Below are 66,464 nucleotides of genomic sequence, written 5' to 3' on the forward strand. Positions count from 1 at the left end.
AAAACAGGCAAGCCTTTTGCCTGTGTGGAAGGGCAAAGAGTGGAAGAGGTGGTGGAGTCTCTGTGCTGTGAGCTACTGAAAACCCAACTGGCCATGGTCCCACACATGCAGCTCCAGTTGTCCTGTTCATGAAAAGGGATTAAGTCAGCTCCTCTGGAGAGGTTCCTGCTGTTGAAAGTGATTCTGAGGAGACTCGGGCTGGCATGTTGGAGAATTTATTGAAACAAAAGAATGAAAATGTAAGAGCAGCAAAAGCACCAAGTGGAAGTGAGACAGTCTGAAGTGCAAGGGGTGCAACCATGAGCAGAAGACTTCTGCTTACAGTTCTTCCTGCCCTGCAGCGCAAGCAGCATAGCAGAGGTCCCCCCATATTCTTTGACTTGTAAGAAGGGGTTTGCAGCAGAGAGTTGTGGACACAGGCAAAGAGATGATGCCAAGAAGGAAGTAGTACAACAGGAGGAGGTGCAGGGGCAATATTTTCAGGCATCCTGGGCAGGCCCCGCGCTGTTTCTTCTCTTGGTGACTCGAGACGGGGAGCTGTAGACGGGAGGTCCCCATGTCAGGAACTGCACAGAACTGCATCCTCAGACCTTGCCATAGCTTCGAGGGTGTGGGTGGCTGGCTTCATGCGTGATGTCAATGGCCCTTAGCAGATGTATCCCCTTCCTCTGCCGTAGCAGCCCAGGCCTCCGAAGCCGTAGCCAAGGCCGTAGCCGAAGCCCCCAGAGGAGACGGGCACTCCCTGGGCGCTGAGGACGTTGCCCACGGCAGCGGATGAGGAGGATCCGACGGCGGTGCTCTGGGGGAAGGAGCTGAGGATGGGTCCTGGCAGGGTGACCAGCACGGCGGGAGGCTGGATGACGACGCGGGAGTCCTCGCACTGCCTGACACAGGGCTCGTTGCAGCTGTTGGCCAGCGGGGTGGGTCCGCAGGGGCGGCAGAGGTCGTAGCAGGCCATGTCTGTGGTGTGGAGGGGCCCTGGGAGAGGAGAGGAGAGGAGAGGAGTGAATGGAAGAGAGGGTGTGGGGAGAGCGGAGGGCGTGGGGGTGCGAGGGGCAGTGGTGCCGGAGGGGGAGGCAGTGGGGAGGCTGGTGTGGGGCTGTGGGTCTGGGGAGGCGTGAGGGGTGCTGAGGCTGGGGCAGAGCGTTCTGGAAGAGCCGGGGCAGGGGGTCAGGAGCAGAGGGCAAGGGGCTTGAGGCTCACCTTGTTGAGCGCGCAGGAGAAGGCGTCAGCAGAGGCGAGTGAGGGACAGAGGCTCTGGGCCGGCTTTTATGCTGGTCCCCGAGGGGCGGGACAGCCTTTGCGCATGGCAGCATTTGTCAGCAAGCAGCTGGTGCGTGCCACAGCCTGGCAAGTCATGAGCTGGGGCGTGTTCTCCTTCCCACAGTGCTCCCTTTGCATGTCCTCCTGGTGAGGACGTGTCCATCTGGCCCTGGCGGCAGCCTTGAAGTGCAAATATTAAAGGCCAAAGTGTTGGTGTTGACGGCACATTTCGTGACACTTGGCAAAACATGCAACCAAAGCATTGAAGAGGTGGGTTTCTGTGAGTGAGGTCACCTCTTAGCACTTTTGTGGTGTGGTTTGTTGGTGCCTTGTGAAGAGGTTTCCCATATCCTTGTAGCTGTGTCAGGGGAGGGCAGTTTGCAACAGCAGGCTGTGCTCCTGGAGGCTGTGCTTGAGATCTGGTTATTCCTGTGATGTGGGGAGCACTACCAATCCGTCCAAAAAAGTTTGCGTTGGCCCAATTTTAGTGCTACCCTCTTTTACGAGTGGCACGTTTGCAGCCTGGCCTCTGGTTTGCTGAAGTGCTTGATGTGGGGCACCTTGTAAGGAGACCACCTTTGTAAGGGTGTTCTACTTTGAAATGATGAGTTTTGTGGACAAGGAGAGTGCTGTTCTGTTGTTTACCTCAGTATTCCTGCAAAACCTTTGATGCTTTCTCCCCTTGCATGGTCATGGGGTGTGGGGTCACCTGTGTTTGTGGGCAGTTGGCTTGAGTGCTCTCTCAGCAGGTTTAGAGATGATGCAAAATGTGGAGAGAGACTGAGATGCTGGATGGTTGTGCCATGATGTAGAGGGAACGGGAGGTGCTGGAGGATGGGCAGATAGGAATCTCCTGAAGTTCAACAGGAAGAAATGTAAAATTTTCCATGTAGGGAGGAATGGCTCCTGTTGTCAGAACGTACTAGAGCCTGAGATGCTGGAAAGCAGCTTTTTTGAGTAGAGCTTTGTGGGGCTGGTGGAGAACAAGCTCAGGATGGTGCAGCAATGCACCCTTGCAGCAAAACATGCCGAGATTCTACATCTCAGCATTGGGAATAGATTTGCTAGCAGATTGGTGTTGTGGGGGGTGGTAATTGATCTCTTCAATGCTAGTGAGGCTTTGTGTGGAGGCCTAAGTCCAGTCGAAGTTTTCTCCCTAGAAGAAGGACACGGATGTGGTGGAGGCAGTCCAATACAGGACCACCAAGATGCTGTAGGGAGTGGAAGATCCTTGCTATGAGGAGAAGCTTAGCAAGGTGGGAGGGTTTTTTTCAGGTAGGAGGCAAGGCTGCCCAGGGCAGATGTCATCAATGTGTCTATATCCTGAGGGGGAGGAATTGAAGACAAGGGAGAGAGAATGTTCTCCTCCATGCCATGTCCAGGGCATGGTGGAAGCTGTAAAGATGTGCCTTTTTCCCTGACTGAGAAGGCAACACTTTTTCGGTGTGATTGTGGTCAAGCAGTGGCAGTGGTTGTGCAGGGAGGTTTTGGATTCTCCACCCTTGGAGATACTGAAAACCTGACTGGGTATCTTTGACAGCGTGTTCTTGCTGAACATTCTTGAGGAGGCTGTCCCGAAAGAGATGATCCCCAGAGGTCCCTTGTGCACTAAATGATTCTCTTTGCTATGATTCTGCTTGTTGTGATGCCCAGGTAGCTGTGCTTGGAAAGAGACTTGATGAAGTGTGTGCTGCCATGGGGAGCTTGGGTCAGAGGTGTGGGTAGAAGTGCATTAGCATTTCCAAGGTTTATGGCAAGGGAAGCGCTGGTGTCTGGGCTGGAAGCCCACAGGAGGGTTTTGCAGGGGATTTAATGCATTACTGTGTTCTGGTGGACCTTTTCCTCCAACTTGATGGCCTATTGAGCCCTAGCTTGGTGCTGCTCGTGGTTGGCTGAGCACTGGGTGAGGCTTGGATGCAGGAGAAGTTTATTGATGAAGAAAATGGTGAAAAGGCAGGAGAGCCAAGGGAAACAGTGTAACGTAAAAGTAGGGCAACCATCAGCTGGGTCCCCTGTGTGTAGCAGGTGTTGCCTGAATCCTGAGGTTTTTGTGTCCCACAGAGGGAGCAGTGCACTAGAGATTCCCAGTGGGGTTTAGGGTGTGAGATAGTGTTTGAAGTGGACTAGATCAGAATGAGAAGTGAAGAGAAGGAATTTGGAGAGTAGGTATCTCACCCTGCAGCAAGGGGTGGAATGGACGCTCTACTAATCCCTGGTGAGCATCAGCTGGAGTTCTGTGTTGAGTAGAAGAGAGACATGGAGCTCCTGGAACAAGTTGTGGTGCCTGGGAGCAGTTCCAGTAGGCTGGGGGAGAACTCATGCCCCTCATTGTCAAGAAGATCAGGAGGTACATTCTCAGAAAGTAGAGGCTGTTGAGCCTGACCTCATTCCCACAGAAGGCGACGGAAGAAACCTTCCTGGAGAGCAGTGCCATGCCCAGCAAGGTCAGGGTGACAGGCTGTGGTTTAGGTGTGGATTTTGGGAGTGGAAATTGTCCTTGACCAACCTCTGTGTCTTCTCTGTTGAAGCCACTGGGTGTTGGCAGAGGTTAGAGCAGTGTCTATTGCTGAGCTGTCCTTGAAGGAAGCCTTTGTCACTGTCTCCCATTACAAGCTCCTTGTAAGCAGAGAAAGTCTGGGTTGTGAAAGAGCCCAGTGAGGAGGACTGCAAAGTGGCTGAAGGGCTGGGCCCAGAGGCTTGTGGTCAGTGGCAGGAAAAAGGGTTCTGGACTCAAGGGAAAAAAGGTGAAATTCCATGGGCAAAGAAGGAAATCCTTTTTCAGTGTAAGGAAAGTCAATGAGTGGAAGAGGTTGTGAAGTCTCCAAGGTGGAAGCTACTGACAACCCAACTGTCCATGTCTAAGACAAGCTGCTGTAGCTGGACACTCTAGCTACTAACTCTAACGAGTTTGTCAAGTGTGTGCTGGTAGTCAAGGTATGCAGAGGGGAGCGTTATCGCATCGAATCATTTCTTTGAGACTTTGGATGGGCATGTGTCATGTTCTGGAAGGCCTCCACCTGCCACTGTGTATTGTTGTTGGGTGTCCTGGCATTTATCCTAGGAGATGACTAGTGGCCCTTTTCCACCAAACCTAATGGCCTGTGGAGACCTGACTTTTGATTGGTGAAGGTGGATGATCCTTGGTAAAAGAAAAGAAGAGGAGGCTTTTCAGGCTGGGATGCAGGGGGACTTTATTGAGGAAAAAGGGTTGAGAAGTCAGAATCACCAAGTGGAACAAAGAGGATCTGATGTGCAAGTAGAGTGACCATCTGTCAAGGTCTTCTGCTTGCAGAAGACTATGCCAGAGTTTCAAGGCCTTCCTACTTTGCAGAAGGAGCAGATCCCTGAAGTTTCCCCCAGTGTTTTCTGCCCTTTGAGATGTTTTTTATAGCAGAAAGTACTGAACATCACCAAAGGAATGATGCACAGGAAGAAGTGTAAAAAGAGGAGGATCTATGCGATATGATGCAAAGAGGCTGGTCTGGCCCCCAGCCTTGCTTCCTCTCCTGGTACCTTGAGATTGGAAGCTGTTGTGGGCAGGTCCACTCATCAAAACCAGCAGAGACATGCATCTTCAGTCCATGTCTTTGCTTCTCGAATGTACGTGAGTGGTTTCATGCGTGTTGTCAATGGCCCTTAGCAGATGTCACAGCCTCTTCCTCTGCCGTAGCAACCCAGGCCTCCGAAGCCGTAGCCAAGGCCGTAGCCGAAGCCCCCAGAGGAGACGGGCACTCCCTGGGCGCTGAGGACGTTGCCCACGGCAGCGGATGAGGAGGATCCGACGGCGGTGCTCTGGGGGAAGGAGCTGAGGATGGGTCCTGGCAGGGTGACCAGCACGGCGGGAGGCTGGATGACGACGCGGGAGTCCTCGCACTGCCTGACACAGGGCTCGTTGCAGCTGTTGGCCAGTGGGGTGGGTCCGCAGGGGCGGCAGAGGTCGTAGCAGGCCATGTCTGTGGTGTGGAGGGGCCCTGGCAGGGGAGAGGAGAGGAGAAGATGGAAGAGAGGGTGTGGGGGGAGCGGAGGGCGTGGGGGTGCAAGGGGCGGTGGTGCAGGAGGGCGAGGCAGTGGGGAGGCTGGTGTGGGGCTGTGGGTCTGGGGAGGCGTGAGGGGTGCTGAGGCTGGGGCAGAGCGTGCTGGAAGAGCCGGGGCAGGGGGGCAGGAGCAGAGGGCAAGGGGCTTGAGGCTCACCTTGTTGAGCGCGCAGGAGAAGGCGTCAGCAGAGGCGAGTGAGGGACAGAGGCTCTGGGCCGGCTTTTATGCTGGTCCCCGAGGGGCGGGACAGCCTTTGCGCATGGCAGCATTTGTCAGCAAGCAGCTGGTGCGTGCCACAGCCTGGCAAGTCATGAGCTGGGGCGTGTTCTCCTTCCCACAGTGCTCCCTTTGCATGTCCTCCTGGTGAGGACGTGTCCATCCGGCCCTGGCGGCAGCCTTGAAGTGAGAGTTGGTGTTTGGGACGATTTGCATGGAAGATGCCTGTCAGGCTGTTTTGCAGATACAGCCATGGCCTTGGAGGCGTGGTGTGTCAACACTGCGGTCATTCCGTGGCACTTGTGTGTTGTGGTTTTTGGTGCCTTGTGAAGAGGTGGCTCCATGTTCATTGCAGCCCTGTCAGGCTGGTCTGGGCTCTGGAGTTTTGGTGGCATGAGGGGCTGCCTCTTCCATCCCATTTGTTCCCTCCCTGCCTTGCTGCTAAGTCCCTTAGCTTGTCTTTAGGCCTGTCCTTTCGCATTGAGTGAGCTCTGTGGTCGTCAATGTGGATCTCCTTGTGCCCTTTGTGCTTTTATGGTTGTAGCTGGAGAAAGGGGGCTGCCTACTTGTGGTGTGGAGGGGCCCTGGGAGAGGAGAAGAGAGGAGAAGAGAGGAGAGGAGAGGAGAGGAGAGAATAGACAAGAGGGTGTGGGGAGAGCGGCGTGCGTGGGGGTGCGAGGGGCGGCTAACTACAGGCTGGTCAGCGTCATCTCTGTGCCAGAAGAGAGCATGGAGCAGATTCTCCTGGTAACTATGCCAAAACACTTGAAAAAGGGAGAGGTCATCACTGACAGCCAGAGGGGCTTCACAGTGGGTGAATCCTTCCTGACAAGTTTGGTGTCTTTCTGTGAGGGGTTATAGCATTGGTGGTTAAGGGAAGATGTACTGTTGTCATATACCTGGACTTGTGCAAAGCATTTGATAGTGTCCCAATCAATAACCTTGTCTCTAAAGCAGAGAGAGGTGATGACGAAAGGTGAACCACTTGGTGGATATCTTGACCCATGACTCTTTTGTCATATTTTCTCTATCTGTTTGCAGAGGAGGAGTGATGGAGTAGGTTAGCAGGCACCAGGCAGAGGTAACACAGAACATATGAAGAACGTGCGACAGAGGCATGGCTGGAAGCGCATAAATGTTTCCAAGCATTTGTTTACAGAGGCAAGGAGCTGGTGTGATGTGATGGAATCTCCCTGAGTGCAGTGGGTGGTGTTGCTGGTGCTATGCTTCCCAAGAGAGCTCTGGTGATGCCTGTTTCAACCCACCCCGTTGGCCTGTTGAGCCCTGTTGTTGTGCTGGGTGCGACTGGACGAGCCTTTGGGGAAAAAGTGAAGAGGAAGGGCCTGAGGCTGGGATGCAGGAGAACTTTATTGAAAAAAAAAAAAAGTGGAAAGGCAGGAGCACCAAGAGGGAGGGAACCAGTCAGAGGTAGACTGAGCACCAGAGCAGAGTGGTGGTGGCCTGGGCACACTGTATGGGGTTACCACGGTCCTTGCAGAAAGGGGTAAGGTGTCATGGACTATGTGTGCCTGACCTTGGGACCCCTGTCGGATGTGCTCCTGAGACAGGGGCAACTTCATCAGAGCCATGCGCAGATGAGTGTTGTCATGTTCAAGACTGTTTGAGTCACTGTGTAGCCCTGGCTTTGTGTTGCGTGAAGTTGGAAGAGCCTTGGTAGGAGAAAGGGAGAGGAGATGTCACAGGCTGGGAAGCAGGAGAACTTTATTGAGGCAAAAGAGTGAAAACATACAAGCATAAGGTGGTAGTGATGGTCTAAGGTGTGAGTACAGCAACCATCCACTGAGGTCTCTTGTTTGCAGTAGATTTTGGCAGAGCACCAAGGTCTTCCTGTCCTGAATTGGAAGGAGCCCACTAAAGGTCCCCTGAATCTTTCTTAGCTTGTGAGATGCTGGTTGTGCCAAACAGTACTGGATATAGCAGATGGTTGATGCAGAGAAGGAAGTGAGAGAGCAGGAGGAGGTCCATGGAGCATGTCACCAGGCAGCACGTACTGGCCCCAGGCTCTGCTTCCTTTCTTGGTGCCTTGAGAACCTGTGGACAGCAGATATATGTGCCAGGAATAGTATGGATGTGCATCCTCAGTCCTTTGCATTGCTTCCAGTGTGTTGTCGGTGGTTGTCAGGGTGCTGTCAAAGGCCCTTAGCAGATGTTGATGACTCTTCCTCTGCCCTAGCATCCTGTCCTGGGTTCAGCAGTAGCAGTCATTTTTCCCCTCCTTGGTAGCTGGTGCAGTGCAGTGTTTTGACTTTCGGCCTGGGAGCAGAACTGATAGCGATGTTTTGGTTTGGCCAAGGACTTTGTGAGCCTCATGCTCTGGAAGGGAGGAGGGGAAGCCAGGAGGAAGCAGAGACAGGACACCTGACCCAAACTGACCAAAGAGGTATTCCATAGCACAGCACGTCATGGCCAGGATGTAACTGGGAGTTAGCCGGAAGGGCTGGGAGACTGCAGGGTTGGAGGAGGTATCGGTCGGAGCTTGGTCGGGCTTGGGGGGCAAGTTATCGGTCAGCTGGTGCTGAGGTGTTGTATTCTCTTCCCTTGTTATTTCCTTTATCATTATTATCATTGGTGGTAGCAGTAGTGATCTCTGTTATACCTTAGTTACTAAACTGTTCTTATCTCAACCCATGGGAGTTGCATTCTTTTCGATTCTCCTCTCCGTCCCTCCGGGAGTAGGGGGAGGGAAAGAAGGGAGGGGGGTGAGTGAACGAATTACCTGTCTGGGTTTAAACCACGACACATCCCAGGCCTTTGAAGCATCAAAAGTTTAATAAAAATATTATGTAAACACCAGCAAGGGCTGTCTCCTCATCCAGAAATCTACTCACGTCCATGTGGGAGACACAGAGATCAATCAAGCATGATTTTCACTTTGCAAATCCACACTGAACTCCCCATCACTTTCTTGTTTTTCATGGCACTGGCAGTTGTTTCTGGAATTATTTGCACTGACCCTTTTCCACAGGTATAAGATCAGACTCAACAGCCTCTACTTTCCCTGTTCTTCCTTACTATCTTCTTCAACACAGGGGAGCTTTGTGAGTTCTCCTCTAGCTTTCAGAGAAAGAACCCAAGCACTATCAACTTTCAAAAATAATCAAGATGGGCCCCCCAGGGGCATCAGCCAGCTCCCTCAACATTTGTGGCTAGGAAGTGTCATACCATAGAGACTTTCATACGTCCAGTCCCAAAGCATTCCCTCCTACCTCCTTTCATTTCCCTAATCTGCTAGAACAGCTCACCTGGCAATCAGCCTATAACAGACTCAACTTTGTTGAATTAGGTCTGGCCTTGGAAGTCATTAAGCTATCAGCATGCAGCCACCACCAACAGGACTCAGCCTCAGCATGGTATCTTCACCCCTAGTCCCCTCATCAATCCTCAAGTCCACTTTCTGCCCATTAAATATTCTGTAGAGAAGTGACCTCACCCTTTGTACCTACCCCAGTGTAAGTATCTTAAAGGCCCTGGCCCATCAAACTCCCCAGGTTGATGCTCCTAACACCCCTCCTCCTCTCAACACACTCACAGACTCACCCAGAAACTCACCTACCCTTCTGATGTGCCTACGTAAAGCAACGTGTCACGTCAGAGCCCAGGCTAAAAATGTGTCAGCTCAAAATAATGGAGCTGATACAGAGGAGCAAATACAAGAGTTTGGGGAGCCTGGCAGAGTTATGCACATCACAGGGATTTCCAGACATGAACTAGGGTTACCAGAACAATGGCCTGCTCACACAAAAAGACCTCCTGTACCTGCTTGAAACACCACCCACAGGGATGGCCCCAAAGGCTATTACTCTAAGAAGGTGGTCCCATTCCTTCCAGCTACAAGAAGAAGCCAGAGGGGCACCAGGCTTTTGACCTGTCATACTCCCACTTGAAAGCTGCCGCCAGGACCGGAAGGACACGTCCTCAACAGGAGGACATGAAATCACAGAATTGCAATAAGGAAAACACAACCACAACTAATTGCTTGTGAGGATCTGACATGCACCAGCTGCTTGCACAAACATGCTGTCATGCACAAAGACTGTCTCAGCCCCCTCGGGCACTCAAGGACCAGCATAAAAGCCGGCCCGGTGCCTCTGTCTCTCACTCGCCTCTGCTGACGCCTTCTCCTGCACGCTCAACAAGGTGAGCCTCAAGCCCCTTGCCCTCTGCTTCTGCTCCCCTGCCCCGGCTCTTCCAGCACGCTCTGCCCCAGCCTCAGCACCCCTCACGCCTCCCCAGCACCACAGCCCCACACCAGCCTCCCCACTGCCTCGCCCTCCTGCACCACCGCCCCTCGCACCCCCATGCCCTCCTCTCCCCACACCCTCCTCTCCCCACACCCTCTCTTCCATTCTCTCCTCTCCTCTCCTTTAGTCTCCCAGGGCCCCTCCACACCACAGACATGGCCTGCTACGACCTCTGCCGCCCCTGCGGACCCACCCCGCTGGCCAACAGCTGCAACGAGCCCTGTGTCAGGCAGTGCAAGGACTCCCGCGTCGTCATCCAGCCTTCCACCGTGCTGGTCACCCTGCCAGGACCCATCCTCAGCTCCTTCCCCCAGAGCACCGCCGTCGGATCCTCCTCATCCGCTGCCGTGGGCAACGTCCTCAGCGCCCAGGGAGTGCCCGTCTCCTCTGGGGGCTTCGGCTACGGCCTTGGCTACGGCTTCGGAGGCCTGGGCTGCTACGGCAGAGGAAGGGGATACAACATCTGCTAAGGGCCATTGACAGCACACATGAAACCACTCACGTACATTCAAGAAGCAAAGACATGGCCTGAAGATGCACGTCTCTGCTGGTTTTGATGAGTGGACCTGCCCACAACAGCTTCTAATCTCAAGGGACCAGGAGAAGAAGCAGGGCTGCAGGCCAGACCAGCCTCTTTGAGTCATATTGCATAGATACTCTGCTTTTTCCTCTTCATTCTGTTCATTGCTCCTTTGGCGATGTCATGTACTTTCTGTTGTGAAAAACATCTCAAACGGCAAAAACCATTGGGGGAAGCTACATGGATCTGCTCCTTCTGCAAGGCAGGAAGACCCTGATACTCTGGCATAGTCTCCTGCAAGCAGAAGACCTTGGCAAGGGGTCACTCGCACATCAGACCTTCTCCTTCCTAATTGTTGCTTTTATTTTTTCACTCTTTTACCTCAATAAAGTTCTCCTGCATCCCAGCCTGAGAAGCCTCCTCTTCCTTTCTTTTACCAAGGCTCTTCCAACTTCACCCATCAAAAATCAGGTCTCTACAGCCCATTAGGGTCTGCGGAAAAGGGGCACCAGTCATCTCCTTGGATAAATGCCAGGACACCCAACAACAACACACAGTGGCAGGTGGAGGCCTTCCAGAACAAGACACGTGCTCATGAATGGCTCAAAGAAATGATTGGATGTGATAACGCTCCCCTCTACATACCTTGGATGAAGTGTCCTAGTGCCAGCACACACTTGACTAACTCAGACTTAGTAGCTAGAGTGTCCAGCTACAGCAGCTTGTCTTAGACTAGTTGGGCTTTCAGTAGTTTCCACCTTGGAGACTTCACAACCTCTTCCACTCATTGACTTTCCTTACACTAAAAAGGATTTCCTTCTTTGCCCACGGAATTTCACCTTTTTTCCCTTGCGCCCAGAACTTCTTGTCCTGCCGCTGACCACAAGCCTCTGGCCCAGCCCTTCACACTGGCACTAGAAGTCTGCAGCCAGGGCCAGATGGACACGTCCCCAACAGGAGGACATGCATAGGGAGGCTTGTGGGAAGGAGACACCCACACTCTCGAAGCCAAGGCAAGGTCTGAGGATGCAGTTCTGGGCAGTTCTTGACATGGGAACCTCCCGTCCACAGCTCCTCATCTCGAGCCACCAAGAGAAGAAACAGCGCACGGGGCCTGCCCAGGATGCCTGAAAATATTGCCCCTGCACCTCCTCCTGTTGTACTACTTCCTTCCTCACATCATCTCTTTGCCTGTGTCCAGGACTCTCTGCTGCAAGCCCCTTCTTACAAGTCAAAGACTATTGGGGAACCGCTGCTATGCTGCTTGTACTGCAGGGAAGGACGAGGTCAGTGCTCTGCCAAAATGTACTGCAAGCAGAAGACTTCTGCTCATGGTCGCACTCCTTGCACCTCAGACTGTCTCACTTCCACTTGGTGCTTTTGCTGCTTTTACATTTTCATTCTTTCGTCTCAATAAAGTCCCCAGCATCCCAGCCTGAGTCTCCTCAGAATCACTTTCAACAGCAGGAACCTCTCCAGAGAAGGTGCTTTAATCCCTTTTCTTAAACAGGACAACTAGAGCTGCATTCATGGCTCCACGGCCACCTGGTGTTTCAGTAGCTCACAGCACAGAGATTCCACCACCTCTTCTACTCTTTGCCCTTCCACACAGGCAAAAAGGCTTGCTTGGTTTGCCCATGCAATCCCATCTCTTTCCCCTTGTACCCAGGGCCTCTTCTTCTGCACCAGCACACCAGGGCCTCTTCTTCTGCACACCAGCGACAAGAGCTGGGTTCCCACCACTTCTTTCCCTGCCATCAGCAGCTTTATTCCCATTGATGATGGGCACCCTGCACATCCTTCTCTCTGGGGTGGCTCACTTCTCAGCCTCTTATGATCCAGACCCTCCAGTCTCTTGGTGACCCTACACTGCTCCTGCTCCAGAAAGTCCAAGCCCTTCCTCACTGGGGAGCCAAGAAATGAATCCCACATGGGATTCTCCTCAACATTTCTGACGAGGAAAGCATGGTCCCCTCCCCTTACCAACTGCAACACTCCTCAATAAGCATCCCTGGAGACTGGTGGACCCTTTTCTTACAAGGGTACGTTACCATCTCACGGTCCCTTTGTTCCCCACCAGGACCACAAAGGGCCTTCTCTCCTAAGATGTTTTCTAACCCATTGGTCCCACAGATATTCCTGCTACACGGGGTCACTTCTCCCCACAAACAAGACTTGGCATCTGCCCTGGCTGAACTCTTGTCCTTCACAACATCCTCCTGGACAACTTGTAACCCCTCATAAAAAGACACCAAATTTGTCGGGAAGAATTCACCCACTGTGAAGCCCTTCTGGCTGTCAGTGATGACCTCTCCCTTTTTCAAGTGTTTTGGCATAGTTACCAGGAGAATCTGCTCCATGCTCTCTTCTGGCACAGAGATGACGCTGACCAGCCTGTAGTTAGCCCGGCTCTTCTTTCTAGCTTTTTCAAAATGAGGACTATGAATTGACCACTTGCTGTGGGGTCACTCCATCACATTGGCCCGGTCCTTAAGGAGGATGTGGCACAGGGCTGGCCCCACGTACAACTCCTGAGCTACACTACTTGAGACTTGCCCTCAAATGGACTTTGTGCTACTCATCACAAGCTGCTGGGCTCAGCCCTTCAACTACGCAGAAGCCCAGTGCACTGGCACCAGACACAAAAGGTACTTTGTCAGCTTGTGGATGAGCATGTGAGGGGTGAAAGGGTCAAAGACTTTACAAAGAAATTCAAGGTAAGCACCAGCTATGGCTGTCTCCTCATCCACAATGATGGGCACTCCCATGGAGAGGAGACAGAGTTCAATCAAGCATGATTTACCATTTGCAAATATATGCTAGAACTTCATCTCAATTTCTTGTCCTTCCTGGGAAGACATTCACAGTCCTTTCTAGGAAGACTTCCTACATCACCTTCTATGGGAACATGATCAGACTCAAGACCTTCTAGCTTCCCAGTTGTGCCTTCCTAGTCTTCTTCAAAAGAAGAGGCCATTCAGCTCTTTCCTCCTGTTCAGGAACCACTTCCAGGCACTATTAACTCTCCTAAGATACATAAGACACACCTCCCAAGAACTACAGGCAGCTCCCTCAGTATTATTGGTTACCTTCATGCCCCAGGGACTTCCATGCATCCAGTCCAAAAGCTCTCCCTCTGACCTCCCTTCAATTTCCCCAACCACAAAACAGCTCACCTGACAATCAGCCTGCAAAACACTCACCTTGGATGAACTGGGGCAGGCCTTGCCAGGCATCAACCCACCAGCATGAATCCACCACTAACAGGGCCCAACCTCTGTGGCCATGTAAAGCATGTCTGCATCCGAACCCCTCTTTAATCTCCAAATCAACTTTCACCTGTCAACACTGAGCAGAGAAATGGCGTCACGCAGTGGCACTACCCCAGGCAAAGATCACAAACCTGGTGCACGATTCCACTGGCAACTGCTCCCTAACACCTCTTCCACTGACATCCTCACAGGCTCTCCAGAACCACAACTGCCTTTGTGAGGTGCCCCACATCTAGCAATGCGTCACACCAGAGTCCGGACTGAAAATGTGCCAACCCCTCATCAGGGAAGCACTAGAGAGGGGCCAACACACGACTTCTACGGCACTGTCAGGAATCCCCACATCACAGGCCTCAACAACACTGAACCTGGGCTAGCAGGACAAGCCTGCTCTAACAAAGAGGCAACCTAGGCCTGCCCTCAGCACCACCCCCTGGAACATCATTAGGAGGGCAAAACCCCAAGCAGGAAGCCAGCTTTCTCCAGCTACAACCATAAAAGCACAAAGGGCACCAGGAGATCCACATTGACGCCCACAGAGCTCACCCAATGGGAAAGGACAGGCCTAAAGACAAGCTAAGGCACTTAGCAGCAAGGCAGGGAGGGAACAAATGGGATGGAAGAGGCAGCCCCTCATGCCACCAAAACTCCAGAGCCCAGACCAGCCCGACAGGGCTGCAATGAACATGGAGCCACCTCTTCACAAGGCACCAAAAACCACAACACACAAGTGCCACGGAATGACCGCAGTGATGACACCCCACGTCTCCAAGGCCATGGCTGTATCTGCAGAACAGCCTGACAGGCATCTTCCATGCAAATGGTCCCAAACACCTACTCTCACTTCAAGGCTGCTGCCAGGGCCGGACGGACACGTCCTCACCAGGAGGACATGCAAAGGGAGCACTGTGGGAAGGAGAACACGCCCCAGCTCATGACTTGCCAGGCTGTGGCACGCACCAGCTGCTTGCTGACAAATGCTGCCATGCGCAAAGGATGTCCCGCCCCTCGGGGACCAGCATAAAAGCCGGCCCAGAGCCTCTGTCCCTCACTCGCCTCTGCTGACGCCTTCTCCTGCGCGCTCAACAAGGTGAGCCTCAAGCCCCTTGCCCTCTGCTCCTGACCCCCTGCCCCGGCTCTTCCAGCACGCTCTGCCCCAGCCTCAGCACCCCTCACGCCTCCCCAGCCCCACAGCCCCACACCAGCCTCCCCACAGCCTCGCCCTCCTGCACCACCGCCCCTCGCACCCCCATGCATTCCGCTCTCCCCACACCCTCTCTTCCATTCTCTCCTCTCCTCTCCCCTGCCAGGGCCCCTCCACACCACAGACATGGCCTGCTACGACCTCTGCCGCCCCTGCGGACCCACCCCGCTGGCCAACAGCTGCAACGAGCCCTGTGTCAGGCAGTGCGAGGACTCCCGCGTCGTCATCCAGCCTTCCACCGTGCTGGTCACCCTGCCAGGACCCATCCTCAGCTCCTTCCCCCAGAGCACCGCCGTCGGATCCTCCTCATCCGCTGCCGTGGGCAACGTCCTCAGCGCCCAGGGAGTGCCCGTCTCCTCTGGGGGCTTCGGCTACGGCCTTGGCTACGGCTTCGGAGGCCTGGGCTGCTACGGCAGAGGAAGGGGATACATCTGCTAAGGGCCATTGACAACACACCTGAAGCCAGCCACCCACACCATGGAAGACATGGCAAGGTCTGAGGATGCAGTTCTGTGCAGTTCCTGACATGGGGACCTCCTGTCCACAGCTCCTCGTCTCGAGCCACCAAGGGAAGAAATAGGGCACGGGGCCTGCCCAGGATGCCTGAAAATATTGCCCCTGCACCTCCTCCTGTTGTACGACTTCCTTCTTGGCATCATCTCTTTGCCTGTGTCCACGACTCTCTGCTGCAAACCCCTTCTTACAAGTCAAAGAATACTGGAGGACCTCTGCTATGCTGCTTGCGCTGCAGGGCAGGAAGAACTGCAAGCAGAAGTCTTCTGCTCATGGTTGCACTCCTTGCACCTCAGGCTGTTTCACTTCCACTTGGTACTTTTGCTGCTCTTACATTTTCATTCTTTTGTCTCAATAAAGTTTCCAGCATCCCAGCCTGAGTCTCCTCAGAATCACTTTCAACAGCAGGAACCTCTCCAGAGGAGCTGACTTAATCCCTTTTCATGAACAGGACAACTAGAGCTGCAGGTGTGGGACCATGGCCAGTTGGGTTTTCAGTAGCTCACAGCACAGAGACTCCACCACCTCTTCCACTCTTTGCCCTTCCACACGGGCAAAAAGGCTTGCCTGGTTTGTCCATGCAATCCCATCTCTTTCCCCTTGTACCCAGGGCCTCTTCTGCATGTGCACACCAGTAACAAGAGCTTGGTTCCCACCACTTCTTTCCCTGCCATCAGGGCTTTATTCCCATTGATGATGGGCACCCTGCACATCCTTCTCTCTTGGTTGGCTCACTTCTCAGCCTCTTCTCTATGAAAGATGATGCAGACCCTCCAGTCTCTTGGTGACCCTGCACTGCCTCTGCTCCAGAAAATCCAAGACCTTCCTCACTGGGGCACCAAGAAATGAATCTCACATGGCATTCTCCTCAACATTTCTGATGAGCAAGGGATGCTGCCCTCCCCTTACCCACTGCAACACCTCTGAATGCAGCCCTGGAGTTTCGTGGGCACTTTTCTTACAAGGGTAGGTTGTCATCTCATGGTCCGTTTCTGCTCCACTAGGACCACAACGTCATTCTCTCCTAAGACGGTTTCTAACCCATCGGTCCCACAGATATTCCTGCTACACGGGGTCACTTCTCCCCACAAACAAGACTTGGCATCTGCCCTGGCTGAACTCTTGTCCTTCACAACATCCTCCTGGACAAGTTGTTCAAATGTGACATGAGCAGGTACACCATACATTGGATAAAGAACTGCTGAAGAGCAGGGCTGAAAGTCTCAAAGTGAATGGAGCTAGATGTGCTTTGTGAAGGGTCACCTGCAATATTTCCCATTACTCCATTCTAGGGACATTTCTGGACAATATTTTTATCACACCTCTACAGGCAGCAGTTGAATGCACTGTTCACAAGCTTGCTGATGGGACTGGGAGTTGCTGTTGATTCTCCTGAAGGACAAGAGGTCTTGCAGGAGGATCTAGATAGGTTGCAGCATTGGGCAACCATCAATGGCATGAAATGTAAGAAGCACAAATGCTGGATTCTGCGCCTGGGATGGAGCGATGCTGGACACAAGCACAGCCTGGGAGAGGAGTTCCTGGAGAGCAGCCCTGCAGAAAGGCACCTGGGGGTGCTGCCTGGCAGCAGGTTCAATAGGAGTCAGCAGTGTGCCCTGGCAGACAAGGGGGCAAACCGCATCCTGGGGTGCATGTGACTGTTCACTCAACTCTTGCTCTGATTTTGGCTGCCCCAGCTTTTGGTGGGGCCTGAGGTATGCTGGGTGCAGCGCCATGAGGTCAAAATGAGGCACTATTTAGGCAGAACACGTGGCAAGAAAGGGCTGTAGGGTCATTATGCAGCCATTATCACCTGGAAATTGCTGTCTCCTGCACATCACCTTTTGTCTGGCAGTTCACTCAGAAACCACTACGTTGTGGAAAGGCATCAGACCAAACCTCCAATCTGGAAGGTACAAAGCATCAGCTAACCCTTAAATGCTTTTGAAGCAGATCCAGCAGCTCCTGGAATGCTGAGGCTTTCGTGTTTCCAAGAGTGACACAAGTAACATCGAAACCATGACAGAGCAGGAAGAAGGAGCACTCTTACCACTGGCAGGTAATTATATATTTTTGGTCATAAGTACACTATGAGAAGACTTAGATGTTGTAGGTTGTCGTGGTTTAAACCCAGTCAGATAATTCGTTCGCTCACTTCCCCCCCTTTCTTGCCCTCCCCCTGCTCTCGGAGGGACGGAGAGGAGAATCAAAAGAATGCAACTCCCACGGGTTGAGATAAGAACAGTTTAGTAACTAAGGTATAACACAAATCACTACTGCTACCACCAATGATAATAATGATAAAGGAAATAACAAGGGAACAGAATACAACTCCTCACCACCCGCTGACCGATAACTCGCCCCCCTCAGCCCGACCAAGCTCCGACCGATACCTCCTCCAACCCTGCAGTCTCCCAGCCCTTCCAGCTAACTCCCAGTTACCTCCTGGGCATGACGTGCTGTGGTATGGAATAGCTCTTTGGTCAGTTTGGGTCAGGTGTCCTGTCTCTGCTTCCTCCTGGCTTCCCCTCCCCCCTGGCAGAGCATGAGGCTCACAAAGTCCTTGGCCAAACCAAAACATCCTTGTTATCAGCTCTGTTCCCGAGCTGAAAGTCAAAACACTGCACTACACCAGCTACCAAGGAGGAGAAAAATGACTGCTACTGCTGAACCCAGGACAGGTTATGACTTGTCTTCTGAAGAAGAGGATTTATGTGTTACCCTACACTGGGCAAATATGAGTAGAGCCCTGGTTTCTTGTGTCTTCACTGGATTTCGTTATGACCTCAGAACATAGAGTTGAAATAACTGAAGAGGTTGTCCTGTAAATCTGAGAAACATAAATGGAGCCTAACACTGGGCACAGATCAGGTTGTCCAGGCTCTAGTGTGCCACATCCACTCTCTTGATTTTCTCACTGATACAAAGGGATGAGCTCTATTTCAGCCATCAGGAAGCACTGCAAGAAACCCACAAACCACAGACACGAGTGCCACAGGATGACATCACTGATGACAACCCACCTCTCCAATACTTTCATTGCATGTTCTGCCAAATGCCCTGACATGCACCATCAACACCAAGCCTTTGGTCTCTAATACTTGAAAGCTGCCGCCAGGGCCAGAAGGACACGTCCTCAACAGGACGACATGAAATTCCAGAATTCTTGAAAGGAAAACACAACCACAGGTAATTACCTGCAAGGATCTGACATGCACCAGATGCTTGCACAAACATGTTGTCATGCACAAAGGCTGTCTCAGCCCCATCGGGCACTGCAGGACCAGCATAAAAGCCGGCCCAGAGCCTCTGTCCCTCACTCGCCTCTGCTGACGCCTTCTCCTGCGCGCTCAACAAGGTGAGCCTCAAGCCCCTTGCCCTCTGCTCCTGCCCCCCTGCCCCGGCTCTTCCAGCACGCTCTGCCCCAGACTCAGCACCCCTCACGCCTCCCCAGCACCACAGCCCCACAGCCCCACACCAGCCTCCCCACTGCCTCGCCCTCCTGCACCACCGCCCCTCGCACCCCCACGCCCTCTGCTCTCCCTACACCCTCTCTTCCATCTTCTCCTCTCCCCTCCTCTCCTCTTCCCTGCTCTCCCAGGGCCCCTCCACACCACAGACATGGCCTGCTACGACCTCTGCCGCCCCTGCGGACCCACCCGGCTGGCCAACAGCTGCAACGAGCCCTGTGTCAGGCAGTGCGAGGACTCCCGCGTCGTCATCCAGCCTCCCGCCGTGCTGGTCACCCTGCCAGGACCCATCCTCAGCTCCTTCCCCCAGAGCACCGCCGTCGGATCCTCCTCATCCGCTGCCGTGGGCAACGTCCTCAGCGCCCAGGGAGTGCCCGTCTCCTCTGGGGGCTTCGGCTATGGCCTTGGCTACGGCTTCGGAGGCCTGGGCTGCTACGGCAGAGGAAGAGGCTGCAACATCTGCTAAGGGCCCTTGACAACACGCATGAAACCACTCACGTACATTCTAGAAGCAAAGACATGGACTGAGGATGCCCGTCTGGGGTAATGCTGGCACACCAGTTCACCTTCCGCAGCTCCTTCTCTTCTGGCACTAAGCAAGCAGGGAAGGGCCAGCCCTGGTAAGATGGCCCATGGATGTCTTCCTCTTCTCCAAATTCCTTCTCTGCACCATCCCATCTGCTGCGTGCAATACTGCTTGCCCCACCAAAGGCTGAACAGCACTGGGGGACCTCCAATGGGTTCATCCCAAGTCAAGCCAAGACGACCTTGGTGCTCTGACAAGATCTGTTGCAAACAGAAGACCTCAGTGCATGGTCACCCTTCTTGCATCTCAGCTCTCTTCCTCCTTATGCTTACACGTTTTCATGCTTTTCTCCCAATAAAGTTCTCCTGCATCTCAAACTCTGACACCTCCTGGCCCTTTCTTCTACCAAAGCTCTTCCAACTTCACGCAGCACAAAGCCAGGGCTCAACAGGCCGTCAGGACAGGTGAAAAAGGCCACAAGGATTCTGCTGGGAAATATGCCACCACAATCAACAAAGACTGACACCTGGGGTGCTTTCACGCATGACAGAGGTTTGAGCCAGCACTGGTTCAAAGACAGTCTTGAACATGACAACACTGCCATGAGCATGCCTCTGATGGAGTCGCCACAGACTCATGAGACCATTTGGGTTTTGTCCCACGCCCTACCTGATGCAAGGGCCTTGGGTATCCTATGCAGTGTACCCAGATCTCCACCCTTCCTGCTCTGAGATCCTCCTCTGACACAGGTGTGGGTCAGTGTTGCACTGACCACCTGGCTGCTTGGCCCCCATTCCACACACACCACAGTTCCCAGACCATGGTCTCACCTTCCTATGTGGTTCACAAATGATGTCTTGGAGTTTCCCCGAGCCTTCAGCACCTCTTCACAAATGAAGCCCATCAGGGACCCATTCAGGGAGTCTCCTGACAGCCATCCTCCCTGCTTCAGAGTCTCTGGACCACCTCTGCAGGTGGTTCCAACCCGACTTCCCTCTGCTCTGAGGTCACACAGAAAGTCCCCACTGTGAGGTCTCAATCCTCCTCACCTTGGTCCTGCAAGGGCCTGCCTGGGGCACTGGGGACAAGTGCAGGACCAAGCCTTTGACCCAGTTCTGCTGCAAAGATGGGTGTCTGTGAGTGGTGCTTGGCTGAGCACTAAGTCATCACTGAGCTGCTCTATCACTCCTCTTCCTCAAGAGGACAGGGGAGAGAAGAATAAGATGAAAGTCTCCTGAATCGAGGTAAGAACATGGACATCACTCACTGCTTTCCAGTGGCAGCAGAACAGACTTAATATAGGGAAATTCATTTATCAAAATCAAAAGTCAGAGTAGAACTATGAGAAATCAAAATGAATCTTAAAACACCTTCCCCCAACCTCTCCCTTCTTCAATGTTCATCTTCCCTCCTAAATTACTTACTCCCTTGCCCAAAACAGCACAGAGGGATGGGAAGGGGAACTGTGGTCACTTCACCCCACATTGTCTCTGTCCCTCCACCCTCCTCACACTCTTCACCTGCTCCATTCTGGGGCCCCTGCCACACGAAACAGCCCTCCATGAGCTTATGTGAATCCTTCCCACAGGCTCCATTGGACTTGGAGAAAGCTTCAGGCACCTTCTCACGGAAGGCACCACAGCAGAATAACGGCTAACAAAAAAATTCCACATAAAAGCACTCACCCAGTGAACACCTTCCAAGTCCAAAGGCCACCAAGACAACAACAGAGCACATCCAAAGAACAGGCCAAAAGATGGGCTTAGAGACCTGGCAGGAAGGCAGAGAGGGACCGGATGCAATGGGAGGGGCAGGACCCTCACGGCCAGCACAGCTCCGAAGCCCAGACCAGTGTAACAATGCTGTGAGGATATGGGGCCCCCTCTTCACAATTCCTCTTGCCTCAATAAAGTTCTCCTCCATCCCAGCCTGTCATGCCTCCTCTCCCTTTCTTCTACCAAGGCTCGTCCAACTTCCCGCAGCACTAAGTCAGGGATCAGAAGGTCATCCATGTAAATGGAAAAAGGCCGTAAGTCTTCTCCTGGTAAGTATGCCAACACTAGCATCAAAGACAGGCTTCTGGGTTGCTTCCACAATGTGATACAGTGGTTTGAGGCACAAAATGGCTCAAACAATCTTGAACACGACAGCTTTCCCCTGAACGTGCCCTTGATGAAGTTGCCCCCAGCCTCATGGGCACACCTGGCCGGGGTGCCAAAGCCACCCACACAGGTTTTCATGGCCCCTTACCCCTTGCTGCAAGGATTGTGGATAACCCCATACAGTGGGCCCAGGTCACCAACCTCACTGCTCTGGGATCCTTCTCTGACTCCAGTGTGGGTCCTTGTTGCACTGACATCCAGAATGCAGGGTCATCATTCCACACACCAGAGCCTCCAGGCTATGATCTCACCCTGCTATGCAGTCCACAAATGATGCCTTTGAACCTATTTTGTACACCAGCCCCTTTTCACGCAAGAACCCATCACAAGTACAACGTTACAAGCATAAAAAGGCACCACGACACCCATAGAGCTCACCCAAGAGGAAAGGACAGGCCTACAGACAGGACTACTGACCTTGCAGCAAGTCAGGGAGGAACCTAATGCAAAGGAAAGGGCAGCCTCTCATAGCCAGCACAGCCCCGGGGCTGCAAGGACGTGGGGCCCAATCTTCACAACGCACCCACAAACCACAGCCACGAGTGCCACAGGATGACATCAGTGATGACACCCCCACCTCTCCAACGCTTTTGCTGCATGTTCTGCCAAATGCCCTGACATGCACCATCAACACCAAGCCTTTGGTCTCTAATACTTGAAAGCTGCCGCCAGGGCCAGAAGGACACGTCCTCAATAGGAGGACATGAAATTCCAGAATTCTTGGAAGGAAAACACAACCACAGGTAATTACCTGCAAGGATCTGCCATGCACCAGCTGCTTGCACAAACATGCTGTCATGCACAAAGACTGTCTCAGCCCCCTCGGGCACTCCAGGACCAGCATAAAAGCCGGCCCAGAGCCTCTGTCCCTCACTCGCCTCTGCTGACGCCTTCTCCTGCACGCTCAACAAGGTGAGCCTCAAGCCCCTTGCCCTCTGCTCCTGCCCCCCTGCCCCGGCTCTTCCAGCACGCTCTGCCCCAGCCTCAGCACCCCTCACGCCTCCCCAGCCCCACAGCCCCACACCAGCCTCCCCACTGCCTCGCCCTCCTGCACCACCGCCCCTCGCACTCCCATGCCCTCTGCTCTCCCCACACCCTCTCTTCTCTCCTCTCCTCTCCTCCCCTCTCCCAGGGCCCCTCCACACCACAGACATGGCCTGCTACGACCTCTGCCGCCCCTGCGGACCCACCCCGCTGGCCAACAGCTGCAACGAGCCCTGTGTCAGGCAGTGCGAGGACTCCCGCGTCGTCATCCAGCCTCCCGCCGTGCTGGTCACCCTGCCAGGACCCATCCTCAGCTCCTTCCCCCAGAGCACCGCCGTCGGATCCTCCTCATCCGCTGCCGTGGGCAACGTCCTCAGCGCCCAGGGAGTGCCCGTCTCCTCTGGGGGCTTCGGCTACGGCCTTGGCTACGGCTTCGGAGGCCTGGGCTGCTACAGTGGTGGAAGAGGCTGCAACATCTGCTAAGGGCCATTGACAACACACATGAAAACACTCACATACATTCTGGAAGGAAAGACGTGGACTGAGGATAGACAGCTGGGGTAATGCTGGCACACCAGTTCACCTTCCGCAGTTCCTTCTCTTGTGGCACAAAGCAAGCATTGAAGGGGCCCGACCAGGCTTCCTGGTAACATGGCCCATGGATGTCTTCCTCTTCTCCAAATTCCTTCTCCGCACCACCCCATCTGCTGTGTGCAGTACTGTGTGCCCCACCAGCATCTTACCAGCGGGGCACCTCCAGTGGGTTTCTCCCCAGTCAAGACTGAAAGACCTCACTGCACTGACAAAATCCACTGCATACAGAAGACCTCAGTGCATGGTCACCATACTTGCACCTCAGCTCTCTTCCTCCTTATGCCTGTGTATTTTCATGCTTTTGTCTCAATAAAGTTCTGCATCCCAACCTCTGACACCTCTTCCCCATTCTTCTACCATGACTCTTCCAACTTCACGCAGCACAAAGCCAGGGCTCAACAGGCCGTCAGTGTGAGTGAAAAAGGCCACCAAAATTCTCCTGGGAAATATACCACCACAACCAACAACGGCTGGCACCTGGGGTGCTTTCACAACGTGATAGAGGTTTGAGCAAGTTCTGGCTCAAAGACAGTCTTGAACATGACAACACTGCCATGAGCATGCCTCTGATGGAACCACCACAGACTCATGAGACCATTTGGGTGTAGTCCCAGGGCCACCCACTGAGAGAATCATGGTCCCGTCCCCCTTGCGGCAAGGTCCTTGGGTATCCCATGCAGTGTGCCCAGGTCACCACCCTTCCTGCTCCGAGATCCTCCTCTGACCCAGGTGTGTGTCCTTCTTTCACTGTCCTTCTGGCTGCTTGGTCCCCATTCCAAACATGCCAGAATTCCCAGGCCCTAATCTCACCTTGCTGTGGAGTCCACAAATGATGAGTTGGAGTTTCCCGAAGCCATCAGCAACTCTTCACCAAGATGCCCAGCAGTCCCCATGCAGAGGATCTCCTGATCACCATCCTCCCTGCTGCAGAGTCTCTGGACCACCTCTGCAGGGAACCCCAAGCCATCACTCCTCTGCTCTGAGGTCACACAGAAAGCCCCCGCTGTTAGGACACAATCCTCCTCAACTTCGTTCAGCAACGCCCTCCATGGGGCACTGAGGACAAGTACAGAACCAAGCCTGTGAGCCAGCTCTGCTGCAAAGATGGGGCTCCGTGAGTGGAGCTTGGCCTGGCAACAAGCACTCATTGAGCTGCTCTATCACTCCTCTTCCTCAAGAGGACAGGGGAGAGAAGATGAAAGTCTCCCAAATTGAGGTAAGAACATGGACATCACTCACTGCTTTCCAGTGGCAGCAGAACAGACTTGACTCAGGGAAATTCATTTACCAAAATCAAAAGTCAGAGTAGAACTATGAGAAATTAAAACAAATCTTAAAACACCTTCCCCCAACCTCTCCCTTCTTCAATGTTCATCTTCCCTCCTAAATTACTTACTCCCTTGCCCAAAACAGCACAGAGGGATGGGAAGGGGAACTGTGGTCACTTCACCCCACATTGTCTCTGTCCCTCCACCCTCTTCACACTCTTCACCTGCTCCATTCTGGGGCCCCTGCCACACAAAACAGCCCTCCATGAGCTTATGTGAATCCTTCCCACAGGCTCCATTGGACTTGGAGAAAGCTTCAGGCACCTTCTCACGGAAGGCACCACAGCAGAATAACGGCTAACAAAAAAATTCCACATAAAAGCACTCACCCGGTGAACACCTTCCAAGTCCAAAGGCCACCAAGACAACAACAGAGCACATCCAAAGGGAAAGGACAGGCCAAAACCTGGCAGCAAGGCAGAGAGGGACCGGATGCGATGGAAGGGGCAGGCCCATCATGGCCAGCAAAGCTCCAATGCCCAGACCAGTGAAACAATGCTGTGAGGATATGGGGTCCCCTCTTCATAATTCCTCTTGCCTCAATAAAGTTCTTCTCCATCCCAGCCTCTCATGCCTCCCATCCCTTTCTTCTACCAAGGCTCGTCCAACTTCCCACAGCACTAAGTCAGGGATCAGAAGGTCATCCATGTAAGCGCAAAAAGGCCATGTCTTCTGGGAAGTATGCCACCACTAGCATCAAAGACAGGCTTCTGGGTTGCTTCCACAATGTGACACAGTAGTTTGAGGCACCGAATGGATCAAACAATCTTGAACATGACAACGTTCCCCTGAACGTGCCTCTGAAGATGTTGCCCCAGGCTCATGGGCACATCTGGCAGGGGTCCCAAGGCCACCCACACAGGGATTCATGGCCCCTTACCCCCTTGCTGCAAGGATTGTGGATAACCCCATACAGTGGGCCCAGCTCACCAACCTCATTGCTCTGGGATCCTCCTCTGACTCCAGTGTGGGTCCCTGTTGCACTGACATCCTGGGTTCATGGTCCCCATTCCATTCACATCACAGTCCCCAGGCCATGGTCTCATCTCACTATGGGGTCCGCAAATGATGCCTTTGGGCCTATTTTGGACACCAGCCGCTCTTCACTACACAGTCCAACAGTGCAGGATGTCTAGGGAACAACCATCTTCCCTGCTGCTGTGTGCTTGGACCACCTCTGCAGGGGACGCAAGCCACCATCCCTCTGCTCTGAGTCACATAGAAAGCCCCCACTATGCAGTCACAATCCTCACCACAGTGGCGCAATGAGGCCCTGTACAAGGCAATGGGGATGAGGTGCAGGAACAAGCCTGTCACCCTGTTCTGTGAAGATGGGGCTCTGTGGTGGGTTCAACTTGGCTGGGCACCAAGTGCTCTTACCATTGGCAGGTAATTACATATTTTTGCTCATAAGTACACTTTGTGAAGACTCAGATGTAAGTCATGACATGGATGCTGAAGAAGTGAATTTAAAACTTAACCTGCACTGGGCAAAAATGGGTAGTGCCCCGGTTTCTTATTTCTTCTTTGTATGTCATTATCACCTTAGGACATAAACTTGAACTAACAGAAGAGTTTGACCTGTAAATCTGAGAAACATAAATGGAGCCTAACACTGGGCACAGATCAGGCTGACCAGCCATTAGTGTGCCATCCACTCTCCTGATTTTCTCACTGATACAAAGGGATGAGCTCTATTTCAGGCATCAGGAAGCACTGCAAGAAACCCACAAACCACAGACACGAGTGCCACAGGGTGAAATCAATGATGACACCCCCAGCGCTCCAATGCTTTTGCTGCATGTTCTGCCAAATGCCCTGACATGCACCATCAACACCAAGCCTTTGGTCTCCAATACTTGAAAGCTGCCGCCAGGGCCAGAAGGACACGTCCTCAACAGGAGGACATGAACTTCCAGAATTCTTGGAAGGAAAACACAAGCACAGGTAATTACCTGCGAGGATCTGACATGCACCAGCTGCTTGCACAAACATGCTGTCATGCACAAAGGCTGTCTCAGCCCCATCGGGCACTGCAGGACCAGCATAAAAGCCGGACCAGAGCCTCTGTCCCTCACTCGCTTCTGCTGACGACTTCTCCTGCGCGCTCAACAAGGTGAGCCTCAAGCCCCTTGCCCTCTGCTCCTGCCCCCTGCCCCGGCTCTTCCAGCACGCTCTGCCCCAGCCTCAGCACCCCTCACGCCTCCCCAGCACCACAGCCCCACACCAGCCTCCCCACTGCCTCGCCCTCCTGCACCACCGCCCCTCGCATCCCCATGCCCTCCGCTCTCCCCACACCCTCTCTTCCATTCTCTCCTCTCCCCTGCCAGGGCCCCTCCACACCACAGACATGGCCTGCTACGACCTCTGCCGCCCCTGCGGACCCACCCCGCTGGCCAACAGCTGCAACGAGCCCTGTGTCAGGCAGTGCGAGGACTCCCGCGTCGTCATCCAGCCTTCCACCGTGCTGGTCACCCTGCCAGGACCCATCCTCAGCTCCTTCCCCCAGAGCACCGCCATCGGATCCTCCTCATCCGCTGCCGTGGGCAGCGTCCTCAGCAGCAGGAAGAACTGCAAGCAGAAGCTCATGGTCGCACTCCTTGTACCTCTGACTGTCTCACTTCCACTTGGTGCTTTTGCTGCTCTTACATTTTCATTCTTTTGTCTCAATAAAGTTTCCAGCATCCCAGCCCGAGTCTCCTCAGAATCACTTTCAACAGCAGGAACCTTTCCAGAGGAGCTGACTTAATCCCTTTTCATGAACAGGACAACTAGAGCTGCAGGTGTGAGACCATGGCCAGTTGGGTTTTCAGTAGCTCACAGCACAGACACTCCACCACCTCTTCCACTCTTTGCCCTTCCACACAGGCAAACGGCTTGCCTGGTTTGCCCATGAAATCCCATCTCTTTCCCCTTATACCCACAGCCTCTTCTTCTGCATGTGCACACCAGTGACAAGAGCTGGGTTCCCACCACTTCTTTCCCTGCTATCAGCGGCTTTATTCCCATTGATGATGGGCACCCTGCACATCCTTCTCTCTGGGGTGGTTCACTTCTCAGCCTCTTATGATCCAGACCCTCCAGTCTCTTGGTGACCCTGCACTGCTCCTGCTCCAAAAGTCCAAGTCCTTCCTCACTGGGGAGCCAAGAAATGAATCCCACATGGGATTCTCCTCACCATTTCTGATGAGTAGGGGATGCTGCCCTCCCCTTACGCACTGCAAAACCCCTGAATGCAGCCCTGGAGACTCGTGGGCCCTTTTCTTGCAAGGGTACATTGCCGTCTCATGGTCCCTTTGCTCTACAACAGACCACAACGTCATTCTCTCCTAAGACTGTTTCTAACCCATTGGTCTCACAGATATTCATGCTACACGGGGTCACTTCTCCCCACAAACAAGACTTGGCATCTGCCCTGGTTGAACTCTTGTCCTTCACAACATCCTCCTGGACAAGTTGTTCAAATGTGACATGAGCAGGTACACCATACATTGGATAAAGAACTCCTCAAGAGCAGGGCTGAAAGGGTCATAGTGAATAAACTTAGAATTAAACATGGAACTAAATAAACTTAGAATTAAACATAGAATTAAACTTGGATAGGGATGTTGAGGATAACAGGAAGAGATTCTACATGTACGTAGCAAACAAAAAACAGACTAGGGACAACATCGGCCCCCTCAGGAAGCTCTCAGGAGAACTGGCTACACAGGATTTGGAGAAGGCTGAAGTTCTGAATGACTTCTTTGCCTTGGTCTTCACTGCCAAAGGCTCTGACCGCACCACCCAAGTCTTGGAAGGCAGAGGCAGGGACTGAGAATGAAGACCTTGGGCCCACGGCAGGAGAGGAACTGGTTCAAAACCATCTTAAAATATAAATGTGCACAAGTCCATGGATCCTGATGAGATCCATCCGTGGGTCCTGAAGGAGCTGGGGAATGAAGTTGGTAAGCCGCTGGCCATCATATATGAAAAATCATGGCAATAAGGTGAAGTTCCCAATGACTGGAAAAAGGGAAATATAACCCCCATTTTCAAGAAGGGGAAAACGGATGACCTGGGGAAGTACAGAGCAGTCAGTCTCACCTCTGTGCCTGGCAAAATCTTGGAGCAGATTCTCCTGGATGGCATGCTAATGCACGTGAAAATCAACAAGGTGCTTGGTGACAGCCAGTATGGCTTCACTAAGGGGAAATCCTGCCTGACCAATTTGGTGGCCCTCTATGATGGGGCTACAGAACTGATGGACAGGGGTAGAGCAGTTGATGTCATCTACCTGGACTTGTGTGAAGCGTTCAACACTGTCCCACATGACATCCTTGTCTCTAAATTGGAGCGACATCAATTTGATGGATGGACCACTCAGTTGATACCCTGAAGGGAAGGAATGCCATCCAGAAGGACCTTGACGCGCTTGTGAGGTGGGCTGATGCCAACCTCATGAGGTTTAACCAAGCCAAGTGCAAGGTCCTACACCTGGGTCAGAGCAATCCCAGGCACAGCTACAGGTTGGGCAGAGAAGAGATTCAGAGCAGCCCTGAGGAGAAGGACTTGGGGGTGTTGGTTGATGAGAAAATGAACATGAGCCGGCTTCAGTGTGCGCTTGCAGCCCAGAAAGCAACCGTATCCTGGGCTGCATCAAAAGGAGCGTGACCAGCAGGTTGAAGGGGGTGATCCTCCCCTCCACACTGCTCTTGTGAGACCTCACCTGGAGTATTGTGTGCAGTTCTGGTGTCCTCAACATAAAAAGGACATGGAACTGTTGGAATAAGCCCAGATGAGGCCACAAGGATGATCAGGGAGTGAAGCACCTCCTGTCTGAAGATAGGCTGGGAACATTGGGGCTGTTCAGCCTGGAGAAGAGAAGGCTGTGTAGGGACCTCAGAGCAGCTTCAAGTGTCTGAAGGTAGCCTATAAGGGTGTCGGGGAGGGACTCTTCATTAGGGTTTGTAGTGATAGGACAAGGGTAACGGGTTAGAACTTAGACAGGGGAAGTTTAGATTGGATATAAGAAGGAAATTTTTTACTGTTAGGATGGTGAGGCACTGGAATGGGTTGCCCAAGGAAGTTGTGAATGCTCCATCCCTGGAAATGCTCAAGGCCGGGTTGGACAGAGCCTTGGGTGACATGGTTTAGTGTGAGGTGTCCCTGCCCATGGCAGGGGGAGTGGAACTAGATGATCTTAAGGTCCTTTCCAACACAAACTCTTCTATGATCTTTTCTATTCTATAAGCCTGTGACCCAGCTCTGCTGCAAACGTGGGGCTCTGTGCTGGGTTAACCTTGGCTGGGTGAAAAGTCCTCACTGAGCTGCTCTATCATTTCCTCTACTATGTAGAAGAAGAATACGACAAAAGGCTCCCGAGTTGAGGTAACCACATGGAGATCACTCACTGTTTTCCTGTGCCACCAGAACAGACTTTGCTTGGGGAAATTCATTTATCAAAATCAAAAGACAGAGTAGAATTATGAGAAAAACAAAAAAAAAAAGAAATTTTTTAAACAGATTCTCCCAGCCCTCCCCTACTGCAGGTTAAGCTCCCCTCCTGAAATACATACTCCCTCTCCCAGAATGACAAAGGGGGATGGAGAAAAAGCATTATGATCATTTCAACACTTGTTGCTTCTGCCACTCCTTCCTCTGAATAAAGTTAAATACATAATAACTTAAATAAACTTAAGTTAACTCCATAAACCCAGTACATCAGCTGGCAACCTTAGAAGAACAACTGGGACCCAGGACACCCACAGAGCTCACCCAACAGGAAAGGACAGGCCTGAAGACAGGCTTATCAAGCTGGCAGCAAGATGGGGAGGGACTGAATGCGATTGAAGGGGCAGCCCCTCACAGCCACCACAGCTCTAAAGCCCAGTCCAGCCTGACAGGGCTGTGATGACATGGGGCCCCCACTTCACAACGCACTTGCAAACCACACCTAATGAGTGCCACAGGATGACCTCACTCACACCACCCCACCTCTCAAGCACTTTGGTTGCAACTTCTGCCAAGTGTCCCAAAAAGCAGCACAAACACGAAGTATTTGGCCTTAAATTATTACACTTCAAAGCGGCCGCCAGGGCCAGATGGACACGTCCTCAGCAGGAGGACATGCAAAGGGAGTGTTCTGGGAAGGAAAACACAAACACAGCTCATGACTTGCCAGGCTGTGGCACGCACCAGCTGCTTGCTGACAAATGCTGCCATGCGCAAAGGCTGTCCCGCCTCTCAGGGACCAGCATAAAAGCCGGCCCAGAGCCTCTGTCCCTCACTCGCCTCTGCTGACGCCTTCTCCTGCGCGCTCAACAAGGTGAGCCTCAAGCCCCTTGCCCTCTGCTCCTGCCCCCCTGCCCCGGCTCTTCCAGCACGCTCTGCCCCAGCCTCAGCACCCCTCACACCTCCCCAGCCCCACAGCCCCACACCAGCCTCCCCAATGCCTCGCCCTCCCGCACCACAACCCCTCGCACCCCCACACACGCCGCTCTCCCCACACCCTCTCTTCCATTCTCTCCTCTCCTCTCCTCTCCTCTCCTCTCCTCTCCTCTCCTCTCCTCTCCTCTCCTCTCCTCTCCTCTCCTCTCCCCTGCCAGGGCCCCTCCACACCACAGACATGGCCTGCTACGACCTCTGCCGCCCCTGCGGACCCACCCCGCTGGCCAACAGCTGCAACGAGCCCTGTGTCAGGCAGTGCGAGGACTCCCGCGTCGTCATCCAGCCTTCCACCGTGCTGGTCACCCTGCCAGGACCCATCCTCAGCTCCTTCCCCCAGAGCACCGCCGTCGGATCCTCCTCATCCGCTGCCGTGGGCAACGTCCTCAGCGCCCAGGGAGTGCCCGTCTCCTCTGGGGGCTTCGGCTACGGCCTTGGCTACGGCTTCGGAGGTCTGGGCTGCTACGGCAGAGGAAGGGGATACAACATCTGCTAAGGGCCCTTGACAACACGCCTGAAACCACTCACATACATTCAAGAAGCAAAGACATGGACTGAGGATGCACGTCTGGGGTAATGCTGGCACAGCAGTTCAGCTTCCGCAGCTCCTTCCCTTGGGGCACAGAGCAAGCAGGGAAGGGGCCCGACCAGGCTGCCTGGTAACATGGCCCATGGATGTCTTCCTCTTCTCCAAATTCCTTCTCCGCACCACCCCATCTGCTGTGTGCAGTACTGTGTGCCCCACCAGCATCTTACAGGCTAATCAGCAGCGGGGGACCTTCAGTGGGTTTCTCCCCAGTCAAGACTGAAAGACCTCACTGCTCTGACAGAATCTACTGCATACAGAAGACCTCAGTGCATGGTCACCATACTTGCACCTCACCTCTCTTCCTCCTTATGCTTGTATATCTTCATGCTTTTGTCTCAATAAAGTTCTGCATCCCAACCTCTGACACCTCTTCCCCATTCTTCTACCATGGCTCTTCCAACTTCATGCAGCACAAAGTCAGGGCTCAACACGCCGTCAGTGTGATTGAAAAAGGCCACCAAAATTCTCCTGGGAAATATACCACCACAACCAACAAACACTGGCACCTGGGTTGCTTTCACAAGGTGACAGAGGTTTGAGCAAGTGCTGGCTCAAAGACAGTCTTGAACATGGCAACCCTCCCATGAGAACGCCTCTGACGGAGTCACCATAAACTCATGAGATCTTTCACGTGGAGTCCCAGGGCCACCCACACAGGAACTCATGGCCTGGTCCCCACTTGCTGGAATGACCCAGGCCATGGTCTCACCTTGCTGTGGGGTCCACAGATGCTGCCTTGGAGGTTCCCCAACCACCAGCCCCTCTTCCCTGCAGGCTCCAACACTGACCCACGCAGAAGGTCTCCTGACCATCATACTCCCTCCTGCAAAGTCTCTGGACCACCTCTGCAGGGGACCCCAAGCCACCATCCCTCTGCTCTGAGGTCACACAGAAAACACCAGTATGAGGTCACAGTCCTCCTCACCTTGGCTCAATGGGTCTCTGCACGACGCACTGTGGACAAGTGCAGGACCAAGTCTGTGACCAGCTCTGCGGCAAAGATGGGGCTCTGTGGTTGGTAGACTTTGGTTGGGCACCATGTGCTCACCGAGCTGCTCTATCACTCCTCTTCGTGAAGTGGACATGGGGACAGGAATACGACAAAAGGCTCCCGAACTAAGATAAGGACATGGAGATCACTCACAGGCAGGAGATCACTCCAGTGATAGCAAAACAGACTGCGCTGGGGAAATTAATTTAATTTATCAAAGTTAAATTAATTTTCAAAAAGTCAGAGTAGAATTAAGAGAAATAAAACCAAATCTTGAAACACCTTCCCCAAACCTTCTTCAAGGTTCTCCTTCCCTCATGAATTACATATTCCTTTCCCCAAACCTGCAAATGTGGATTTGAAATGGGGGTTGTAGTCAGTTCAACACACATTGTTGCTAATCCCCTTTGGTCCTCACACTCTTTCTTTTCTCCATCTTGGACTCCCAAGAGAAACAGCATTCCATGAACTTACTCAACGCGTGTTTTTCAAACAGGCTCTTTGAGACATGGGGGAAGCTTCTTGCAACTTTTAACAGAACCTTCTGAGGTGAACCCATCACAAGTACAACCTTACAAGCATAAAAAGGCACCATGACACCCTTAGAGCTCACCCAACAGGAAAGGACAGGCCTACAGACAGGATTAGTGATCTGGCAGCAAGTCAGGGCGGAACCTAATGCAATGGAAGGGGCAGCCTCTCAGAGCCAGCACAGCCCCAGGGCTGCAAGGACATGGGGCCCCCTCTTCACAACCCAGCCACAAACCACAGCCATGAGTGCCACTGGATGACATCAATGATGACACCCCCATCACTCCAATACTTTTGTTGCATGTTCTGCCAAACGCCCTGACATGCACCATCAACACCAAGCCTTTGGTCTCTAATACTTGAAAGCTGCTGCCAGAGCCTGAAGGACACGTCCTCAACAGGAGGACATGAACTTCCAGAATTCTTGGAAGGAAAACACAACCACAACTAATTGCTTGTGAGGATCTGACATGCACCAGCTGCTTACACAAACATGCTGTCATGCACAAACACTGTCTCAGCCCCCTCAGGCACTCCAGGACCAACATAAAAGCCGGCCCAGAGCCTCTGTCCCTCACTCGCCTCTGCTGACGCCTTCTCCTGCGCGCTCAACAAGGTGAGCCTCAAGCCCCTTGCCCTCTGCTCCTGCCCCCCTGCCCCAGCTCTTCCAGCACGCTCTGCCCCAGCCTCAGCACCCCTCACGCCTCCCCAGCCCCACAGCCCCACTCCAGCCTCCCCACTGCCTCGCCCTCCTGCACCACCGCCCCTCGCACCCCCACGCCCTCCGCTCTCCCCACACCCTCTCTTCCATTCTCTCCTCTCCCCTGCCAGGGCCCCTCCACACCACAGACATGGCCTGCTACGACCTCTGCCGCCCCTGCGGACCCACCCCGCTGGCCAACAGCTGCAACGAGCCCTGTGTCAGGCAGTGCGAGGACTCCCGCGTCGTCATCCAGCCTCCCGCCGTGCTGGTCACCCTGCCAGGACCCATCCTCAGCTCCTTCCCCCAGAGCACCGCCGTCGGATCCTCCTCATCCGCTGCCGTGGGCAACGTCCTCAGCGCCCAGGGAGTGCCCGTCTCCTCTGGGGGCTTCGGCTACGGCCTTGGCTACGGCTTCGGAGGCCTGGGCTGCTACGGAAGGGGAAGAGGCTGCAACATCTGCTAAGGGCCATTGACAGCACACATGAAACCACTCACATACATTCGAGAAGCAAAGACATGGACTGAAGATGCATGTCTCTGCTGGTTTTGATGAGTGGACCTGCCCACAACAGCTTCTAATCTCAAGGCACCAGGAGAGGAAGCAGGGCTGGGGGCCAGACCTGCCTCTTTGCATCATATCGCATAGATCCTCCTCTTTTTACACTTCTTCCTGTGCATCATTCCTTTGGTGATGTTCAGTACTTTCTGCTATTAAAAACATCTCAAAGGGCAGAAAACACTGGGGGAAACTTCAGGGATCTGCTCCTTCTGCAAAGTAGGAAGGCCTTGAAACTCTGGCATAGTCTTCTGCAAGCAGAAGACCTTGACAGATGGTCACTCTATTTGCACATCAGATCCTCTTTCTTCCACTTGGTGATTCTGACTTCTCAACCCTTTTTCCTCAATAAAGTCTTCCTGCATCCCAGCCTGAGAAGCCTCCTCTTCCTTTCTTTTACCAAGGATCATCCACCTTCACCAATCAAAAGTCAGGTCTCTACAGGCCACTAGGTTTGGTGGAAAAGGGCCACTACTCATCTCCTAGGATAAATGCCAGGACACCCAACAACAATACACAGTGGCAGGTGGAGGCCTTCGAGAATATGACACATGCCCATCCACTGGCTCAAAAAAATGATTTGATGTGATAACACTCCCCTCTGCATACCTTGACTACCAGCACACACTTGACTAACTCAGAGTTGGTAGCTAGAATGTCCACTACAGAAACTTTTCTTAGACATGGACAGTTGGGTTGTCAGTAGCTTCCACCTTGGAGAATTCACAGCCTCTTCCACTCATTGACTTTCCTTACACTAAAAAAGAATTTCCTTCTTTGCCCATGGAATTTCACCTTTTTTTCCCTTGTGCCCACAGCCTCTTGTCTTGCCACTAACCACAAGCCTCTGGGGCCAGCCCTTCAGCCACTTTGCAGTCCTCCTCACAGGGCTCTTTCACAACCCAGACTTTCTCTGCTTACAAGGAGCATGTAATGGGAGACAGTGACAAAGGCTTCCTTCAAGGACAGCTCAGCAATAGACACTGCTCTAACCTCTGCCAACACCCAGCGCCTTCAATGAGGAAGACACAGAGTTCGGTCAAGGACAATTTCCACTCTCAAAATCCACACCTAAACCACAGCCTGTCACCCTGACCTTGCAGGGCATGGCACTGCTCTCCAGGAAGGTTTCTTCCATCGCCTTCTGTGGGAGTGAGGTCAGGCTCAACAACCTCTACTTTCTAAGAATGTACCTCCAGATCTTCTTGACAACGAGGGGCATGAGTTCTCCCCCAGCCTACTGGAACTGCTCCCAGGCACCACAACTTGCTCCAGGAGCTCCATGTCTCTCTTCTACTGCAGAGCCCAAAATTCAACCCAGAACTCCAGCTGATGCTCACCAGGGATTAGTAGAGTGTCCATTCCACCCCTGGATGCAGGGTGAGATACCTACTCTCCAAATTCCTTCTCTTCACTTCTCATTCTGATTTAGTCCACTTCAAACACTATCTCACAGCCTAAACCTCACTGGGAATCTCTAGTGTACTGCTCCCTCTGTGGGACACAAAAACCTCAGGATTCAGGCAACACCTGCTACACACAGGGGACCCAGCTGATGGTTGCCCTACTTTTACGTTACACTGTTTCCCTTGGCTCTCCTGCCTTTTCACCATTTTCTTCATCAATAAACTTCTCCTGCATCCAAGCCTCACCCAGTGCTCAACCAACCACGAGCAGCACCAAGCTAGGGCTCAATAGGCCACCAAGTTGGAGGAAAAGATCCACCAGACCACAGTAATGTATTAATTCCCCTGCAAAACCCTCCTGTGGGCTTCCAGCCCAGACACCAGCTCTTCCCTTGCCATAAACCTTGGAAATGCTAATGCACTTCTACCCACACCTCTGACCCACGCTCCCCATGGCAGCACACACTTCATCAAGTCTCTTTCCAAGCACAGCTACCTGGCCGTGGCCAACTTCCTCGGGGCCCACGGAGTGCCCGTCTCATCTGGGGGCTTTGGTTATGGCCCCGGCTATGGCTTTTGAGGCCTGGGCTGCTATGGAGGCAGAAGAGTGTTTGACATCTGCTAAGGACTCTCAAGAGCACCTTGTTAGAAACCACCTACACCATAGAAGACACAGCATATAAACAGAAGCAATAAACGTCTCCCTTATCCAAGCCTTACACGCATCCTCTTCTTTTCTTCTCCCAAGGCTCATCCAACATCACCCAGCACAAAGCTAGGGCTCAACAGGCCATCAAGTTGGTATTAAATGCCCTGCAAAACACTCCTGTGGGCTTTCAGCCCAGACACCAACTCTCCCCTTGTCAAAAACCTTGGAAATGCTAATGCACTTCTACCCACACCTCTGACACAAGCACTCCATGGCAACACACGCTTCACCAACTCTCTTTCCAAGCACAGCAACCTGGGCATAACAACACTCAGAATTATAGCAAAGAGAATCATTGAGTGCACAAGGGAACTCTGGGGATCATCTCTTTCGGGACAGCCTCCTCAAGAATGTTCAGCAAGAACACGCTGTCAAAGATGTCCAGTCAGGTTTTCAGTATCTCCAAGGATGGAGAATCCAAAACCTCCCTGCACAACCACTGCCACTGCTTGACCACAATCACACCGAAAAAGTGTTGCCTTCTCTTTCAGGGAAAAAGGAACATCTTTACAGCTCCCACCATGCCCTGGACATGGCACTGATGAGAACATTCTCTCTCCCTTGTCTTCAATTCCTCCCACTCAGGATATACACACATTGATGACATCTGCCCTGGGCAGCCTTGCCTCCTACCTGAAAAAAACCCTCCCACCTCTCTAAGCCTCTCCTCATAGCAAGGATCTTCCACTCCCTACAGCATCTTGGTGGTCCTGTATTGGACTGCCTCCACCACATCCATGTGCTTCTTCTAGGGAGAAAACTTCTACTGGACTTAGGCCTCCACACAAAGCCTCACTAGCATTGAAGAGATCAAGAACCACCCCCCACAACACCAATCTGCTAGCAAATCTATTCCCAATCCTGAGATGTAGAATCTTGGCGTGTTTTGCTGCAAGGGTGCATTGCTGCACCATCCTGAGCTTGTTCTCCACCAGCCCCACAAAGCTCTACTCAAAAAAAGCTGATTTCCAGCATCTCAGGCTCTAGTACGTTCTGACAACAGGAGCCATTCCTCCCTACAGGGAAAATTTTACATTTCTTCCTGTTGAACTTCAGGAGATTCCTATCTGCCCATCCTCCAGCACCTCCCGTTCCCTCTACATCATGGCACAACCATCCAGCATCTCAGTCTCTCTCCACATTTTGCATCATCTCTAAACCTGCTGAGAGAGCACTCAAGCCAACTGCCCACAAACACAGGTGACCCCACACCCCATGACCATGCAAGGGGAGAAAGCATCAAAGGCTTTGCACAAATACTGAGGTAAACAACAGAACAGCACTCTCCTTGTCCACAAAACTCATCATTTCAAAGTAGAACACCCTTACAAAGGTGGTCTCCTTACAAGGTGCCCCACATCAAGCACTTCAGCAAACCAGAGGCCAGGCTGCGCACGTGCCACTCATAAAAGAGGGTAGAGCTACGACTGGGCCAACACAAACTTCTGGACGGATTGGAAGTGCTCCCCACATCACAGGAATAACCAGATCTCAAGCAGAGTTTCCAGGAGCACAGCCTGCTGTTGCAAACTGCCCTCCCCTGACACGGCTACGAGGACACGGGAAACCTCTTCACAAGGCACCCACAAATCACAGCACAAAAGTGGTAAGAGATGATCTCACTCACAGACACCTACCTCTTCAATGCTTTGGTTGCATGTTCTGCCAAGTGTCACGAAATGCGCAGCCAACACCAAGATTTTGGCCTTTAATATTTGCACTTAAAAGCTGCCGCCAGGGCCAGATGGACACGTCTTCAAGAGGAGGACATGCAAAGGGAGCACTGTGGGAAGGAGAACACGCCCCAGCTCATGACTTGCCAGGCTGTGGCACGCACCAGCTGCTTGCTGACAAATGCTGCCATGCGCAAAGGCTGTCCCGCCCCTCGGGGACCAGCATAAAAGCCGGACCAGAGCCTCTGTCCCTCACTCGCTTCTACTGACGCCTTCTCCTGCGCGCTCAACAAGGTGAGCCTCAAGCCCCTTGCCCTCTGCTCCTGACCCCCTGCCCCGGCTCTTCCAGCACGCTCTGCCCCAGCCTCAGCATCCCTTCACACCTCCCCAGCCCCACAGTCCCACACCAGCCTCCCCACTGCCTCGCCCTCCTGCACCACCGCACCTCGCACTACCATGCCCTCTGCTCTCCCCACACCCTTTCTTCTCTCCTCTCCTCTCCTCTCCCCTGCCAGGGCCCCTCCACACCACAGACATGGCCTGCTACGACCTCTGCCGCCCCTGCGGACCCACCCCGCTGGCCAACAGCTGCAACGAGCCCTGTGTCAGGCAGTGCGAGGACTCCCGCGTCGTCATCCAGCCTCCCGCCGTGCTGGTCGCCCTGCCAGGACCCATCCTCAGCTCCTTCCCCCAGAGCACCGCCGTCGGATCCTCCTCATCCGCTGCCGTGGGCAACGTCCTCAGCGCCCAGGGAGTGCCCGTCTCCTCTGGGGGCTTCGGCTACGGCCTTGGCTACGGCTTCGGAGGCCTGGGCTGCTACGGCGGTGGAAGAGGCTGCAACATCTGCTAAGGGCCATTGACAACACACATGAAACCAGCCACCCACACCATGGAAGCCATGGCAACGATTGAGGATGCATGTCCAGGCTATTCCTGATACATATATCTGCTGTCCACAGCTCCTCCTCTCAATGCACCAAGAAAGCAAGCAGGGCAGGGGCCTGCCCCGGCTGTCTGTCACCATCACCCACGGACCTCCTCCTTTTCCTCCAATTCCTTCTCCTCATCACTCCATCTGCTATGTCAGGTACTCTCTGTCACAACCAGCATCTCACAAGCTAAGAAAGATTATGGGGACCTTTAGTGGGCTCCTCCCAGTTCAGGACAGGAAGACCTCAGTGCTCTGACAACATGTCCTTCAAACAGAGAACCTCAGTGAATGGTCATCCTACTCACACCCTAGACCAGCTCTCTACCACCTTATGCTTTTATATCTTCATTCTTTTGCCTCAATAAAGTTCTTCTGCATCCCAGACTGTGACTTTTCCTCCTCCTTATTTCTACCAAGGCTCTTCCAACTTCACACAGCACAAAGCCAGGCCATTGGGGGTTGGATAAGGACCTCGAGGTCTCAGGCATCAAATATGCCACCACAACCAGCAACAACACAGGCTGACATGTGGAGGTCTTCCAGAATGTGACACAAGCCCATCACTGGCTCAAACAATTCATTTGGTAACGCTCCCCTGTGCGTGCCTCTGATGAAGTGCCCCTGTGCCACCACATACTTGACCAACTCTCCTCCCCAGCATGGCTCTCCAGCCCTCCCAGCAAACAGAATCACACAACCATTCAGTGTGGCAGAAACCTTCAGATAGCAGCTGCTTCACCCCCTCTGACGCAGCAGGGCCAGTTATAGCAGCTTGTCCTAAACATGCCCAGTTGGGTTTTCAGTAGATGCCACCAGGAGACCCCACAACCTCTTCCACCAATTGACCATCCTCACATGGAAAAAGGCCAATGCAAATTTGGCAATTCCTTCTTTGCCCATGGAATTCCATCTGTTTTCCCTTCTGGCCACGGCCTGATCACAAGCCTCTGGGCTCAGCCCTTCAGCCACTTTGCAGCCCTCCTCACTCGGCCCTTACACAGCCCAGGCTTTCTCCAATTCTCTAGGAACGTGTAATGGGAGACAGTGACAAAAGGTTTCTTTCAAGTACAGCTCAACAACAGACACTGCTCAGCCTCTCTCCAAATCCCACTAGCTTCAACAGAGAAGACAGAGGTCAGTCAAGCACAATTTACCCTCTCAAAATCCACATCTAAAACCACAGCCCATCACCTTGACCTTGCTGGTCATAGCACTGCTTTCCAGGAAGGTTTCTTATGCACCTCCATGTATCTCTTCCACTGAGGAACCCAAAACTGGACACAGAACTCCAGGTGATGCCTCACCAGGGACCAGAAGAATATCCATTCCTTCTCTTGCTAGGAAGACCATGAGTATCCCATGCAGGGTGTCCGGGTCACCACCCTCCTTTTCATGCAGTCCTTCCCTGATCCAGGTGTGGGGTTGGTGTTGCACTGACCACATGGCTGATTGGTCCCCATTCCAAACATACCAGCGCTCCCAGGCCATGGTCTCACCTTGCTATAGGATCCACAAATGATGCCTTGGAGGTTCTGCAGCCACCAGCCCCTCTTCACTGCACGACCCAACAGTAACCCACACAGGGGATCTCCTGACCAACGTCCTCCCTGCTGCAGGATGTCTGGACCACCTCTGCAGGCGACCCAAACTTACCATGATTCTGCTCTGAGGTCATACCGACAGTCCCCACTGTGAGGTCACAATGCTCCTCACCTTGGCCTACAGAGGCCCTGCAGGGGGCACTGGGACAAGTGCAGGACCAAGCCTGTGACCCAGCCCTGACGTGAAGATGGGGCTCTCTGTGGTGTTGACCTTGGCTGGGCACCAAGTGCTCTCTGAGCTGCTCTATCACTCCTTTTCCTTAACTGGATGAGAGGAAGAGTATATGACAAAAGGCTCCAGAGTCAAAATAAGGACATGGAGAACACTCTTAGGTTTTCGATGGCGACAAAACACCCCTGACTCAGGGAAATTAAGTTATCAAAATCAAAAGTCAGTAGAATTCTGAGAAATGAAAACAAATCTGAAAACACCTTCCCCCTCTCCCTCCCTTCTTTAGGTTCAACTTCCCTCCTGAAGTACATATTCCCTTGCCCAAAATAGCACAAAGGGATGAGGAATTGGGGATTGTGATCAGTTGAACAGATATTGTCGCTTCTCCTCTTTCCTTCTCACACTCTTCTCGTGCTTCATCCCGGGGTCCCTTAATGGGAAATGGTCCTCCCTTAACTTATGGAACAGATAATCCCAACAGGCTCTACCAGACATGGGGGAAGTTTCAGACCTCTTCTCATAAAGCCACATTGGCAACCCTATGCCTACATAACACTTTCCACAGAAACACACCACTCCAAGGGACAACCTTTGAGCACAAAGGGCACCAAGACACCCACAGAGCTCACCCCACAGGAAAGGACAGGCCTACAGACAGGCTTAGAGACCAGGCAGCAATGTGGAGAGGGACCAAATCTGATGGAAGGAGCAGCCCCACACGGCCAGCACATCTCCAAAGCCCACACCAGCCTGACAGGGCTGCCACGACTTGGGGCTCCTCATCACAACGCATCCGCAAACCACACCACACGAATGCCAAGAGATGACATCACTGATGTCACCCCACCTCTCCAAAGCTCAGTTTCCATGTTTTGCACAATCTGACACACACCATCAACACCAAGCTTTTGACCTGTCACACTCCACTAAAAAGTTGCCGCCAGGACCAGAAGGACATGTCCTCAAGAGGAGGACATGAAATTGCAGAATTCTTGAAAGGAAAACACAACCACAACGAATTGCTTGTGAGGATCTGACATGCACCAGGTGCTTGCACAAACATGCTGTCATGCACAAAGACAGTCTCAGCCCCCTCGGGCACTCCAGGACCAGCATAAAAGCCGACCCAGAGCCTCTGTCCCTCACTCGCCTCTGCTGACGCCTTCTCCTGCGCGCTCAACAAGGTGAGCCTCACACACCTTGCCCTCTGCTCCTGCCCCCCTGCCCCGGCTCTTCCAGCACGCTCTGCCCCAGCCTCAGCACCCCTCACGCCTCCCCAGCCCCACAGCCCCACACCAGTCTCCCCACTGCCTCGCCCTCCTGCACCACCGCCCCTCGCACCCCCACGCCCTCCGCTCTCCCCACACCCTCTCTTCCATCTTCTCCTCTCCTCTCCCCTGCCAGGGCCCCTCCACACCACAGACATGGCCTGCTACGACCTCTGCCGCCCCTGCGGACCCACCCCGCTGGCCAACAGCTGCAACGAGCCCTGTGTCAGGCAGTGCGAGGACTCCCGCGTCGTCATCCAGCCTTCCACCGTGCTGGTCACCCTGCCAGGACCCATCCTCAGCTCCTTCCCCCAGAGCACCGCCGTCGGATCCTCCTCATCCGCTGCCGTGGGCAACGTCCTCAGCGCCCAGGGAGTGCCCGTCTCCTCTGGGGGCTTCGGCTACGGCCTTGGCTACGGCTATGGAGGCCTGGGCTACGGCTTTGGAGGCCTGGGCTGCTACAGCAGAGGAAGGGGATACAACATCTGCTAAGGGCCATTGACAACACACCTGAAGCCAGCCACCGAAACCCTCAAAGCCATGGCAAGGTCTGAGGATGCAGTTCTGGGCAGTTCCTGACATGGGGACCTCCTGTCCACAGCTCCCCGTCTCGAGCCACCAAGAGAAGAAACAGCGCATGGGGCCTGCCCAGGATGCCTGAAAATATTGCCCCTGCACCTCCTCCTGTTGTACTACTTCCTTCTTGGCATCATCTCTTTGCCTGTGTCCACGACTCTCTGCTGCAAACCCCTTCTAACAAGTCAAAGAATATGGGGGACCTCTGCTATGCTGCTTGCGCTGCAGGGCAGGAAGAACTGCAAGCAGAACTCTTCTGCTCATGGTTGCACTCCTTGCACCTCAGACTGTCTCACTTCCACTTGGTGCTTTTGCTGCTCTTACATTTTCATTCTTTTGTCTAAATAAAGTTTCCAGCATCCCAGCCCGAGTCTCCTCAGAATCACTTTCAACAGCAGGAACCTCTCCAGAGGAGCTGACTTAATCCCTTTTCATGAACAGGACAACTAGAGCTGCAGGTGTGGGACCATGGCCAGTTGGGTTTTCAGTAGCTCACAGCACAGAGACTCCACCACCTCTTCCACTCTTTGCCCTTCCACACAGGTAAAAAGGCTTGCCTGGTTTGCCCATGCAATCCCATCTCTTTCCCCTTGTACCCAGGGCAGCCTCTTCTGCATGTGCACACCAGCGACAAGAGCTGGGTTCCCACCACTTCTTTCCCTGCCATCAGCGGCTTTACTCCCATTGATGATGGGCACCCTGCACATCCTCCTCTCTTGGGTGGTTCACTTCTCAACCTCTTCTCTATGAAAGATGATGCAGACCCTCCAGTCTCTTGGTGACCCTGCACTGCTCCTGCTCCAGAAAGTCCAAGTCCTTCCTCACTGGGGTACCAAGAAATGAATCCCACATGGCATTCTCCTCAACATTTCTGACAAGCAAGGGATGCTGCCCTCCCCTTACCCACTGCAGCACCACTGAATGAAGCCCTGGAGACTGGTGGACCCTTTTCTTACAAGGGTAGGTTGTCATCTCATGGTCCGTTTCTGCTCCACTAGGACCACAACGTCATTCTCTCCTAAGACGGTTTCTAACCCATTGGTCCCACAGATATTCCTGCTACACGGGGTCACTTCTCCCCACAAACAAGACTTGGCATCTGCCCTGGCTGAACTCTTGTCCTTCACAACATCCTCCTGGACAAGTTGTTCAAATGTGACATGAGCAGGTACACCATACGTTGGATAAAGAACTGCTGAAGAGCAGGGCTGAAAGTCTCAAAGTGAATGGAGCTAGATGTGCTTTGTGAAGGGTCACCTGCAATATTCCCCAGGGATCCATTCCAGGGTCATTTCTGGACAATATTTTTATCACACCTCTACAGGCAGCAGTTGAATGCACTGTTCACAAGCTTGCTGATGGGACTGGGAGTTGCTGTTGATTCTCTTGAAGGACAAGAGGTCTTGCAGAAGGATCTAGATAGGTTGCAGCATTGGGCAACCATCAATGGCATGAAATGTAAGAAGCACAAATGCTGGATTCTGCGCCTGGGATGGAGCGATGCTGGACACAAGCACAGCCTGGGAGAGGAGTTCCTGGAAAGCAGCCCTGCAGAAAGGCACCTGGGGGTGCTGCCTGGCAGCAGGTTCAATAGGAGTCAGCAGTGTGCCCTGGCAGACAAGGGGGCAAACCGCATCCTTGGTCATAAGTACACTATGAGAACACTCAGATGTTGTACGTTATGAGTTGTCTGCTGAAGAAGAGGATTTACGTCTTAACCTACACTGGGCAAAAATGAGTACAGCCCCGGTTTCTTGTGTCTTCACTGGATTTCATTATGACCTCAGAACAGAGAGTTGAAATAACTGAAGAGGTTGTCCTGTAAATCTAAGAAACATAAATGGAGCCTAACACTGGGCACAGATCAGGCTGTCCAGGCTCTAGTGTGCCACATCCACTCTCTTGATTTTCACACTGATACAAAGGGATGAGCTCTATTTCAGCCGTCAGGAAGCACTGCAAGAAACCCACAAAGCACAGACACGAGTGCCACAGGATGTCATCAATGATGACACCCCCATTACTCCAATACTTTTGTTGCATGTTCTGCCAAATGCCCTGACATGCACCATCAACACCAAGCCTTTGGTCTCTAATACTTGAAAGCTGCCGCCAGGGCCAGAAGGACACGTCCTCAACAGGAGGACAATAAATTGCAGAATTGCAATAGGGAAAACACAACCACAACTAATTGCTTGCACATGTTTGACATGCACCAGCTGCTTGCACAAACATGCTGTCATGCACAAAGACTGTCTCAGCCCCCTCAGGCACTGCAGGACCAGCATAAAAGCCGGCCCAGAGCCTCCGTCCCTCACTCGCCTCTGCTGACGCCTTCTCCTGCGTGCTCAACAAGGTGAGCCTCAAGCACCTTGCCCTCTGCTCCTGCCCCCCTGCCCTGGCTCTTCCAGCACGCTCTGCCCCAGCCTCAGCACCCCTCATGCCTCCACAGCACCACAGACCCACAGCCCCACACCAGCCTCCCCACAGCCTGTGTTGCCTAGTAACATGCCCCATGGACCTCCTCATCTCACTTCCTTCTGTGCGTCAACCATCTGCTATGTCCAGTACTGCGAGCCACAAACAGCATCTCACAAGCTAAGAAAGATTCAGGGGACCTTTAGTGGGGTCTTCCCAATTCATGGCAGCAAGACCACAGTGCTCTGTCAAAATCCACTGTAAACAGGAAACCTCAGTGGATGGTTGTCCTACTTGCACCTTAGACCCGCTCTCTACCACCTTATGGTTTCACATTTTCACTCTCGTCACAATAAAGTTCTTCTGCATTCAAGCCCTTGACGCCTCTTCTCCTATTCTTTTACCATGGCTCTTCCAGCTTCATGCAGCACAAAGCCAGAGTTCAACAGGCCATTGGGGTGAGTGAACAAGGGCCACAAAGATTTCCCTATGAAATATGCCACCACAAGCAAACCGACCCATGGAAGCCTTTCAGAACATGATGCAAGCCCATTACTGTCTCAAAGAAAGCACTGAACATGACATTGCTCCCATGTGCACGACTTTTATGGAGTCACCCAGGCTCATGAGAACATTTGGATAGAGTAACAGGGCCAACCACAAAGGAACTCATGTCTCTGACACTGACTGCTGCGAGGACCAATGGTATCCCATGCAGAGTGCACTGGTCTCCACTCTCCTGCTCTGGGATCCTCTTCTGAGTCAGGTGTGTTTTCCTGTTACACTGACTTTCTGGCTGCCTTTTCCCCATTCCGGCCATGTCAGAGTCCCCAGGCCATGGTCTCACCTTGCTATGGGGTCCACAAATGATGCCTTGGTGAGGTGCTTATGTGGCCACCAGCCCCTCGTCACTGCAGGCCCAACAGTGCAGGGGGTCTCTGGACGGATCATCCTCCCTGCTGCTCTGTTTCTGGAGCAAATCTGCAGGGGACCCAAAGCCAGGATCCCTCTGTTCTCAGGTCACACAGAAAGCCCCCAGGGTGAAGTCACAATCCTCCTTACATAGGCTCAATGGAGCCCTGCAGGGGGCACTCGGAGCAAGGTGCAGAAATAAGCCTGTAACCCAGTTCTGTGAAGATGGGGCTCTGAGATGCTTTGACCTTGGCTGGGTACCAAGCGCTCATTGAGCAACTCTAGCACTATTCTTCCTCAATCAGGTAGGGGGAGAGTATCCCAAGTAGACACAAGGACATGGAGATCACTCAGCACGTCCCAGCAGCAGCAAAACAGACTTGACTCAGTGAAATCAATTTATCAAAAGTTAAAGTAGAATTAAGAGAAATAAAAACAATTATTAAAACACCTTCCCCCAACCTCTCCCTTCTTCAGGGTTCATCTTCCCTTCCAAATTACTTACTCCCTTGTGCAAAATAGCACAGAGAGATGGAATGGGAATTGTGGTCAGTTCACACCACGCTGTCTCTGCTCTTCCTTCCCCCTCACACTCTTCCCCTGCTCCATCACGGGGCCTCTTCCACAGGAAACAGCCCTCCACGAACTTATTTGTGCCTTTCCCACAGTCTCTATTGGACTTGGAAAAAGCTTCTGGCATCTTCACACAGAACCAACACAGCAGCCCAATGGCTACCAAAACATTTCCACGTAAACCCACTACAGACAGTGACAATCTCACAGGCAGAAGGGCACCAGGACACCCACAGAACTCACCCAATGGGAAAGGACCAAAGGCAGGCTTGGTGGCCCGCCAACAAGGTGAGGAGAGACTGAACGCAAAAGAAAGGGAAGCTCCTCGCAGCCAGCACAGCTCCAAAGCCCAGAAAAGGATGACAGGGTTGTGAGGACATGGGGTCCCCTCTTCACAAGGCACCCACAAACCACACCACAAAAGTGCTAAGAGATGACCTCACTCACAGAAACCCATCTCTTCAGTGTTTTGGTCGCATGAACTGCCAGCTGTCCTGAAATGCACCATCAAAACCAAGTATTCAGCCTTTATTATTTGCACTTCAAGGCTGCCGCCAGGGCCGGATGGACACGTCCTCACCAGGAGGACATGCCAAGGGAGCACTGTGGGAAGGAGAAAACGCCCCAGCTCATGACTTGCCAGGCTGTGGCACGCACCAGCTGCTTGCTGACAAATGCTGCCATGCGCAAAGGCTGTCCCGCCCCTCGGGGACCAGCATAAAAGCCGGCCCAGAGCCTCTGTCCCTCACTCGCCTCTGCTGACGCCTTCTCCTGCGCGCTCAACAAGGTGAGCCTCAAGCCCCTTGCCCTCTGCTCCTGCCCCCCTGCCCCGGCTCTTCCAGCACGCTCTGCCCCAGCCTCAGCACCCCTCACACCTCCCCAGCACCACAGCCCCACACCAGCCTCCCCACTGCCTCGCCCTCCTGCACCACTGCCCCTCGCACCCCCACGCCCTCCGCTCTCCCCACACCCTCTCTTCCATTCTCTCCTCTCCTCTCCCCTGCCAGGGCCCCTCCACACCACAGACATGGCCTGCTACGACCTCTGCCGCCCCTGCGGACCCACCCCGCTGGCCAACAGCTGCAACGAGCCCTGTGTCAGGCAGTGCGAGGACTCCCGCGTCGTCATCCAGCCTCCCGCCGTGCTGGTCACCCTGCCAGGACCCATCCTCAGCTCCTTCCCCCAGAGCACCGCCGTCGGATCCTCCTCATCCGCTGCCGTGGGCAACGTCCTCAGCGCCCAGGGAGTGCCCGTCTCCTCTGGGGGCTTCGGCTACGGCCTTGGCTACGGCTTCGGAGGTCTGGGCTGCTATGGCAGAGGAAGGGGATACAACATCTGCTAAGGGCCTTCCCTACAAGATCTGACATGAAATGCTGCAGCCTGGATTCAACACCATTAATTGAGAACACCTGTCAGGGTCAATGCTAGGACATGGGCTTTCTATCACACCTCCTCCTTTCAAGGCATCATGAGAGGAATCTGGGTAGGTTACCAGCCCAGCCTCTCTGAAAACATGGCTCATGGACCTCCTCCTCCTCTTCTCCTACTGCTTTCTTTGCATGACCCCATCAGCTGTGTCCACTACTGTCTGCTGCAACCACCACATCACATGCAAAAAGCTATCAGAGTACCTCCAGTGGGGTGCTCCTAGTGCAGGGCAGGAAGACCTCCATCCTCTGCCAAAATCTGCTGCATTGCAGAGGACCTCGTAAGATTGTCACCCTACTTACACCTCAGACCCCTTGCCTTGTACACTGTGCTTTTACGTTTTCATTCTTTTGCCTCAATAAAATTATCTTGAATTCCACTTAGTGACTCCTCCTCTTCCTTTCTTCTACCAAGGCCCTTACAACTTGACATGGCACAAAGCAATAGCTCAACGCGTCATTGGGGTGGATGAAGAAGTGCCACAAGGCCTCTCCTAGTAAATGAGCCAGCACAACCAGCAACAGGACAGACTGCTAGCTGGGGGCTTCCAGAAGTGACCTAAGCCCACCCCTCACCCAGGCTCAAACAAAGGATACACGTTTGCAAAGATTCCTTGTGCATGCCTCTGATAAAACCTCCCTGCATCACCACACAATTGACTAACTCCTCCCCAGCATGGGTCTCCAGCCCTCCCAGCAATCAGAACCACAGAATCATGTAGTTAGGCAGGACCTATGTGATTTGGAGAGAAGCCGCTTCAACTTCCCCTATCAAGCAGGGCCAGCCACAGCGGCTTGTCCAGGACAATAGCTGTTTGGGTATTCGGCAACCCCCAGCATGAAGATTCCACAATGTCTTCCACTCTTCGACCATGCTCACACTGAAAAAAGATTGCCTTCATTGCCCATGAAATTCCATCTCTTTTCCCTTGTGCCCACATCCTCTTGTCCCACCACTGGTCACAAGCCTCAGGGCTCAGCACTTCAGCCACTGCCTTCCAGCCTCCTCACCGGCCCCATCACAATCCATACTTTCCTGCCTTGCTTCTCTAGGAGCACGTAATGGGAGACAGTGACAGAGCCTTCCTTCAAGTACAGCTCAACAATAGACACTGCTCTAAACTTGGCCAACACCCTGTTGTTGGCAACAACAGGGAAGACACAGAGGTTGGTCAAGGACAATTTCCATTCCCAAAATCCACACCTAAAACCGCAGCCCGTCACCCTGACCTTGCTGGGCATGGCAGTGCTTTCCAGGAAGGTTTCTTCTGTCACCTTCCCTAGGAATGAGGTCAGGCTCAACCGTGGGCTCAGCCCCAAGGACCCAGTGGTCCACTCAACATGGGGATGGGCAGCTTGGAACTGAGGGAGAACATAGCCAGTGGGGATGTAGCGGCTTCCCTGACGCCGCACCACCTAGTGAACTGCACCCACTATAGGAGCCTGGGTGCTTAAGTAGAGAGTTACAGAGGGTAAACACAAGAATTCGGGGTACTTGGAAGAACTCCCCCCATCACAGGGCTCACCAGCTTCAACCAGGCCCACCAGGACCACAGCCAGCTATCAAGAGCAAACCTCTTATGACTGCTTGCAAAACAACACACAGGAAGGGCACCAAGAAGGCAGAAGCCCTGTAGAGGCACCATCCTTTCTACCACCTACAACCTCACAAGCAAGAGGGGCACCAAGACACGCACAGAGCTCGCCCAACAGGGGAGGACAGGTCTAAAGACAGGATTAGCGACCTGACAGCAAGGTGTGGAGGGACTGAATGCGATGGAAGGGGCAGCCCCTGATGGCCAGCACAGCTCCAAAGCCCACACCAGCATGACAGAGCAGCGAGGATACGGGGGTTCCTCTTCACAACGCATCTCCGAACCATACCACATGAGTGCCACGGGATGACCTCACTGATGACATCCCACCTCACCAAAGCTTTGCTTGCATGCCATGCCAAATGCCATAACACGCCCATCAACACCAAGAACATGGCCTCAAATACTTCTACCTGAAAGCTGCCTTCAAGGCCAAGTAGACACGTTCTAAACAGAATGACACGAAATTGCAGAATTGCAGGAAGGAAAACACAACCACAACTAATTGCTTGCACGTATTTGACATGCACCAGCTGCTTGCACAAACATGCTGTCATGCACAAAGACTGTCTCAGGCCCCTCAGGCATTGCAGGACCAGCATAAAAGCCGGCCCAGAGCCTCTGTCCCTCACTCGCCTCTGCTGACGCCTTCTCCTGCGCGCTCAACAAGGTGAGCCTCAAGCCCCTTGCCCTCTGCTCCTGCCCCCCTGCCCCGGCTCTTCCAGCACGCTCTGCCCCAGACTCAGCACCCCTCACGCCTCCCCAGCACCACAGCCCCACACCAGCCTCCCCACTGCCTCGCCCTCCTGCACCACCGCCCCTTGCACCCCCAAGTCCTCCGCTCTCCCCACACCCTCTCTCCCTTCCTCTCCTGTCCCCTGCCAGGGCCCCTCCACACCACAGACATGGCCTGCTACGACCTCTGCCGCCCCTGCGGACCCACCCCGCTGGCCAACAGCTGCAACGAGCCCTGTGTCAGGCAGTGCGAGGACTCCCGCGTCGTCATCCAGCCTCCCGCCGTGCTGGTCACCCTGCCAGGACCCATCCTCAGCTCCTTCCCCCAGAGCACCGCCGTCGGATCCTCCTCATCCGCTGCCGTGGGCAACGTCCTCAGCGCCCAGGGAGTGCCCGTCTCCTCTGGGGGCTTCGGCTACGGCCTTGGCTATGGCTTTGGAGGCTTGGGCTGCTACGGCAGAGGAAGAGGCTGCAACATCTGCTAAGGGCCTCTCACAAGATGCCTGAAACCACTCACGTACATTCTAGAAGCAAGGACACGGATTGAGAATGCACATCTGGGAGAATGCTAGGACATCCACACACCTTCCGCAGCTTTCTTTTACAGCACAAAGAAAGCAGGGAAGGGGACAGACCAGGCTGCCTGGTAACGTGGTCCTTGGATCTCTTCCTCTTCTTCAAGTGCCTTCTTTGCATCACCCTGTCAGCTATGTCCAGAAATGTGTGCTGAAAAATGCATCTCACTGGCTAAATTTCATTGGGGGACCTCCAGTGTGCTCCGCTCCAGCCAAGTCAGGAAGACCTCAAAGCTCTGACAAAATCTGTTGCAAACAGAAGACCTCAGTTCGTGGGCGCCCTCCTTGCACCTGAGACAGCTCTCTTCCATGTTATGTTTCTTCTTTTTCACTCTTTTGCCTCAATAAAGTACTTCTGCATTCAAGCCTTTGATGCCTCCTCTGCTTTTATTCTACCATGGCTCTTTCAGCTTCACTCAGCACAAAGCCAGGGCTCAACAGGCCATCAGTGTGGGTGAAAAAGGCTACAAGGACTCTCCCGGGAAATATGCCACCACAACCAACAAAGACTGGCACCTGGGGTGCTTCCATAATGTGACACAAGCCCACCTCTGCCTCAAACTAATTCTTAAGCATAACAACACTCCCCTGAGCATTACGGTGATGTCTCTCCAGGCTCATGAGACTATTCATGTAGGGTTCCAGGGCCACCAACACAGGGACTCATGGCCCCATCCCCACATGCTACAAGGACCCCACATTATGTTTGTTCTTTTTCACTCTTTTGCCTCTATAAAGTTCTGCATACAGGTCTACGACACCTCCTCACCCTTTCTTCTACCAAATCTGTTCCAACTTCATGCAGCACAAAGGCAGGGCTTAACAGGATGTCAGTGTGGGTGAAAAAGGGCAGAAGGATTCTCCTGGGAAATATACCACCACAACCAACAAAGACCGGCACCTGGGCTGCTTTCACAAGGTGATAGAGGTTTGAGCCAGCGCTGGCTCAAAGACAGTCTTGAACATGGCAACACTCCCTTGTTCATGCCTCTGATGGAGTCACCACAGATTCATGAGACCTTTCCGGTGGAGTCCCAGGGCCACCCACACAGGACCTCATGGCCTGGTCCGCACTTGCTGAGATGACCACAGGTAACAAATACAGTGTGCCCAGGACACCACCCTCCTTGCTCTGAGATCCACCTCTGACCCAGGTGTGGGTCGATGTTGCATCTCAACCAGAAGGAAGTGCAGCAGGAGGGCCAGGAGACCTCCTTGGATGGATAAGGTGTTTCTGAGGAAAATGCAAATGAAAAAAGAGGCTTATAATAAGTGGAAGCAAGGACACATGGCATGGGAAGTGTACAGGGATGTTGCCCGGGAAGCTAGGGACCAGGTTAGGAAAGCTAAGGCCCAGTTAGAATTAAACTTAGCTAGAGGTATTAAAGATAACAGGAAGGGATTCTACAGGTATATAGCAAATAAAAAACAGACTAGGGAGAATGTAGGCCCGCTCAGGAAGCTCTCAGGAGAACTGGCTACACAGGATTTGGAGAAGGCTGAGGTTCTGAATGACTTCTTTACCTCAGTCTTCACTGGCAAAGGCTCTGACCGCACCACCCAAGTCTTGGAAGGCAGAGGCAGGGACTGTGAGAATGAAGACCTTGCGCCCACTGCAGGAGAGGAACTGGTTCAAAACCATCTTAAAAATATGAACGCACACAAGTCCATGGGTCCTGATGAGATTCATCTGCGGGTCCTGAAGAAGCTGGTGAAGAAGTTGCGAAGCCGCTGGCCATCATATTTGAGAAGTCATGGCAGTCAGGTGAAGTTCCCGATGACTGGAAAAAGGGAAATATACCCCCCATTTTCAAGAAGGGGAAAACAAATGACCTGGGGAAGTACAGACCAGTCAGTCTCACCTCTGTGCCTGGCAAAATCTTGGAGCAGATTCTCCTGGAAGGCATGCTAAGGCACATGAAAATCAACAAGGTGCTTGGTGACATCCAGCATGGCTTCACAAAGGGGAAATCCTGCCTGACCAATTTGGTGGCCTTTTATGATAGGGCTACAGACCTGATGGACAGGGGTAGAGCAGTTGATGTCATCTACCTGGACTTGTGCAAAGCATTTGACACTGTCCCACACGACATCCTTGTCTCTAAATTGGAGCGACATGAATTTGATGGATGGACCACTCGGTGGATAAAGAACTGGCTGCATGGCCACACACAAAGAGTTGTGGTCAATGGCTCAATGTCCTCTTGAAGACCAGTAACGAGTGGTGTCCCTCAGGGATCAGTGCTGGGACCGGTCTTGTTCAACATCTTTGTCGCTGACATGGACAGTGGGATTGAGTGTGCCCTCAGCAAGTTTGCCAATGACACCAAGCTGTGTGGTTCGGTTGATACCCTGAAGGGAAGGAATGCCATCCAGAGGGACCTCGACACACTTGTGAGGTGGGCTGATGCCAGCCTCATGAGGTTTAACCATGCCAAGTGCAAGGTCCTACACCAATGGGGCAAATGGGGATGAGAAATGAAGGTTCTAGTCAGTTCAACACACATTGTTGCTAATCCTCTTTGGACCTCACACTCTTTCCCTCCTCCATCATGGAATCCTTTCCAAGGGAAACAGCGCTCCATGAACTTACTCAACCTGAGCTCTTCAAACATGCTCTTCAAGACATGGGGAAAGCATCTTGGATCATCTAACAGAAACTTCCGACATGAACCCATCACAAGTACAACCTTACAAGCATAAAAAGGCACCATGACACCCTTAGAGCTCACCCAACAGGAAAGGACAGGCCTACAGACAGGATTAGTGACCTGGCAGCAAGTCAGGGCGGAACCTAATGCAATGGAAGGGGCAGCCTCTCAGAGCCAGCACAGCCCCAAGCCTGCAAGGACATGGGACTCCCTCTTCACAAAGCACCCACAAACCACAGCCATGAGTGCCACAGGATGACATCAGTGATGACACCCCCATCACTCCAATACTTTTGTTGCATGTTCTGCCAAATGCCCTGACATGCACCATCAACACCAAGCCTTCGGTCTCTAATACTTGAAAGCTGCCGCCAGGGCCAGAAGGACACGTCCTCAACAGGAGGACATGAACTTCCAGAATTCTTGGAAGGAAAACACAACCATAACTTGTAGCTTGCGAGGATCTGACATGTACCAGCTGCTTGAACAAACATGCTGTCATGCACAAAGACTGTCTCAGACCCCTCGGGCACTCCAGGACCAGCATAAAAGCCGGCCCAGTGCCTCTGTCCCTCACTCGCCTCTGCTGACGCCTTCTCCTGCGCGCTCAACAAGGTGAGCCTCAAGCCCCTTGCCCTCTGCTCCTGCCCCCCTGCCCCGGCTCTTCCAGCACGCTCTGCCCCAGCCTCAGCACCCCTCACGCCTCCCCAGCACCACAGCCCCACACCAGCCCCCCCACTGCCTCGCCCTCCTGCACCACCACCCCTTGCACCCCCACGCCCTCCGCTCTCCCCACAACCTCTCTTCCATTCTCTCCTCTCCTCTGCCAGGGCCCCTCCACACCACAGACATGGCCTGCTACGACCTCTGCCGCCCCTGCGGACCCACCCCGCTGGCCAACAGCTGCAACGAGCCCTGTGTCAGGCAGTGCGAGGACTCCCGCGTCGTCATCCAGCCTCCCGCCGTGCTGGTCACCCTGCCAGGACCCATCCTCAGCTCCTTCCCCCAGAGCACCGCCGTCGGATCCTCCTCATCCGCTGCCGTGGGCAACGTCCTCAGCGCCCAGGGAGTGCCCGTCTCCTCTGGGGGCTTCGGCTACGGCCTTGGCTATGGCTTTGGAGGCTTGGGCTGCTACGGCAGAGGAAGAGGCTGCAACATCTGCTAAGGGCCTCTCACAAGATGCCTGAAACCACTCACGTACATTCTAGAAGCAAGGACACGGATTGAGAATGCACATCTGGGAGAATGCTAGGACATCCACACACCTTCCGCAGCTTTCTTTTACAGCACAAAGAAAGCAGGGAAGGGGACAGACCAGGCTGCCTGGTAACGTGGTCCTTGGATCTCTTCCTCTTCTTCAAGTGCCTTCTTTGCATCACCCTGTCAGCTATGTCCAGAAATGTGTGCTGAAAAATGCATCTCACTGGCTAAATTTCATTGGGGGACCTCCAGTGTGCTCCGCTCCAGCCAAGTCAGGAAGACCTCAAAGCTCTGACAAAATCTGTTGCAAACAGAAGACCTCAGTTCGTGGGCGCCCTCCTTGCACCTGAGACAGCTCTCTTCCATGTTATGTTTCTTCTTTTTCACTCTTTTGCCTCAATAAAGTACTTCTGCATTCAAGCCTTTGATGCCTCCTCTGCTTTTATTCTACCATGGCTCTTTCAGCTTCACTCAGCACAAAGCCAGGGCTCAACAGGCCATCAGTGTGGGTGAAAAAGGCTACAAGGACTCTCCCGGGAAATATGCCACCACAACCAACAAAGACTGGCACCTGGGGTGCTTCCATAATGTGACACAAGCCCACCTCTGCCTCAAACTAATTCTTAAGCATAACAACACTCCCCTGAGCATTACGGTGATGTCTCTCCAGGCTCATGAGACTATTCATGTAGGGTTCCAGGGCCACCAACACAGGGACTCATGGCCCCATCCCCACATGCTACAAGGACCCCACATTATGTTTGTTCTTTTTCACTCTTTTGCCTCTATAAAGTTCTGCATACAGGTCTACGACACCTCCTCACCCTTTCTTCTACCAAATCTGTTCCAACTTCATGCAGCACAAAGGCAGGGCTTAACAGGATGTCAGTGTGGGTGAAAAAGGGCAGAAGGATTCTCCTGGGAAATATACCACCACAACCAACAAAGACCGGCACCTGGGCTGCTTTCACAAGGTGATAGAGGTTTGAGCCAGCGCTGGCTCAAAGACAGTCTTGAACATGGCAACACTCCCTTGTTCATGCCTCTGATGGAGTCACCACAGATTCATGAGACCTTTCCGGTGGAGTCCCAGGGCCACCCACACAGGACCTCATGGCCTGGTCCGCACTTGCTGAGATGACCACAGGTAACAAATACAGTGTGCCCAGGACACCACCCTCCTTGCTCTGAGATCCACCTCTGACCCAGGTGTGGGTCGATGTTGCATCTCAACCAGAAGGAAGTGCAGCAGGAGGGCCAGGAGACCTCCTTGGATGGATAAGGTGTTTCTGAGGAAAATGCAAATGAAAAAAGAGGCTTATAATAAGTGGAAGCAAGGACACATGGCATGGGAAGTGTACAGGGATGTTGCCCGGGAAGCTAGGGACCAGGTTAGGAAAGCTAAGGCCCAGTTAGAATTAAACTTAGCTAGAGGTATTAAAGATAACAGGAAGGGATTCTACAGGTATATAGCAAATAAAAAACAGACTAGGGAGAATGTAGGCCCGCTCAGGAAGCTCTCAGGAGAACTGGCTACACAGGATTTGGAGAAGGCTGAGGTTCTGAATGACTTCTTTACCTCAGTCTTCACTGGCAAAGGCTCTGACCGCACCACCCAAGTCTTGGAAGGCAGAGGCAGGGACTGTGAGAATGAAGACCTTGCGCCCACTGCAGGAGAGGAACTGGTTCAAAACCATCTTAAAAATATGAACGCACACAAGTCCATGGGTCCTGATGAGATTCATCTGCGGGTCCTGAAGAAGCTGGTGAAGAAGTTGCGAAGCCGCTGGCCATCATATTTGAGAAGTCATGGCAGTCAGGTGAAGTTCCCGATGACTGGAAAAAGGGAAATATACCCCCCATTTTCAAGAAGGGGAAAACAAATGACCTGGGGAAGTACAGACCAGTCAGTCTCACCTCTGTGCCTGGCAAAATCTTGGAGCAGATTCTCCTGGAAGGCATGCTAAGGCACATGAAAATCAACAAGGTGCTTGGTGACATCCAGCATGGCTTCACAAAGGGGAAATCCTGCCTGACCAATTTGGTGGCCTTTTATGATAGGGCTACAGACCTGATGGACAGGGGTAGAGCAGTTGATGTCATCTACCTGGACTTGTGCAAAGCATTTGACACTGTCCCACACGACATCCTTGTCTCTAAATTGGAGCGACATGAATTTGATGGATGGACCACTCGGTGGATAAAGAACTGGCTGCATGGCCACACACAAAGAGTTGTGGTCAATGGCTCAATGTCCTCTTGAAGACCAGTAACGAGTGGTGTCCCTCAGGGATCAGTGCTGGGACCGGTCTTGTTCAACATCTTTGTCGCTGACATGGACAGTGGGATTGAGTGTGCCCTCAGCAAGTTTGCCAATGACACCAAGCTGTGTGGTTCGGTTGATACCCTGAAGGGAAGGAATGCCATCCAGAGGGACCTCGACACACTTGTGAGGTGGGCTGATGCCAGCCTCATGAGGTTTAACCATGCCAAGTGCAAGGTCCTACACCAATGGGGCAAATGGGGATGAGAAATGAAGGTTCTAGTCAGTTCAACACACATTGTTGCTAATCCTCTTTGGACCTCACACTCTTTCCCTCCTCCATCATGGAATCCTTTCCAAGGGAAACAGCGCTCCATGAACTTACTCAACCTGAGCTCTTCAAACATGCTCTTCAAGACATGGGGAAAGCATCTTGGATCATCTAACAGAAACTTCCGACATGAACCCATCACAAGTACAACCTTACAAGCATAAAAAGGCACCATGACACCCTTAGAGCTCACCCAACAGGAAAGGACAGGCCTACAGACAGGATTAGTGACCTGGCAGCAAGTCAGGGCGGAACCTAATGCAATGGAAGGGGCAGCCTCTCAGAGCCAGCACAGCCCCAAGCCTGCAAGGACATGGGACTCCCTCTTCACAAAGCACCCACAAACCACAGCCATGAGTGCCACAGGATGACATCAGTGATGACACCCCCATCACTCCAATACTTTTGTTGCATGTTCTGCCAAATGCCCTGACATGCACCATCAACACCAAGCCTTCGGTCTCTAATACTTGAAAGCTGCCGCCAGGGCCAGAAGGACACGTCCTCAACAGGAGGACATGAACTTCCAGAATTCTTGGAAGGAAAACACAACCATAACTTGTAGCTTGCGAGGATCTGACATGTACCAGCTGCTTGAACAAACATGCTGTCATGCACAAAGACTGTCTCAGACCCCTCGGGCACTCCAGGACCAGCATAAAAGCCGGCCCAGTGCCTCTGTCCCTCACTCGCCTCTGCTGACGCCTTCTCCTGCGCGCTCAACAAGGTGAGCCTCAAGCCCCTTGCCCTCTGCTCCTGCCCCCCTGCCCCGGCTCTTCCAGCACGCTCTGCCCCAGCCTCAGCACCCCTCACGCCTCCCCAGCACCACAGCCCCACACCAGCCCCCCCACTGCCTCGCCCTCCTGCACCACCACCCCTTGCACCCCCACGCCCTCCGCTCTCCCCACACCCTCTCTTCCATTCTCTCCTCTCCTCTGCCAGGGCCCCTCCACACCACAGACATGGCCTGCTACGACCTCTGCCGCCCCTGCGGACCCACCCCGCTGGCCAACAGCTGCAACGAGCCCTGTGTCAGGCAGTGCGAGGACTCCCGCGTCGTCATCCAGCCTTCCACCGTGCTGGTCACCCTGCCAGGACCCATCCTCAGCTCCTTCCCCCAGAGCACCGCCGTCGGATCCTCCTCATCCGCTGCCGTGGGCAACGTCCTCAGCGCCCAGGGAGTGCCCGTCTCCTCTGGGGGCTTCGGCTACGGCCTTGGCTACGGCTTCGGAGGCCTGGACTACGGCTTTGGAGGCCTGGGCTGCTACGGCGGTGGAAGAGGCTGCAACATCTGCTAAGGGCCATTGACAACACGCATGAAACCAGCCACCCACACCATGGAAGCCATGGCAACGATTGAGGATGCATGTCCAGGCTATTCCTGATACATATATCTGCTGTCCACAGCTCCTCCTCTCAAGGCACCAAGAAAGCAAGCAGGGCAGGGGCCTGCCCAGGCTGTCTGTCACCATCACCCACGGACCTCCTCCTTTTCCTCCAATTCCTTCTCCTCATCACTCCATCTGCTATGTCAGGTACTCTCTGTCACAACCAGCATCTCACAAGCTAAGAAAGATTATGGGGACCTTTAGTGGGCTCCTCCCAGTTCAGGACAGGAAGACCTCAGTGCTCTGACAACATGTGCTTCAAACAGAGAACCTCAGTGAATGGTCATCCTACTCACACCCTAGACCAGCTCTCTACCACCTTATGCTTTTATATCTTCATTCTTTTGCCTCAATAAAGTTCTTCTGCATCCCAGACTGTGACTTTTCCTCCTCCTTATTTCTACCAAGGCTCTTCCAACTTCACACAGCACAAAGCCAGGCCATTGGGGGTTGGATAAGGACCTCGAGGTCTCAGGCATCAAATATGCCACCACAACCAGCAACAACACAGGCTGACATGTGGAGGTCTTCCAGAATGTGACACAAGCCCATCACTGGCTCAAACAATTCATTTGGTAACGCTCCCCTGTGCGTGCCTCTGATGAAGTGCCCCTGTGCCACCACACACTTGACCAACTCTCCTCCCCAGCATGGCTCTCCAGCCCTCCCAGCAAACAGAATCACACAACCATTCAGTGTGGCAGAAACCTTCAGAGAGCAGCTGCTTCACCCCCTCTGACGCAGCAGGGCCAGTTATAGCAGCTTGTCCTAAACATGCCCAGTTGGGTTTTCAGTAGATGCCACCAGGAGACCCCACAACCTCTTCCACCAATTGACCATCCTCACATGGAAAAAGGCCAATGCAAATTTGGCAATTCCTTCTTTGCCCATGGAATTCCATCTGTTTTCCCTTCTGGCCACGGCCTGATCACAAGCCTCTGGGCTCAGCCCTTCAGTCACTTTGCAGCCCTCCTCACTCGGCCCTTACACAGCCCAGGCTTTCTCCAGTTCTCTAGGAACGTGTAATGGGAGACAGTGACAAAAGGTTTCTTTCAAGTACAGCTCAACAACAGACACTGCTCAGCCTCTCTCCAAATCCCACTAGCTTCAACAGAGAAGACAGAGGTCAGTCAAGCACAATTTACCCTCTCAAAATCCACATCTAAAACCACAGCCCATCACCTTGACCTTGCTGGTCAGAGCACTGCTTTCCAGGAAGGTTTCTTATGCACCTCCATGTATCTCTTCCACTGAGGAACCCAAAACTGGACACAGAACTCCAGGTGATGCCTCACCAGGGACCAGAAGAATATCCATTCCTTCTCTTGCTAGGAAGACCATGAGTATCCCATGCAGGGTGTCCGGGTCACCACCCTCCTTTTCATGCAGTCCTTCCCTGATCCAGGTGTGGGGTTGGTGTTGCACTGACCACCTGGCTGATTGGTCCCCATTCCAAACATACCAGCGCTCCCAGGCCATGGTCTCACCTTGCTATAGGATCCACAAATGATGCCTTGGAGGTTCTGCAGCCACCAGCCCCTCTTCACTGCACGACCCAACAGTAACCCACACAGGGGATCTCCTGACCAACGTCCTCCCTGCTGCAGGATGTCTGGACCACCTCTGCAGGCGACCCAAACTTACCATGATTCTGCTCTGAGGTCATACCGACAGTCCCCACTGTGAGGTCACAATGCTCCTCACCTTGGCCTACAGAGGCCCTGCAGGGGGCACTGGGACAAGTGCAGGACCAAGCCTGTGACCCAGCCCTGCTGTGAAGATGGGGCTCTCTGTGGTGTTGACCTTGGCTGGGCACCAAGTGCTCTCTGAGCTGCTCTATCACTCCTTTTCCTTAACTGGATGAGAGGAAGAGTATATGACAAAAGGCTCCAGAGTCAAAATAAGGACACGGAGAACACTCTTAGGTTTTCGATGGCGACAAAACACCCCTGACTCAGGGAAATTAAGTTATCAAAATCAAAAGTCAGTAGAATTCTGAGAAATGAAAACAAATCTGAAAACACCTTCCCCCTCTCCCTCCCTTCTTTAGGTTCAACTTCCCTCCTGAAGTACGTATTCCCTTGCCCAAAATAGCACAAAGGGATGAGGAATTGGGGATTGTGATCAGTTGAACAGACATTGTCGCTTCTCCTCTTTCCTTCTCACACTCTTCTCGTGCTTCATCCCGGGGTCCCTTAATGGGAAATGGTCCTCCCTTAACTTATGGAACAGATAATCCCAACAGGCTCTACCAGACATGGGGGAAGTTTCAGACCTCTTCTCATAAAGCCACATTGGCAACCCTATGCCTACATAACACTTTCCACAGAAACACACCACTCCAAGGGACAACCTTTGAGCACAAAGGGCACCAAGACACCCACAGAGCTCACCCCACAGGAAAGGACAGGCCTACAGACAGGCTTAGAGACCAGGCAGCAATGTGGAGAGGGACCAAATCTGATGGAAGGAGCAGCCCCACACGGCCAGCACATCTCCAAAGCCCACACCAGCCTGACAGGGCTGCCACGACTTGGGGCTCCTCATCACAACGCATCCGCAAACCACACCACACGAATGCCAAGAGATGACATCACTGATGTCACCCCACCTCTCCAAAGCTCAGTTTCCATGTTTTGCACAATCTGACACACACCATCAACACCAAGCTTTTGACCTGTCACACTCCACTAAAAAGTTGCCACCAGGACCAGAAGGACACGTCCTCAAGAGGAGGACATGAAATTGCAGAATTCTTGAAAGGAAAACACAACCACAACGAATTGCTTGTGAGGATCTGACATGCACCAGCTGCTTGCACAAACATGCTGTCATGCACAAAGGCTGTTTCATCCCCCTCGGGCACTCCAGGACCAGCATAAAAGCCGACCCAGAGCCTCTGTCCCTCACTCGCCTCTGCTGACGCCTTCTCCTGCGCGCTCAACAAGGTGAGCCTCACACCCCTTGCCCTCTGCTCCTGCCCCCCTGCCCCGGCTCTTCCAGCACGCTCTGCCCCAGCCTCAGCACCCCTCACGCCTCCCCAGCCCCACAGCCCCACACCAGCCTCCCCACAGCCTCGCCCTCCTGCACCACCGCCCCTCGCACCCCCACGCACTCCGCTCTCCCCACACCCTCTCTTCCATCTTCTCCTCTCCTCTCCCCTGCCAGGGCCCCTCCACACCACAGACATGGCCTGCTACGACCTCTGCCCCCCCTGCGGACCCACCCCGCTGGCCAACAGCTGCAACGAGCCCTGTGTCAGGCAGTGCGAGGACTCCCGCGTCGTCATCCAGCCTTCCACCGTGCTGGTCACCCTGCCAGGACCCATCCTCAGCTCCTTCCCCCAGAGCACCGCCGTCGGATCCTCCTCATCCGCTGCCGTGGGCAACGTCCTCAGCGCCCAGGGAGTGCCCGTCTCCTCTGGGGGCTTCGGCTACGGCCTTGGCTACGGCTTCGGAGGCCTGGGCTGCTACGGCAGAAGAAGAGGCTGCAACATCTGCTAAGGGTCCCTCACAAGATGCCTGAAACCGCTCACATACATTCAAGAAGCAAAGACATGGACTGAGGATGCACGTCTGGGGTAATGCTGGCACAGCAGTTCACCTTCCTCAGCTGCTTCTCTTGTGGCACAGAGCAAGCAGGGAAGGGGCCCGACCAGGCTGCCTGGTAACATGGCCCATGGATGTCTTCCTCTTCTCCAAATTCCTTCTCCGCACCACCCCATCTGCTGTGTGCAGTACTGTATGCCCCACCAGCATCTTACAGGCTAAGCAGCAGCGGGGGACCTCCAGTGGGTTTCTCCCCAGTCAAGACTGAAAGACCTCACTGCTCTGACAAAATCTAGTGCATACAGAAGACCTCAGTGCATGGTCACCATACTTGCACCTCACCTCTCTTCCTCCTTATGCTTGTATATCTTCATGCTTTTGTCTCAATAAAGTTCTGCATCCCAACCTCTGACACCTCTTCCCCGTTCTTCTACCATGGCTCTTTCAACTTTTTGCAGCACAAAGCCAGGGCTCAACAGGCCATCAGTACGCGTGAAAAAGGACACCAAAATTATCCTGGGAAATATACCACCACAACCAACAAAGACTGGCACCTGGGCTGCTTTCACAAAGTGACAGAGGTTTGAGCAAGTGCTGGCTCAAAGACAGTCTTGAACATGGCAACACTCCCATGAGAACGCCTCTGACGGAGTCACCATAAACTCATGAGATCTTTCGCGTGGAGTCCCAGGGCCACCCACACAGGAACTCATGGCCTGGTCCCCACTTGCTGGAATGACCATGGATAGTCAATACAGTGTGCCCAAGTCACCACTCTCCTTGCTCTGAGATCCTCCTCTGACCCAGGTGTGGGTCGATGTTGCACTGACCACCTGGCTGCTTGGTCTCCATTCCAAACATGCCAGTGTACCCAGGCCATGGTCTCACCTTGCTGTGGGGTCCACAGATGCTGCCTTGGAGGTTCCCCAACCACCAGCCCTTCTTCCCTGCAGGCTCCAACACTGACCCACACAGAAGGTCTCCTGACCACCATACTCCCACCTGCAAAGTCTCTGGACCACCTCTGCAGGGGACCCCAAGTCACCATCCCTCTGCTCTGAGGTCACACAGAAAACACCAGTATGAGGTCACAGTCCTCCTCACCTTGGCTCAATGGGTCTCTGCACTACGCACTGTGGACAAGTGCAGGACCAAGTCTGTGACCAGCTGTGCTGCGAAGATGGGGCTCTGTGGTGGGTAGACTTTGGTTGGGCACCATGTGCTCACCGAGCTGCTCTATCACTCCTCTTCCTCAATTGGATAGGGGGACAGCAATACGACAAAAGGCTCCCGAACTAAGATAAGGACATGGAGATCACTCACAGGCAGGAGAACACTCCAGTGGCAGCAAAACAGACTGTGCTTGAGAAATTAATATAATTTATCAAAGTTAAATTAAATTTCAACAAAGTCAGAGTAGAAATAAGAGAAATGAAACCAAATCTCGAAACACCTTCCCCACATTCACCTTCCCTCATGAATTACTGTTGTGGTTTAAACCCAGCCAGACAGCTTGTTCACTCAGTCCCCACCTTTCCTCCCTCTTCCTTTCCTTCCCCCTACTCCTGGAGGGACGGAGAGGAGAACCGAAAAGAATGCAACTCCCAAGGGTTGAGATAAGAACAGTTTCGTAACTAAGGTATAACACAAATCACAACTGCTACCACCAATAATAATAATGATAAAGGGAATAGCAAGGGAAGAGAATACAACATCTCAGCAATAGCTGACCGATAACTTGCCCCTCCAGCCTAACCAAGCACCGACCGATACCTCATCCAACACTGCAGTCCCACCCCTTCAGGGTAACTCCCAGTTCCATCCTGGGCATGACGTGCTGTGGTATGGAATACCTCTTTGGCTAGCTTGGGTCAGGTGTCATTTCTCTGTTTCCTCCCGGCCTCCCCTCCTCCCTGGCAGAGCATGAGGCTCACAAGGTCCTTGGCCAGACCAAAACATCAGCGTTATCAGCGTGTGCTCTTCAAACATGCTCTTCGAGACATGGCAGAAGCTTCTTGCATCTTCTAACAGAACCTTCGCATGTGAACCCATTAAGTACAACCTTACAGACATAAAAAGGCACCACAACACCCATAGAGCTCACCCAAAAGGAAAGGAAAGGCCTACAGACAGGACTAGTGACCCAGCAGCAAGTCAGGGAGGAACCTAATGCAATGGAAGGGGCAGCCTCTCATAGCCAGCACAGCCCCGGGGCTGAAAGGACATGGGGCCCCCTCTTCACAACCCAGCCACAAACCACAGCCACGAGTGTCACAGGATGACATCAATGATGACACCCCCCCTCTCCAACGCTTTTGCTGCATGTTCTGCCAAATGCCCTGACATGCACCATCAACACCAAGCCTTTGGTCTCTAATACTTGAAAGCTGCCGCCAGGGCCAGAAGGACACGTCCTCAACAGGAGGACATGAAATTCCAGAACTCTTGGAAGGAAAACACAGCCACAAATAATTGCTTGCGAGGATCTGACATGCACCAGCTGCTTGCACAAACATGCTGTCATGCACAAAGACTGTCTCAGCCCCCTCGGGCACTCCAGGACCAGCATAAAAGCCGGCCCAGAGCCTCTGTCCCTCACTCGCCTCTGCTGACGCCTTCTCCTGCGCGCTCAACAAGGTGAGCCTCAAGCCCCTTGCCCTCTGCTCCTGCCCCCCTGCCCCGGCTCTTCCAGCACGCTCTGCCCCAGCCTCAGCACCCCTCACGCCTCCCCAGCCCCACAGCCCCACACCAGCCTCCCCACTGCCTCGCCCTCCTGCACCACCGCCCCTCGCACTCCCATGCCCTCTGCTCTCCCCACAACCTCTCTTCTCTCCTCTCCTCTCCCCTGCTCTCCCAGGGCCCCTCCACACCACAGACATGGCCTGCTACGACCTCTGCCGCCCCTGCGGACCCACCCCGCTGGCCAACAGCTGCAACGAGCCCTGTGTCAGGCAGTGCGAGGACTCCCGCGTCGTCATCCAGCCTTCCACCGTGCTGGTCACCCTGCCAGGACCCATCCTCAGCTCCTTCCCCCAGAGCACCGCCGTCGGATCCTCCTCATCCGCTGCCGTGGGCAACGTCCTCAGCGCCCAGGGAGTGCCCGTCTCCTCTGGGGGCTTCGGCTACGGCCTTGGCTACGGCTATGGAGGCCTGGGCTACGGCTTTGGAGGCCTGGGCTGCTACGGCAGAGGAAGGGGATACAACATCTGCTAAGGGCCATTGACAACACACCTGAAGCCAGCCACCGAAACCCTCAAAGCCATGGCAAGGTCTGAGGATGCAGTTCTGTGCAGTTCCTGACATGGGGACCTGCTGTCCACAGCTCCCCGTCTCGAGCCACCAAGAGAAGAAACAGCGCATGGGGCCTGCCCAGGATGCCTGAAAATATTGCCCCTGCACCTCCTCCTGTTGTACTACTTCCTTCTTGGCATCATCTCTTTGCCTGTGTCCAGGACTCTCTGCTGCAAACCCCTTCTAACAAGTCAAAGAATATGGGGGACCTCTGCTATGCTGCTTGCGCTGCAGGGCAGGAAGAACTGCAAGCAGAACTCTTCTGCTCATGGTTGCACTCCTTGCACCTCAGACTGTCTCACTTCCACTTGGTGCTTTTGCTGCTCTTACATTTTCATTCTTTTGTCTAAATAAAGTTTCCAGCATCCCAGCCCGAGTCTCCTCAGAATCACTTTCAACAGCAGGAACCTCTCCAGAGGAGCTGACTTAATCCCTTTTCATGAACAGGACAACTAGAGCTGCAGGTGTGGGACCATGGCCAGTTGGGTTTTCAGTAGCTCACAGCACAGAGACTCCACCACCTCTTCCACTCTTTGCCCTTCCACACAGGCAAAAAGGCTTGCCTGGTTTGCCCATGCAATCCCATCTCTTTCCCCTTGTACCCAGGGCAGCCTCTTCTGCATGTGCACACCAGTAACAAGAGCTGGGTTCCCACCACTTCTTTCCCTGCCATCAGCGGCTTTACTCCCATTGATGATGGGCACCCTGCACATCCTCCTCTCTTGGGTGGTTCACTTCTCAACCTCTTCTCTATGAAAGATGATCCAGACCCTCCAGTCTCTTGGTGACCCTGCACTGCTCCTGCTCCAGAAAGTCCAAGTCCTTCCTCACTGGGGCACCAAGAAATGAATCCCACATGGCATTCTCCTCAACATTTCTGACAAGCAAGGGATGCTGCCCTCCCCTTACCCACTGCAGCACCACTGAATGAAGCCCTGGAGACTGGTGGACCCTTTTCTTACAAGGGTAGGTTGTCATCTCATGGTCCGTTTCTGCTCCACTAGGACCACAACGTCATTCTCTCCTAAGACGGTTTCTAACCCATTGGTCCCACAGATATTCCTGCTACACGGGGT

At 53.3% G+C, this 66,464-nt stretch overlaps 16 protein-coding genes across 16 annotated transcripts; 14 read left to right on the plus strand and 2 right to left on the minus strand.

Moving 5' to 3' along the window:
* Positions 1-646: 646 nt before the first annotated feature.
* LOC133263801 (feather keratin 1-like) lies at positions 647-1,400 on the minus strand. The gene is made up of 2 exons (XM_061443669.1): positions 1,220-1,400; positions 647-990 (listed from the first exon to the last, which is right to left on the minus strand). The coding sequence occupies exons 1-2, from the start codon at positions 1,314-1,316 to the stop codon at positions 647-649; spliced, it is 441 nt and encodes a 146-aa protein (XP_061299653.1). The 5' UTR covers positions 1,317-1,400.
* A 3,499-nt stretch (positions 1,401-4,899) lies between these two features.
* LOC133263829 (feather keratin 1-like) lies at positions 4,900-5,214 on the minus strand. Its single transcript, XM_061443696.1, has one exon. The coding sequence runs from the start codon at positions 5,212-5,214 to the stop codon at positions 4,900-4,902; it is 315 nt and encodes a 104-aa protein (XP_061299680.1).
* Positions 5,215-9,557: 4,343 nt separating this feature from the next.
* On the plus strand, positions 9,558-10,246 carry LOC133263816 (feather keratin 1-like). The gene is made up of 2 exons (XM_061443684.1): positions 9,558-9,634; positions 9,877-10,246. Exons 1-2 carry the CDS (start codon positions 9,558-9,560, stop codon positions 10,244-10,246), a joined length of 447 nt encoding a protein of 148 aa, XP_061299668.1.
* A 4,631-nt stretch (positions 10,247-14,877) lies between these two features.
* On the plus strand, positions 14,878-15,210 carry LOC133263798 (feather keratin 1-like). The gene has a single exon (XM_061443667.1). The coding sequence runs from the start codon at positions 14,899-14,901 to the stop codon at positions 15,208-15,210; it is 312 nt and encodes a 103-aa protein (XP_061299651.1). The 5' UTR covers positions 14,878-14,898.
* A 3,696-nt stretch (positions 15,211-18,906) lies between these two features.
* LOC133263802 (feather keratin 1-like) lies at positions 18,907-19,221 on the plus strand. The gene has a single exon (XM_061443670.1). The coding sequence runs from the start codon at positions 18,907-18,909 to the stop codon at positions 19,219-19,221; it is 315 nt and encodes a 104-aa protein (XP_061299654.1).
* A 3,374-nt stretch (positions 19,222-22,595) lies between these two features.
* On the plus strand, positions 22,596-22,910 carry LOC133263805 (feather keratin 1-like). Its single transcript, XM_061443674.1, has one exon. It carries the CDS (start codon positions 22,596-22,598, stop codon positions 22,908-22,910), a length of 315 nt encoding a protein of 104 aa, XP_061299658.1.
* Positions 22,911-30,935: 8,025 nt separating this feature from the next.
* LOC133263803 (feather keratin 1-like) lies at positions 30,936-31,271 on the plus strand. The gene has a single exon (XM_061443672.1). It carries the CDS (start codon positions 30,957-30,959, stop codon positions 31,269-31,271), a length of 315 nt encoding a protein of 104 aa, XP_061299656.1. The 5' UTR covers positions 30,936-30,956.
* Positions 31,272-33,356: 2,085 nt separating this feature from the next.
* LOC133263817 (feather keratin 1-like) lies at positions 33,357-34,052 on the plus strand. The gene is made up of 2 exons (XM_061443686.1): positions 33,357-33,486; positions 33,706-34,052. Exons 1-2 carry the CDS (start codon positions 33,357-33,359, stop codon positions 34,050-34,052), a joined length of 477 nt encoding a protein of 158 aa, XP_061299670.1.
* A 4,416-nt stretch (positions 34,053-38,468) lies between these two features.
* On the plus strand, positions 38,469-38,783 carry LOC133263808 (feather keratin 1-like). Its single transcript, XM_061443677.1, has one exon. It carries the CDS (start codon positions 38,469-38,471, stop codon positions 38,781-38,783), a length of 315 nt encoding a protein of 104 aa, XP_061299661.1.
* A 2,892-nt stretch (positions 38,784-41,675) lies between these two features.
* LOC133263818 (feather keratin 1-like) lies at positions 41,676-42,397 on the plus strand. The gene is made up of 2 exons (XM_061443687.1): positions 41,676-41,805; positions 42,030-42,397. Exons 1-2 carry the CDS (start codon positions 41,676-41,678, stop codon positions 42,395-42,397), a joined length of 498 nt encoding a protein of 165 aa, XP_061299671.1.
* A 5,014-nt stretch (positions 42,398-47,411) lies between these two features.
* On the plus strand, positions 47,412-47,726 carry LOC133263826 (feather keratin 1-like). Its single transcript, XM_061443693.1, has one exon. It carries the CDS (start codon positions 47,412-47,414, stop codon positions 47,724-47,726), a length of 315 nt encoding a protein of 104 aa, XP_061299677.1.
* Positions 47,727-49,930: 2,204 nt separating this feature from the next.
* LOC133263819 (feather keratin 1-like) lies at positions 49,931-50,626 on the plus strand. The gene is made up of 2 exons (XM_061443688.1): positions 49,931-50,061; positions 50,281-50,626. The coding sequence occupies exons 1-2, from the start codon at positions 49,931-49,933 to the stop codon at positions 50,624-50,626; spliced, it is 477 nt and encodes a 158-aa protein (XP_061299672.1).
* A 3,591-nt stretch (positions 50,627-54,217) lies between these two features.
* LOC133263811 (feather keratin 1-like) lies at positions 54,218-54,532 on the plus strand. The gene has a single exon (XM_061443681.1). The coding sequence runs from the start codon at positions 54,218-54,220 to the stop codon at positions 54,530-54,532; it is 315 nt and encodes a 104-aa protein (XP_061299665.1).
* A 3,210-nt stretch (positions 54,533-57,742) lies between these two features.
* On the plus strand, positions 57,743-58,459 carry LOC133263820 (feather keratin 1-like). Its single transcript, XM_061443689.1, has 2 exons — positions 57,743-57,872; positions 58,092-58,459. Exons 1-2 carry the CDS (start codon positions 57,743-57,745, stop codon positions 58,457-58,459), a joined length of 498 nt encoding a protein of 165 aa, XP_061299673.1.
* A 2,892-nt stretch (positions 58,460-61,351) lies between these two features.
* Positions 61,352-62,052, plus strand: LOC133263821 (feather keratin 1-like). The gene is made up of 2 exons (XM_061443690.1): positions 61,352-61,481; positions 61,706-62,052. The coding sequence occupies exons 1-2, from the start codon at positions 61,352-61,354 to the stop codon at positions 62,050-62,052; spliced, it is 477 nt and encodes a 158-aa protein (XP_061299674.1).
* Positions 62,053-64,619: 2,567 nt separating this feature from the next.
* LOC133263822 (feather keratin 1-like) lies at positions 64,620-65,310 on the plus strand. The gene is made up of 2 exons (XM_061443691.1): positions 64,620-64,699; positions 64,923-65,310. The coding sequence occupies exons 1-2, from the start codon at positions 64,620-64,622 to the stop codon at positions 65,308-65,310; spliced, it is 468 nt and encodes a 155-aa protein (XP_061299675.1).
* The last annotated feature ends 1,154 nt before the right edge of the window (positions 65,311-66,464 follow it).

This window comes from Pezoporus flaviventris, unplaced genomic scaffold, assembly GCF_033815535.1.
Source record: "Pezoporus flaviventris isolate CSIRO_AGI_PZ_B2104156 unplaced genomic scaffold, CSIRO_AGI_Pfla_v1 ptg000468l, whole genome shotgun sequence".
Taxonomy (NCBI): domain Eukaryota; kingdom Metazoa; phylum Chordata; class Aves; order Psittaciformes; family Psittacidae; genus Pezoporus; species Pezoporus flaviventris.

Bases quoted from the DNA above. Each gene is read 5' to 3' on its own strand.
- LOC133263801 (XM_061443669.1), bottom strand. From the start codon at position 1,316: ATGCTGCCATGCGCAAAGGCTGTCCCGCCCCTCGGGGACCAGCATAAA. The intron at 991-1,219 runs CTGCGCGCTCAA...CTCTCCTCTCCT, and splicing joins GCCTCTGCTGACGCCTTCTC to CTCCTCTCCCAGGGCCCCTC.
- LOC133263829 (XM_061443696.1), bottom strand. From the start codon at position 5,214: ATGGCCTGCTACGACCTCTGCCGCCCCTGCGGACCCACCCCACTGGCC.
- LOC133263816 (XM_061443684.1), top strand. From the start codon at position 9,558: ATGCACAAAGACTGTCTCAGCCCCCTCGGGCACTCAAGGACCAGCATA. The intron at 9,635-9,876 runs TCGCCTCTGCTG...CACACCCTCTCT, and splicing joins CCGGTGCCTCTGTCTCTCAC to TCCATTCTCTCCTCTCCTCT.
- LOC133263798 (XM_061443667.1), top strand. From the start codon at position 14,899: ATGGCCTGCTACGACCTCTGCCGCCCCTGCGGACCCACCCCGCTGGCC.
- LOC133263802 (XM_061443670.1), top strand. From the start codon at position 18,907: ATGGCCTGCTACGACCTCTGCCGCCCCTGCGGACCCACCCGGCTGGCC.
- LOC133263805 (XM_061443674.1), top strand. From the start codon at position 22,596: ATGGCCTGCTACGACCTCTGCCGCCCCTGCGGACCCACCCCGCTGGCC.
- LOC133263803 (XM_061443672.1), top strand. From the start codon at position 30,957: ATGGCCTGCTACGACCTCTGCCGCCCCTGCGGACCCACCCCGCTGGCC.
- LOC133263817 (XM_061443686.1), top strand. From the start codon at position 33,357: ATGCACCAGCTGCTTACACAAACATGCTGTCATGCACAAACACTGTCT. The intron at 33,487-33,705 runs CTGCGCGCTCAA...CCATTCTCTCCT, and splicing joins GCCTCTGCTGACGCCTTCTC to CTCCCCTGCCAGGGCCCCTC.
- LOC133263808 (XM_061443677.1), top strand. From the start codon at position 38,469: ATGGCCTGCTACGACCTCTGCCGCCCCTGCGGACCCACCCCGCTGGCC.
- LOC133263818 (XM_061443687.1), top strand. From the start codon at position 41,676: ATGCACCAGGTGCTTGCACAAACATGCTGTCATGCACAAAGACAGTCT. The intron at 41,806-42,029 runs CTGCGCGCTCAA...TTCTCCTCTCCT, and splicing joins GCCTCTGCTGACGCCTTCTC to CTCCCCTGCCAGGGCCCCTC.
- LOC133263826 (XM_061443693.1), top strand. From the start codon at position 47,412: ATGGCCTGCTACGACCTCTGCCGCCCCTGCGGACCCACCCCGCTGGCC.
- LOC133263819 (XM_061443688.1), top strand. From the start codon at position 49,931: ATGCACCAGCTGCTTGCACAAACATGCTGTCATGCACAAAGACTGTCT. The intron at 50,062-50,280 runs TGCGCGCTCAAC...CTTCCTCTCCTG, and splicing joins CCTCTGCTGACGCCTTCTCC to TCCCCTGCCAGGGCCCCTCC.
- LOC133263811 (XM_061443681.1), top strand. From the start codon at position 54,218: ATGGCCTGCTACGACCTCTGCCGCCCCTGCGGACCCACCCCGCTGGCC.
- LOC133263820 (XM_061443689.1), top strand. From the start codon at position 57,743: ATGTACCAGCTGCTTGAACAAACATGCTGTCATGCACAAAGACTGTCT. The intron at 57,873-58,091 runs CTGCGCGCTCAA...CCATTCTCTCCT, and splicing joins GCCTCTGCTGACGCCTTCTC to CTCCTCTGCCAGGGCCCCTC.
- LOC133263821 (XM_061443690.1), top strand. From the start codon at position 61,352: ATGCACCAGCTGCTTGCACAAACATGCTGTCATGCACAAAGGCTGTTT. The intron at 61,482-61,705 runs CTGCGCGCTCAA...TTCTCCTCTCCT, and splicing joins GCCTCTGCTGACGCCTTCTC to CTCCCCTGCCAGGGCCCCTC.
- LOC133263822 (XM_061443691.1), top strand. From the start codon at position 64,620: ATGCACAAAGACTGTCTCAGCCCCCTCGGGCACTCCAGGACCAGCATA. The intron at 64,700-64,922 runs CCTCTGCTGACG...CCCACAACCTCT, and splicing joins GAGCCTCTGTCCCTCACTCG to CTTCTCTCCTCTCCTCTCCC.